Source organism: Nicotiana sylvestris, chromosome 2 (assembly GCF_000393655.2).
Source record: "Nicotiana sylvestris chromosome 2, ASM39365v2, whole genome shotgun sequence".
Classification (NCBI taxonomy): domain Eukaryota; kingdom Viridiplantae; phylum Streptophyta; class Magnoliopsida; order Solanales; family Solanaceae; genus Nicotiana; species Nicotiana sylvestris.
Window position 1 is genome coordinate 117,490,227 of NC_091058.1, and position 72,089 is coordinate 117,562,315.

Below are 72,089 nucleotides of genomic sequence, written 5' to 3' on the forward strand. Positions count from 1 at the left end.
TATTATTGATTCTCCAAAATCCTTAGAAGAAAGTGAATGCAAAAAAATTCATGTTGACTACTCAAAAGAACGATCAATGGAGGAACTGATGAGAGAGAATCCATGAGTTTGTATTCATGGAAAAAACTGGCGTTGAGAGAGAGAGGGTTGAGAAAGAGAGAGCAGCGTATTTTATGAGAGAGAGGGCAACGTATTTTATGGCTTAAGGGTAGGAGGTGACCATAAATATATATTTGGCTATAAAAATCAAAAGGTAGCTATAGAGTATAATTTTTAAAAATAGTATTTATTTAAAATAACTAAGGTATCAACCTTTGCTGTGGGAAGTAAAAATTCCAATATTATTTGGATTGACATGGGCCGCACGATAGGCTAAAACAAGGGCCAGAGCTCAACTCTCAACTCTTATCAAATTTTTATTTCTTTGTCTATTTCCTTATTCTTTAATTACCAAACAAATTAATAAAAAATATTTATTTATTAAAAACAAATTAATAAAAAATATTTCTTTATTATACGGTATAGGCATATAAATTTTATTAAAATTAAATCCATAAAATAATTTGGATTATATTTTAAATTCAAGATATATTGGTCCAAATAAATACTATGGACTAATATAATTGAATTAATTATATTAGTCCAATATATATGGATTAAATAAATAAGTCTTAATCCATTGGGCTAGCCCATTTAATTAGGCTAAAGTGATGATGTTACATCCCGCATTTTCGTATATTAAAGTTTCGTCTTCAGTTAATTGACGTAGACTCGGGGATGAGATTTTCTTGAGATTATAAGCATTATGCTATTTCAAACACATGATGAGTAAATTCGTGAAGGAGAGAAGGTAAGCAAATAGAAAAAATGAATTTCGTCGAAGTTTGTCATTTTGGATAAAATACGGCCCGAACTAAAATATTCAGTATTTATGAACTAGTGTCATACAAGGTACTATATGACCATGATAGTAAGATGTATATGAGGTGTTAAAAGTGAGTAGTATTTTAAGTAATTTGAGATAATTCTTGATTATGTGGATAATTGGGTAATTATGGACTTTTAAGTGGGAGATTAACTTGTAAATGAAATTTTGTGGATAATTTTTGGAATTGTTAGGGGGGGGGGGACAAACCCATGTGTTATTTATGAGAATGTGGCAGCAAAAATCTTGTCAAGTGATAACTCTTATCCATAATTGGAAATGTGGCACATTCTAGTAATATATGGCTTAGTCTTAGTCACACCATTTTAAACACCCAAAACATATCTAATTCAAAAAGAGACCTTACATCAAATGGTTAGGCAATGGATATCTCACGCAAGAATTCAAGAGTTCATGCCAAAAGATTTCTTAAGCATCTTAGCAACGTGACTCTAATGAAGTTCGGTATAATCTTTCTCAAGAGTATCATACAGATTTTTCCCTACTTCGATCTTGCCATCACGAGTTTTGTCGCAATTGTAATATATTAGAAGGGTTGTCCAGAGAATCGGCTCAGGTATGTTAAGGTCATCCCTTCTTTCTTTTTGGCATGATCCAAAAAAATACAAATGAAACTAGCAAAATACACAAATTTCACAAATGACTCTATTCATAAAAATACTAGGGGTGTCTATATTCTTGATTCCCCTTGTGGATTATTATTATATCTTCTGTTCATGGGTCTCAGAAAAATACGTATTTGATAAAGTTTATCCGAAAGGCATATGAATTTTTATGGCATTCCGAGAAAATCTTATTAACGTATTTCTTATGCATTTCATGCATTTATACATGTACATTGACACGTGACCAGATGGCATTATATATATGTATATATGTATATTATATTTATATGGGATATGGGAAAAAGTTACGGTGTTATATACGCACCACCATCTGATCAGCTGGTATACGATGATTTTGCCTACAGTGGCTGAGATGATATGATGGGATGCCCTTAGAGGCCTGATGATGTTATGAAACATGTACCTATGCACGACATGACATTCATACGCATATGCATGACACTATAATTATTTCATGATTTATAGAGTTATCCAGACTTACAGGTTGAGTCATTTACTCTATATTTCTTCCACGTCTGTTATGCACTTATTTATGTGCCTTATATACTCGGTACATCATTCATACTAACGTCCCTTTTGCTTGGAGACGTTGCGTTTCATGCCCGCAGGTCCCGATAGATAGGTCGAGAGTCCTCCAAGTAGGCTATCAGCTCAGAGGAAGATGTTGGTGCGCTCCATTTGCTTCGGAGTTTCTTGTTTGGTTAGTATGATTTAGACGGGTATTGTTTGGTATGGCGGGACTCTGTCTCGGCCTTTATGAAAATTATGTATTCTTAGAGGCTTGTCGACATGTGTCATGTACGTAAAAGATTGTATGGTCTTGTCGGCCTATATTTAGTATACGAGTGATCTTTTAGTCTTACAGACCCGCAAGTCTCATGTATAAGTTGGTATTACATGTTTCATTCTAGTCATCATATGACACTCTTTCTGTCTCATTTACTTTTGATATCATGATACGAAAAGATACGTTATGTTGGTATTCGGCTGAGTAAGGTACCGGTGCCCGTCGCGGCCCAACAGTTTGGGTAGTGACAGATGAGCCCACTTCATTAAGCCCAAGATGTCATCTTCCTAGAGGCCCAATTTAGTGTCACGTGTTAAATGACGTGGAATGCCAAGTCAATCAAAAGATCCAATGGGATCATGCAACATGTCAAAATGATAAGGCATGCCAAATCAGATTAAAAGGCTAATGAAACCGCGCCACATGTGCAAGTGACATGTTCTGGCCAATCAAATGCGTCCTTGTCACTCTTCAATCCGATTGGTTGGAAATAGTTTATTCTTATCACAACTCTTTCATCCCACAACTATAAATAGGGGTCTTCATAACTCAAAAAAGGGACCAGAAGTTATAATAAGAAGCAAGAGAGAGTTCATGGATCAAACACCGCAAATTTCTATACAACTTTCAAGTTTCAAGCAATCAAATTCAAGTTTAAGAAATCAAGTTCAAGCTCAAGAACAAAGAACAAATCAAGATTCAAGGAGTACGAGTACAAATCAAAATTCGTATTAGTTGAATTCAAGATCATCGTTTGTGGCAACAACTACATATTCAAGATCAAGCTCAAAGGCCCTTGAATTTATTTACTATTGGAAAGAAGATTCAGATGATTCATAGAGATTGTACACTCAAATATTGAAATAAAATACTACGATTGTTGCAATATTTTTCGATCTTGATATTATTTTCTCGATGCAAATTTATTGTCTATAAATTCTGGGACGCCCAGTGGGACAATATCTATCTCTCATCTCTACTTTTCAATCACCAAAGTTCAAGAACATCGAAATGGCTTCACATAAAGTCTAGTTCAAATCAACTTCCATTAAGGTTGTTAATTCCAAGTTCTATGCTAATATCAAAAGTATACTCGATGTTACCTTTGAAAGCTTTGAGCCAGTTACATGGAGAAAAGCAAGTTCTTTGTGACAACAAGCACTCCAAGTGTCGTCCGTATCGACCCATGTTTTGAGATCTTCATCCTCAAAAGGAGTGAGATCTTCTGTAAGCACGACCTAAAAAGGGAACGACATCGCCGAAGTGATTGGAAAGGTTCTTGCCCAACTTAGTTTATCTAAGTCCAAAAACCCCTTCATGCAAACCGATGATGATGACTTGAGCGTTGGATATACTATAGCCTCCATTAGTGCGATCGCTGAGCTCTATCCCAATAATGACCTATATTATTCTTTATCCTCTACGTCGATCATGTAAGCAATGGTTATTGAAGCTTCTACCATAGAAGAACAACTTACAAATCTGACGAAAGCAGTTGAAAGCTTATCAAAGCGCATGCATGATCAAGACGCTAAACTTTTAAACTTAACAAAAAAATTGGATGGCATGGTAGAAGGAGAATCCATACAAACACTGTTAAATTTTCAAAGGTCACAACAAAAAGGAGACTCTTCAGAAAAGCAAGCAATGACAGCCAAGGAGATCCAAGTTTCCGTCGAAGGTCTCATTCTTATTGAGAAATTAAATGACTTCATCATGGAGGCTATCAAAGATAAGCCTGAGTTGTCGTCCAAATTATCTGTCACATATTCAAAGCCGTACACGCAAAGAATTGATAACTTGAAAATGCATGTTGATTATCAACCTCCTAAGTTGCAATAATTCGAAGGCAAGGGAAATCCAAAGCAACACGTAGCGCACTTTGTTGAAACTTGCAATAATGCTGGAATGTACGGTGAATCATTCTCTCAAAGGTAATGCATTCGATTTGTACACAGATATCGAACCTGATTCTATCAATAGTTGGGAGCAGTTGTAGCAAGAGTTTCTCAATTGTTTCTATAGCACAAAACGCATCGTAAGCATGATCGAACTTACAAACACTCATCAAGGAAAGGATGATCCAGTTATTGACTTCATCAACCGCTGGAGAAGCTTAAGCCTTAACTACAAAGATCGCCTTAGCGAAACTTTTGGCATCGAAATGTGCATTCAAGGCATGCATTGGAGTCTTCGCTATATCTTACAAGGCATAAAGCCCAAGACATTTGAAGAACTAGCAACTCGTGCACGTGATATGGAATTGAGTATGCCTACAAGTGGAGATCAAAGGTTTTCTGGCTTTGAGCCTTATTATTTAATAGAAGTAGAGGATACTGAGAATGGGGGCAAGTATTCATCCGAAGATGAAACTGAAGAGTCCATGCATGTTGCAATGCTCCTTGACCTGTTACATCTCGCATTTTCGTACATCAAAAGTTTCGTCTTCAGTTAATTGACGTAGACTCGGGGACGCGATCATCTTGACGCTAACATATTTACGCTATTTATAACAAGCGATAAATAAGTGTTACGAAGGATAAAGGGGTACACAAATTAAAGAAAACGAGTTTCGTTGAAAGTGGCAAATTTGGGATAAAATATGGGTCGAGCGATAATACCCGATAATTACGACTTAGTACCATGTAAGGTATCATATGACCACGGTAGTATAATGAATAAAGTATATTAAAAAAAATAAGTTGAATTTTAAGTAATTTGGGGCAATTTTTAAATTATGCGGGTAATTGATTAAATACCGGATAACGGGACATTACCTAGTTAACTAATAAGTGGGTAAAGATTAATAATCTTCACCCCGCTCCCCACGTGACAGTAGGCCACTATTCAAGCATATGACTCATTAGTCATATATGCTTAGTAGGCTAAAGAAACGTGTAAATCATTAAAGGAATTCTAAGAATGAGTCATTTTTAAAGGTTTGATTAACTTTAAAGAGTTTGGTTCATTTGGACAAAAATAGTAGTACATCCAAGTCTTGTTCATATGTCATTTCTTTTCAAAACATTTGAAGCAGAAGCAAGATTTCGTTTAAAAGAAAGCTTCATAGATCAGAAGCAATTTTCGTTCAAAATTTCAAAGGATCCAAAAGCACAATTTCTTTCAAAAATTCAAAGAAGCAGAAGCTTAGTTTCATTCAAAGTATTTCAGCATAATTCCATCAAAATTTTATGGTCACAAATGAGTACGGTGCAATCTCCAAGAATATTATACAGAGTTTTTCTTACTCCAGGTATATTTAGGTCATCCCTTCTTTCTTTTGGCATGGTCCAAATTACAGAAGAAACGAGCAAACACACAGTTTCCATAAATTACTCTATTCATAGAAATAGTAGGGATGTCTATATTCTTGATTCCCCATGAGAATTATTATTATCTTCTGTTCATGGGTCTCAGAATAATATGCAGTTGAAAAAGTTTATCCAGAAGGAATATTGAGATTATTACATATTTTTCATGCATTTCACCCATTTATACATGTGCATTGACCTATGACCAGATGTCGTTTTATACACGTATATATGTAAATATATGTATATGGGATATGGAAAAAGGTTACGGTGTTATATACGCATCACCACCTGATCAGCTGGTATATGTTGATGATGTTGCCCACAGTGGCCGAGACGATATGATGGGATGCCCTCAGTGGCTTGATGATATTATGTACACTCATATCTATGCATGACACGACATTTATACACACGTGCATGCCATTATAAACGTTTCAGAATTTACAAAGTTATTCAGATTTAAAGATGTGTTTCTTTATTCCATGTTTCATCTATGTCTTTTACGTACTAATTTTCATGCCTTACATACTCAGTACATTTTTCGTACTGACGCCCTATTTCAAAGCTGACGGTCCCCCTTCTTAGGATCCCTGATCAGTGAGAGTTGGCGTGCTCCACTTGATCCAGAGCTGCTTTTTATTTTGGTACGATACGTTTATATGTGTGTGTATATATATGTGTATGACGTGGCTCTATCCCGTCTTTGTACAGTTATATTTCTATTAGAGGTCTGTAGACAGTATGTCTAGTTGGGTTGTATGTGGCCTTGTCAGCTTTCAATTTTGGATGTATAGTTGTCTATAGTAGCCTTGCCGGCCCGCCCACTGTATTCTGCATGTATACGTACATATGCCTTGTTGGCAGGTTCCTTCATGTATGCTATTTTCGTAATTCAATAGATGTTATTCAGGTTCATATCTTAGACGCATGCTTAGGGGTGTTTGAGAGGTAGGACTTAGGCACCCGTCACGGCCCATCGGTTTGGGTCGTGACAAAAGTGGTATCAGAGCAGTACTGTCCTAGGGTTGTCTATAGACCGTATCTAGTGGAGTCTTGTTTATGGGTGTGTTGTGCACCACACTTATAGACATAAGGCTACAAGACATAGAGGATGTTATCCTCTCTTTTTATCTCAGATCGTACGATACAAGAATTCATGTTCCTAACGATATGTTATATTTCAGCGATGCCTCCAAAGAGTACGGCCGCCTAGAAAGGAAAGTCCGTGGCTGGTGAGATTACTAGTCGAGCGCCACGAGTAACCAGGGCTCGGGGGGAGTCTCATAGTGAGATTTCATCTCAGACTTCACATACTCCGCCCTTTCCAGAAGAGTTTTGAGGGGCACCAGCTCTAGAGCCCTCCCCTGTACGTCCAACTCCTTCAGCCAGCTGCACTGGGTCAGGAGATGAGAGATGCTATTTAGTTATTGATCCGATTAGTAGCCGCACAGGCTCGGCGTTAGGAAGTAGGTATTGGTCATGCAGATAGGTTCGTCAGTGCGAGGGTTTGTGACTTCATTAATTTAGACCCTCCGGTATTCACTGGAGCAGATCCAAACGAGGACCTTCAGGTATTTATTGATAGAGTGCAGAGGATGTTAAAGGTAATGAAGGCCACTACGACTAAGTCAGTTGAGCTAGCTTCCTATAGACTCCGAGATGTTATAGTTAATTGGTATGAGTCTTGGGAATTGTCCAGAGGTGAGGATGCCCCTCCAGTTGTATGGCAGGAGTTTACAGAAGCTTTTCTTTGTCATTATCTGCCACCAGAGCTTAGACGAGCCAGAGTTGATAGGTTCTTGACCCTTCGGCAGGGTAACATAAGTGTTCAGGAGTACAGCCTTCAGTTTGATTCGTTGGCTAGGTATGCTCCCACTATTGTATCTAAGATGGAGGATCGGGTGCACCGGTTCGTGATGGGGTTAGAGCCTCACTTGCTTAATGATTGTATGTCGGTCTCACTTTAGCCAGACATGGATATTTCTCGTATTCAGGCATACGCTCCGGGTGTAGATGAGTGTAAACAGAAATAGAGGGCCGATCGTGAGCATGATAGGGCCCAGAATAAGAGAGCAAGGTCTTCGGGTCCTTCTGGTGAGTTTCGAGGTGGTCAGAGGCAGCAGTACCCGAGGTATCCAGCCCAGCCATCAACTAGCGCACCCCCTCAGTTTGGCGGTAAGATTTGATCGTTTCTCGTATTTAGGGTCTGGTCAGAATTTTAGTGCCTCAGGTTCACAGTATAGGGGTAAGTCAAATCAGATGAGGTCGCCCTTGCCATATGTGCTTAATGTGGTAAGCAGCATACTGGGCATTGCCGTATGGGATTAGGTGTTTGTTATACTTGTGGTTATTCGGTCCACATTATGAGGGATTGTCCGATGAGAGGTGATGCAAGCATAGCTCAGCCAGGGGGATCTGTAGCTAGTTCGTCATCATCAGTATGCCCCCTGGGCAAGGTCCACAAGCACCAATGAGTTGTGGTAGAGGCAGAGGCGGAACATCTAACTCGAGCAATCCTCAAAACCGCATTTATGCGTTGGCAGGACGACAAGACCAAGAGTCATCGCCTGATGTTGTTACAGGTATATTATCAGTCTCCTCATATGATGTATATGCACTGATTGACCCAGGTTCCACCTTATCATACGTCACTCCTATCACGACCCAAAATCCACTAAGAGTCGTGATGGCGCCGGACACCACTGTTAGGCAAGCCAACCATAAATACTTAATTAAATTCTCATTTTGATAGTTTTGAAAACTATAATTTTCCTTCAATTTTACCAGTAAAAGATATTCGCTTCAAATCAAATATAAATATTAAGAAGTTAATACAAGATACCTCATAATCATCCCAGAACCCGGTGTCACAAGTGCATGAGCATTTACTAGGAATGAAATAAAATACAGTAACTGTCCGAAATACAAGTGGACAGAAATGAAAATACAGTACAATACTCTGAAGGAGACTCTACGGACGTCTCGATAAATGCAATTCCCCTAAGTCTCCGTATCAACCATGCCGCTATGCCACTTATGAACCTGTGCAACAAAAATGCACAGCAAGTGTAGTATGAGTACGAAAATAACATGTACCCAATGAGTATCCCGTCTAATCTCGAAGAAGTAGAGACGAGAGGTCAACTTCGACACTTAAGTGGTCCAATAATGTTATCTCAATAATATAGTAAATCGGTGATTTTTATAAACATGATTGTAATTCAATGGAATGAAGCAAGTAAGAAATTCTTTCTTTTATAGAAAATTTCCAAATTTCCTTTTCATCGTTTAGACAAATATTCTCAAACCGGGAAGAGGCAATAACAACTTCAATAAGTTTCAATGCAAGCAATACAAGCATGCGCAAATCATGCCGAGGTTGTACGGCCCGATCCAACAATATTTAAACTGTGCACTGCTAGAGGGTCGAATGGCACGAACCATAGATGCATCTATTTAATCTGCCGAGGCATTCGGCCCGTTCAAGAATTTAAACACGCACAGACAATCAATCAAGAAGTCATCAGGAAACAATTATCCAAAGAAAACCAATTCTATTTTAACAATTTAGAAAAAATAAGTTTAAATCTATTTAAAAAGTCATTTACTAATTCAATGTGATTTAAGCAATTCAAACTGTCAATAAGATTACAAATAATCCAAGTATAGCATGCTTTTGGGTCCTAGACTACCCAGACTTAAACATAATAGTAGCTACGCACGGACTCTCGTCACCTCGTGCATACGTAGCCCCCACAAATAGGAGCACATAACCAATTATATCACCTATAGGGACAATTCCCTCTTACAAGGTTAGAAAGGAGACTCACCTCGCTCCGAAGATCCATAACCGGCATTCCACGCTCTTCCGAAGACTCGAATCGATGCACAATGCTCCAAAACTAGCCAATAATTATGCAAATCCATTAATATATGTTCAATTACTCATTACAATCCGATTTATAACAATTCATAACCTCGATCGAAAAGTTGACCAAATTGCCCTCGGGCCCACGTGCCCAGATTCCTAAATTTTTCGAAGGATAAGTTTACCCATAACCTCACGAACTCAAATATATAATTTACTCTAAATTTCATATCCAAAATCGTGGTTAAATTCCAAGAATATCAATTTTCTAGGTTTTCCCTCAAACCCTAAGTTTCTACCAATTTCATGCTCAAATCCGTATATAATCATGTATTTAACCAAAAACTAGCATAAATTACTTACCTTATGCTTGGTGGTGAAAATGGCACCTCAAAGTTGCTCCAAAATCGGCTCCAATGGAAGAAATGGGGTTGAAATGAACCCAACCCCAATTTAAAAGAACCTCACTGCCTCCAGCATTTCCGCACCTGCAATCACTTGGCCGCTTCTGCGGTTCCGCAGGTACGGTTCCAATACCGCTTCTGCGGTCCTCATCTAGCTGCCCTAGTCTGCTTCTGCGCCGCACCAACCGCATTTGCGATCACGCAAGTGCGGGGATTCCTTTGCACCTGTGGCGGTTACACCAGCAACCAGACCCCTTCAGCCCATCCTTCAAGCTCCAATTCGATCCGTTAATCACCCGGAATCCACCCGAGGCCCCTGAGACCCCAACCAATCATGCCAACCTCCCAAAACACATTACGGACTTGCTCGAGGCCTCAAATCACATCAAACAACGCTACAATCATGAATCTCCAATTCCAAGCTTTATGAACTTTATAATTTCAAACTTCTACTTTCGATGTTTAATCCTATTAAATCACGTCCGATTGACTTCAAATTTTGTGCACAAGTCATATTTAACATTATGGACCTACTACAACTTTTGGAATCGGATTCCGACCCCGATATCAAAAGGTCAACTCTCGATCAAACTTCCCAAAAACCTTCAAATTTCTATTTTTAGCCACATGACTTCAAAATGACCTACGAACCTCCAAATTCACTTCTGATCGCGCTCCCAACTCCAGAATCACCATACGGAGCTATTCCCAGACTCGAAATCCCAAACAGACATTGATAACCCTGAAATGCACTTCAACCCAAACTTATGAAATTCCTCCAAAATGCTAACTTCCATAATAGGCGCCAAAACGTTCCTGGGTCTTCCAAAACCCGATTCGAACATACGCCCAAGTCCGATATCATTATACGAACCTGCTGGAACCTTTGAATCCTGATTCCGAGGTCGTTTACTAAAAAATCCAACCTTAGCTAATTCTTTGAACTTAAAGCTTCCGAAATGAGAATTCTCTTTCCAAATCAACTCCGATCTTCCCGGAATTCAATTCCGACCGTGCGCACAAGTCATAATACCTGAAGTGAAGCTGCTCGTGGCCTCAAACTGCTGAACGACGCGCTAGAGCTCAAAACGACCGGCCGGGTCGTTACATTCTCTCCCACTTAAGTATACATTCGTCCTCGAACGTGCTAAGAACTGCGCTAGAGTTGTCTAAAATGACAGTTAAACACCTTGTGCAACTACCCGTGCTACCACAACTCACTTGAGCACATTAGCTCGAGCAAATCTAAAGATATTCTCTTTTATTCAAACAAATGAGTCTTAGAGCCCAGTTTCAACATTCGAAATTCTCTGCCAGGCCTGCTCCCAATATAAGAACACCGTATCAATCACTACACGATGTACCAGAACATGACTGCATACCTTTGCCGAATTCTCACCATGCAACACATCCTCCATAGGACCATAATAACATTCTCTGATCATAATAACCAACATTCCCCGAATCTGATGCTCACAACGCACCTCATGATATATATAAGTCTTGTTCCAACTCTCGCAATACCGCCACGACAGAAGAGATGTGTAGAAATTTATGACCGACTACCAAGTCGACAAATCATTGAGTCTATACTTCTGACAAAAACCATTACCTCATTTTAAACCAAATAAAGATTTTTGCTCTTTAATATACTTCATATAATCCGACTGCACTGATCCTAGATCCAATAATCTCGTCTCACCCATTACGAACTGCTCAGGCAATAAGCCACCCCGGATATGATCAAAAGTCTCATATGATGCCACAATGTGCCAATAGGCCACCAATTCGAACGAGATACAAAGAGAAACGAACTCTAGAAGGAAATACTCAACTCACACAACTAATATGAACTTTCCCCAGAAAAATAGGAAACCAAACACATAAAAACAGATATAGGGAACTGTACTCAACATCACACTGTTGCGGCATGCTACCCGATCCAAATAACATACCCATGGCAACGCACCACCCGATCCACACATAGAAATTACAGAAGGAGATATACATTGAGCTAAATTGCTCATTACAACAAAATACCAAATATCGGTCACAAGCACGCTAAGTGCATAATACCATCCCTGGGAAGACATATAGTGCCATAGGCTACAAAACTCAAGCACAACTGAGGTGCGATATATGTTCTGAAGCTAAAGAGCCATCCTGCTCACATATTACCATCGCTACGCGGAACCTCAATACATAAGAAAATTATCGAGCCATTCACAACTCACACGACACAATATAGCATTACATGAAATAGCCGACGATAAAATAACACCCCATGTCTGAATACTCCTCCATAAGGAGCGCTATGCTGAAATGAACACATTCGACTTGATATAAGGCCCATATTCACATTTAAATCCATCCACAGACCTCAAGCTGATTCTGATCGCACTAAACTAGGCTAATAACCTTTCAGAGGTCCATAATAACTCCTCTTTTCCTTATAATACCTAAGAACAACCATCATCACCGGAGCAATCCTCCACAGTCCACAACCCAATAAACCGAGTGCCCTTCAGGCATCAATTCTCAATTTAACGACATCACTACAATCTTCATACTTGGTTTAACTTCTTCAATCAATCAAGTTACTACATGTCACACTTATACAACCTTCCCGTGGGACACACTCCCACAACCTTCCGTAACAGATGACAGGTCTGTACATCCAAACCATCGGCCGCACTAACGCTGAAAAGCGATCAAGAATCCTTAACTAGGATACAAAGCCTTTTTCACAAAACACCGATCTCAGGTGACACTGAAGACAATACCAACTTACTTTAAACATCGAAAATCCTTTCCTGCTCATCCGAGCTCGTGACATCCTTGTCAACACCGAACTGCAACCCTGATCCTCACTTCAAATTCCATACCACTCCATGCACCCGACATGCTAATATACGATAGAACATGATCTTCATCATAACTCCGGAACCACTAATAGATTAATACTTCATCATATAGAAACTTTTCACTTAGCTCATTTTAGGAGAACCATAGCAACACACGAGTGAATTCTCATAACCGCAGAATACGCCAATTTCTAAGTAGTAGTCTAAGCCACCATAGCCCTTCCGAGATCTGCCTACACATAACATGCCATGATAGTAGAATACTTCTGAATAACTTCAATTACGGCGGTCGACAAGCCTCACACACACCGTCACAAATCACTTGCATAATTTGATCACGCTGAAGGAACTGATCACTACCAGCAATATGCCAATTCAACTATGGCTAACCAACCTATCTTCTTTCCAATTTATCCTTGATTGCCTTATAAATGATAATAACTCCATTCAACACATACACACTCCATCCTCACTCATCACGAGTGACCTTGAATCATGAGACCATGTTGTCTCAAATTTCCACGAACTATTTCTTACTTTCCTTGTGCGCACATTCGCATCCTCAACTAGTACGCCCCTTCTAATAGTCTCTCTACGAATCCGAAGTCCTTTCTCATTTTCCTCCCAAATGCAACATTGCAAGTCAAAACATCATAAAGCATTCTAGGCCTCTTCTCATAAGCTGCTACAAGGCTTGATCCTTAATCGTACCTATAGGCTCGAAATCATTAGGTATCACACTTTACCCCTTTGAATCCACCAGGATCGTTGTTGAGAGCCACCCGCTCTGACTTGGCCCCGAATATAATCAACTCTATAAATCTTTTAGCACATGAATACCCTCACGACGAAGCACCCGGTAGAATCACTTCCCTTGAAACCTGAATCCATACAAGGCATGAATCCTGAATCCTTCCTCAAGTCTGAACATGAGCCAATAAGGCCAACCATAACACACCTTTAACAATCCCCTTACTCAAATTACCACTTATGTTCTTTTCCCGTAGCTGCAATAACCCATCTAGATGCTATTAACCAGAAACCTCGTAAGTAGTTAACTATGCAACCCAATCATAGGCGGTGGGACTCTCCCACTTAGCTTGAAGCCACTATTACGCACCTCTAGGATTCACCAGGATTCTCTATCTCTTATTGACATGACCTCGTGTAATTAAATCGCAAGATTCCTTGAAATCCTCCCATTAGCACTTCATGAATACCCTGAATTTATATCAACATTCACATATTCGACCTCTTACCGGAATGGCCAGTAAAATCCTCCGCAGAAGCTTCGCCAACCATGCGACCGCTAACCTACTCACAGGGAATAATCCACCTGTGGAAATCACTTTCCGACATCTTCCAACGCTGTTGCACAGGGTATAATCACTACAACATCAATAACCCATCCTGAGTCCGAGCTGACTCCCTAGCTGCACAAGTCCATTCACCCCTCGTGGACATCAATTAATTGAGTGGCAACATCTTTCCAATTCAAAGTTAGGTTGTATCCCCCTTCATTTCAAGAAGCTCTTTTCCGTTATATCAAATCTCCTGCCACATAATAGTCCATGCTTCAAATCAATCCGTAGGCCCAAGTCACCAATCACCAAAATTCCCAAATCACTCCAACTCTCCTTAAGGTGCGTGGTCATCCTACCACAAGGCCATATGCAACTCCGCCGCTCTCCCATTTTGGAGAAACTCACCCCTTCAGTCGACTACTCGACCTTTGCTTCTTATACCTATCCTTCTAGAAATGTTAACTACCGCTTGACACTTCCCACATGTCCTTCCTCATCCTTTGCTGCTCGGTTGTTGCCTTAATAAAATCTATCTTCGTAGCACTTGAACCCCCAAATTGCTACTAACTTTAAACCTTTCTAGGAATCATCTTTCTCGAGTTGTCGACATTAGAAATACCGACTCAATCCTGAACCACCGCACCCCGTGATCTCTGACCATTGCTTCTTTAATATTGTCTCATAATATCCTGCTCCAAAGGCGAATTGTAGAAGATCATAACACTGGCGAACTTAGTACATTCTATAAGGACAACGACACCTCATCATAGAAGAAAACTCCACCGCGCTTGCAAATACCAAGTCTCATTATTCCATCAACCCAAATCTAAACATTTTTAATCCGATTGCCTTTCCCCTGCTGGGAATAAAATATCGAATCTCTATATCATGCACTAAGTAAACCTCCCTTCAAGTCATTCATTGTCCTAACACGTAGTCAAACATCCTACCATCATATCAGTACTGCAATACAATCGTTCATAACATCATGGCAACTTGTGCCTAGCCTCAGAGCTCTCAGAAGTGCTGATACTAAGCTGAAATGACAGAATATCTTTCCACAATGCGATGATAATAGCTCAGACAACCCCGCAGGGAGAAACACCCCGCACCACATTCATGGTGCCATTACCATCCTTTAATTCTCGACTTATAACCAGTGGTTCGTGTCGTGTAAGATTGAGTAGGAAGGAAACAAGGGCATAAGCCTCAAGGAATCAAGAAGGGAAGTACTCCTAACAACCTTATAGCCTCCCGAAGATAAGTACAGACGTCTCCGTACCGATCCGCGATACTCTACTAGACTTGCTCATGACTCGTGAGACCTAAGGGAACCTAGCGCTCTGATACCATGTTGTCACGACCCAAAATCCACTAAGGGTCGTGATGACACCGTCACCGCTGTCAGGCAAGCCAACCATAAATACTTAATTAAATTCTCATTTTAATAGTTTTGAAAAATATGATTTTCCTTCAATTTTACCAGTAAAAGATAATCGCTTCAAATCAAATATAAATGTTAAGAAGTTAATACAAGATACCCCATAATTATCCTAGAACCCGGTGTCATAAATGCATGAGCATTTACTAGGAATGAAATAAAATACAATAATTATCCGAAATACAAGTGGACAGAAATGAAAATACAGTACAATACTCTGAAGGAGACTCTGCTGGCTACGGATGTCTCGATAAATGCAACTCACCTAAGTCTTCATATCAACCATGCCGCTATGTCACTCATGAACCTGTGCAACAAAAATGCACAACAAGTGTAGTATGAGTACAAAAACAACGTGTAACCAATGAGTATCCTGTCTAATCTCGAAGAAGTAGAGACGAGAGGTCGACTTCGACACTTACTAGTGGTCCAATAATGTTATCTCAATAATATAGTAAATCGGTGATTTTTATAAACATGATTGTAATTCAATGGAATGAAGCAAGTAAGAAATTCTTTCTTTTATAGAAAATTTCCAAATTTCCTTTTCATCGTTTAGACAAATATTCTCAAACCGGGAAGAGGCAATAACAACTTTAATAAGTTTCAAGGCAAGCAATACAAGCATGCACAAATCATGCCTAGGTCGTACGGCCCGATCCAACAATATTTAAACTGTGCACTGCCAGAGGGTCGAATGGCGCGAACCATAGACGCATCTATTTAATCTGCCGAGGTGTTCGGCCCGTTCCAGAATTTAAATACGCACAAACAATCAATCAAGAAGTCATCAGGAAACAATTATCCAAAGAAAACCAATTCTATTTTAACAATTTAGAAAAAATAAGTTTAAATCTTTTTAGAAATTTATTTACTAATTCGATGTGATTTAAGCAATTCAAACTGTCAATAAGATTACAAATAATCCAAGTATAGCATGATTTTGGGTCCTAGACTACCCAGACTTAAACATAATAGTAGCTACGCACGGACTCTCGTCACCTCGTGCGTACGTAGCCCCCACAAATAGGAGCACAAAACTAATTATATCACCTATGAGGACAATTCCCTCTTACAAGGTTAGAAAGGAGACTCACCTCGCTCCGAAGATCCATAACCGGCATTCCACACTCTTCCAAAGACTCGAATCGATGCACAATGCTCCAAAACTAGCCAATAATTATGCAAATCCATTAATATATGTTCAATTACTCATTACAATCCGATTTATAACAATTCCTAACCCCGATCGAAAATTGACCAAATTGCCCTCGGGCCCACGTGCCTAGATTCCTAAATTTTTTGAAGGATAAGTTTACCCATAACCTCACGAACTCAAATATATAATTTACTCTAAATTTCATACCCAAAATCGTGGTCAAATTTCAAGAATATCAATTTTCTAGGTTTTCCCTCAAACCTCAAGTTTCTACCAATTTCATGCTCAAATCCGTATATAATCATGTATTTAACAAAAAAACTAGCATAAATTACTTACCTCATGCTTGGTGGTGAAAATGGCACCTCAAAGTTGCTCCAAAATCGGCTCCAATGGAAGAAATGGGGTTGAAATGAACCTAACCCCTGATTTAAAAGAACCTCATTGCCTCCAGCATTTCCGCGCATGTGGTCACTTGGCCGCTTCTACGATTCCGCAGGTACCGTTCCAATACCGCTTCTATGGTCCTCCTCCAGCCGCCCCTGTCCGCTTCTGCGCCGCACTAACCGCATCTGCGATCACGCAGGTGCGGGGATTCCTTCGCACCTGTGGTCCCTGATGCCTTCACTTCTAACCGCTTTTGCGGGGCCGCTTCTGCGGTGAACCCTCCGCAGAAGACCAGCAACCAGACCCCTTCAGCCCATCCTTCAAGCTCCAATTCGATCCGTTAATCACCCGGAATCCACCCGAGGCCTCTAGGACCCCAACCAATCATGTCAACCAGTCCCAAAACATATTACGGACCTTCTCGAGGCCTCAAATCACATCAAACAATGCTACAATCATGAATCGACCTCCAATTCCAAGCTTTATGAACTTCAGAATTTCAAACTTCTATTTTCGATGTTTAATCCTATCAAATCATGTCCGAATAACTTCAAATTTTGTACACTAGTCATATTCGACATTACGGACCTACTCTAACTTTCGGAATCAGATTCTAACCCCAATATCAAAAAGTCAACTCTCGGTCAAATTTCCCCAAAACCTTCAAATTTCTATTTTTTTCACATGACTTCAAAATGACCTACGAACCTTCGAATTTACTTCTGATCGCGCTCCCAACTCCAAAATCACCATACGGAGCTATTACTAGACTCGAAATCACAAACGGACATTGATAACCCTGAAATGCACTTCAACCCAAACTTATGAAATTCCTCCAAAATGCTAACTTCCACAATAGGCGCCAAAACGTTCCCGGGTCTTCCAAAACCTGATCCGGACATATGCCCAAGTCCAAAATCATCATACAAACTTGTTGGAACCTTCGAATCCCGATTCCGAGGTCGTTTACTCAAAAATCCAATCTTGGTTAATTCTTTCAACTTAAAGCTTCCGAAATGAGAATTCTCTTTCCAAATTAACTCCAATCTTCCTGGAATTCAATTCCGACCGTGTGCACAAGTCATAATACCTGAAATGAAGCTGCTCGTGGCCTAAAACTGCTAAACGATGCACAAGAGCTCAAAACGATCGATCGGGTCGTTACAACTCCATTAGTTGCTAGTAAGTTTGGAATAAAACCTGAATTGGTTAAACCTTTTGAGGTGTCTACACCTGTTGGGGACTCAGTGATAGCTAAGCGAGTATATAGGGGTTGCATAGTAGTATTTCATAGTCGATCTACCGTAGTGGACCTAATCGAGTTGGATATGGTAGAATTTGATGTTATAATGGGTATGGATTGGTTGGATTCCTGTCATGCCAACGGTGATTGTAGATCAAAGATAGTCCGATATCAATTTCCAGGGAACTTGTTTTGGAGTGGAAAGGCAATACGGCATCTCCGAGAAGAAGATTCATTTCCTATCTCAAGGCTAGGAAGATGATCAATAAGGGCTATATTTATCACTTAGTTCGGGTTCAGGATATAGAAGTGGAGTCACCAACCATTCAGTCCATCCTTGTGGTGAATAAGTTTCCCGATGTTTTTCCCGATGAGCTTCTGGGTCTCCCGCCAGAGCGAGAAATTGAGTTTGTTATTGACCTACTACGAGATACTCACCCAATATCTATTTATCCCTATAGAATGGCCCCGACAGAACTGAAAAAGTTGAAATAACAACTAAAGGACTTAATTGAAAAAGGTTTTATTATATGATAATAGGCTATATAGTTGTTATTTACACCATAATTGCCCATGCTTTGTTGTTGTTTTATAATGTAAGTTTCCAATAAAATGCTTTAATTAATGCTATTTGGTTTCGTAGGGAATATAAGATGTGAGGAAGCAACATGAAATGTTTAGAGGCAATAATGTGAAGAAAACACCCACTCAAGAAGTACCCAAACACAAAAGAGCAAAAAGAGAAGGAACGCGGAGACAAAAAGGCCCAGCATACTCACCGCGGTTGCCACCGCGGTCCGCGCTGCGGTTGGAGTCAGTGTTCTCCGTGGTCAGCGCCGCAGTCAACGCTGCGGCCGCGGCGGCATGTTCACAGTCCATAAAGTTAAGGGGCCAAAGTGTCAATTCGGAAAAACTTTTGTAAAACCCTTATAAGATGTAGGAAACTCGCCCAAGAAAAGGGGGCTTATTTTGGAGATTATTTTTGGCAAGAAGAACAAGTGTGAGAGATCACCCAAAACATCATAGTTCTTCCAAAACATCATAGTTCTTATTCTCTTCTATTTTTCTGCAATTTTCCATTATGAATATTTTCGTAGTTTATTCTTACGTTGTCATGAGTAGCTAAATACTTTAATCTAAGGTTTTGGTGAAACCCGTTGGGGATGACTTGGTTGTTATATTAATATAGTTTGAATTGGTTGTTAATCTCTATTTGTTCATCTACGTTTTGATTGCGGTTAGTTGAAAGGGCCCTCAATTATCCGTTCCTATTAATTACGTATCTTCTTGAGAGAGAGTGCATATTTAGGTAGTTGTTGAACAACATCACTCCTGGAGTATAGACGAGAGTCATAACCGAGGGTTTAGAGATTGGATTAGAGATAACGATATCTCGGGTGCAATCTAAAAGAATGGTAATGTGAATCTAGCTAGCGTAGCTTGAGAGAGTGCGTCTAGTAAATTATCATAATTGCTTGAGAGAGATTTATGATAGTCGAAGAGTTCTTGATTGATAAAGACAACTAAGGCATCGCTATAAGAAACGTACAACCAAGGAAATCACCAACGGGGAAAACCATTACCTTAGACCTTATTCCAACTATTTACACATCAAGCATATTTAATTTTCAGTTGTTAATTATTTCAGACTTTAGTTGTTAGAAATATCATCAATTGTGAATTACAAAGTTTTGGGAAAATTGATTCTGTGAATTTAGTAAATCAGTCAAAAGTAATTGATAGGTTGATTCTCTATGGTTCGACTCTGGGCAGAATTACTCAGATTATATTTGCTACGTCCGTGTGTGTCTTTGTATAAGGCATAGTTTGGCGTTATCAAATTTTGGCGTTGTTGCCGGGGAATTAACGGTGTTATCAATTACAATTGAGAGAAGTACAAAAATTCTAGTATAGTCAGTTTTCTCTATACCTAATCTTTTCATTGAAATTCTAACGTTTGAACTCTTGTGGAAAGCAGATGTATGCCTAGAAGTTCTTCGAGGATTGGAGAACTGCTAGAAGGACTCTCAGACCCCGAGAAAACATTCAGGGCATTGAACTGTGCCAACAAAAGACTTCAACAATCACACCAACTCGAATTTGACATGGGTGACATAGATAACGTCAACGGAAATGTCAGGAATGAGCCAGCTGACTTAAATGTCAGAAGGGTGGCACCTCTTGTGCCCGAAGCTGCACTTTATGACTGGGCACAACCCACAACTGATAATCTGGCCATTGCCATAGCTGTGCCCGCAATTCAAGCGGAGACATTCCAGATCACCAACAACATGCTGCATCTATTGCAGAATAAAGGACTGTTCTCCGGGTCACACATTGAAGACCCGCAACAACACTTGAAGAATTTTCTGTCAATTTGTATGACCCAAAGGCAGCCAAATGCTACTCCGGAAGCTATTAAGCTGTTACTGTTTCCATTCTCGGTAACCGGGGAAGCTCAGACTTGGCTAAATTCACTCCCTATCAACTCTATTACCACCTGGGAGGAATTAGTCAAGTAGTTCCTGAACTTATCCGCCTAACAAGACTGCAAAACAGATTGATGACATATTGCAGTATAGGCAGCAGCCCTCTGAGTCCTTGCAAGAAACTTGGGAAAGATTTAAAGGGATGTTAGTGAAGTGTCCTCACCGTGGCATTCTAGACCAGATGCTCGGCCAGAGATTCTACATGGGGCTAGCTGACAATTTGAAAGCAAATGTGGATGCGTCAGCTGGAGGTGCATTTTTAAGTAAAACATTCACTGAGTGCAAAATCCTTCTTGATAAGATGTCACAAAATTTGGGGTGGATGACTAGAGGTACAACACTGGCACCCATAGTGCATTCAGTTCCTCTTGACCCAAATAATTTGCATGCAGAGAACATGGCCACACTCATGACCCAGATGAGCATATTGACAAAGAAGATTGATGAGATGGGTACAAAACAGGTGCACATTGTTGATACAACAAATGGGGGACTGTGTACACCTTGTATTAATCAGTCTTATGTGTGTTCATGGAGCGGAGAAGGTGAAAATCAAGGGACAAGGGAAGATATGAATTATGTCAACAACTATGGGGGTCAGAGGCAAGGAGCACAACAGTGGAGACCACAGCAAAATCAGCAGTACATGCCTAATATGCAGTAGCCTGGGGGTATGCACCCTCAAAACCAATTGGTGCCAGTACCATATCAGAAACCACAGGGCTATCCATAGAAAAATCAACAACAATTGACATACCAACCACCCCCTCAGCAGCAATATAACAACATGGTGGAAATCAGGGGTATGCTTTAGCAACTCATTGGGACAAATAATAAAGTGCAGGAAAATTGGCAGTGCATGATTCAGCCATAAAGAATATTGAAACGCAGCTGGGTCAGCTGTCCATGGCTTTGAACAACCGTCCTTAGGGAACTCTGCCTGCAGACACAAACATAAACCCCAAGGACCAAAACCCGAATCAGCTGATGGCAGTAAGTCTCCGGAATGGGAAAGATTTAGACAGAGAGCAGGAAATTGCACAAGTCAGCAAGGACACTACACCAGCCACTCCAGTTCAATTAGAGGTAGAGGAACCAACAGAACTTACTGAAGTGGTGGTTGAGCAGAGTCAGGAGGAAAAAGGCAAAGAAAAGATGAATGAGCAAGTTGCAGAACAGGTGGCACCTTTTGTGCCAGAAAATTCTAATAGAGAGAAGCCAGCAAGCAATGCACAAAGGGTGATACCTGCACCCTTCCCCCAGAGACTGGTCAAACAAAAGAAGGCAGACCAATATAAGAAGTTCATGGAGATGCTGCGTCAAATTCAGTTGAATATTCCTTTGATGGATGCCCTAAGGTAGATTCCCGGTTATGCTAAGATGATGAAAGATCTAATGTCATGGAAGTTTCATTTTCAGGATCTATCCACTATAACTTTGACACAGACCTGCAGCGCAGTGGTGGCAAAATCGATGGCTCAAAAGATATCGGACCCAGGTAGCTTCACTATTCCATGCACAATTGGAAGTTATGCCTTTGCAAAGGCGTTGTGTGATTTAGGAGCCAGCATAAATCTGATGCCGCTGGCTGTGTACACCAAGCTGGGCATTGGTAGAGCTAGGCCAACTTCGATGCTGCTACAGCTGGCTGACCGCACAGTGAAGAGGCCTACTGGTATTCTTGATGATGTGTTGGTACAAGTGGGGAAATTCGTGTTCCCTACAGACTTTGTTATCTTGGATTGTCAGGTGGATGAGGAGATACCCCTTATTTTAGGGAGACCATTTTTAGCCACGGGGAGAGCACTGATCAACTGTGAAACTGGGGAATTAAAATGAGATTGAACGATGAAGAAGTCATATTCAATGTTCAGCAATCTATGAGGAGACCCAGTGAATATGCTAATTGCTCTCTAGTGGAAGCAGTGGATGTAATCCTGCAAGAAGATGATATGACCCTAACTGTAAAAGATCCATTGGAGGCATGTCTGACGAATTTAGAAGAAATGGATGGTAAAGGGTTAGCTGAATGGGTCATGTGACTGGAAGGCCGAGGTTTTTGGTCAAGGGAACCTCAGTTCGAGTCCCTTGAGCTAGAAAAAGGGCCACTCCTCCAGCAAAGCCATCAATAGAGGAACCACCCAAGTTGGAACTGAAGCCACTCCCAGATCACCTCAGGTATGTGTTCTTAGGCCCTGATTCGACCTTGCCTGTTATCATATCATCCGGTTTATTAGATGTGCAGGTAGAACGGCTCGTACAGGTGCTGCAGGAAAATAAGACTGCCATTGGCTGGACCATGGCAGACATAAAGGGTACCAACCCAGCCTTCTGTATGCATAAGATTCTCTTGGAAGAGGGGCATAACCTTCTAGGGAACACCAGCGAAGGCTGAACCCAAACATGAAAGAGGTTGTAAAGAAAGAAGTAATCAAATGGTTAGATGTAGGAATCATCTTCCCCATCTCTGATAGTAATTGGGTCAGCCATGTCCAATGTGTGCCGAAAAAGGGGGGAATGACTGTTGTAAAAAATGAGAACAATGAGTTGATCTCAACTCGTACAGTCATAGGGTGGCGTATCTGCATGGATTACAGGAAATTGAACACAGCCACCCAGAAGGACCATTTCCCCTATATTTCATTGACTAAATGTTGGACAGGCTGGCTGGGCGATCACACTTCTGTTTCTTGGATGGATATTCGGGGTACAATCAGATATCAATATCCCCCGAAGATAGAGAGAAAACGTCCTTCACCTGTCCGTATGGCATCTTTGCCTTTCGGAGAATACCTTTTGGGCTTTGCAATGCACCCACGACTTTTCAACGGTGCATGTTAGCCATCTTCACAGTCATAGTGGAGGATATTATGGAGGTCTTTATGGATGACTTCTCCATGGTGGGAGATTCATTCGAAGACTATCTTCACAACTTAAGGAGAGTGCTTAAAAGATGTGTGGAGACAAACTTAGTGCTAAACTGGGAGAAGTGCCATTTTATGGTACAAGAAGGTATAGTCCTGGAGCATCGAGTGTCCAGTAAATGAATTGAGGTCGACCATGCTGAGGTTGACATGATTGAGAAGTTACCAACGCCCACTTCAGTCAAGGCAGTGAGAGGTTTTCTTGGATACGCTGGATTCTACCGGCGTTTCATCAAAGATTTTTCCAAAATTGCTAACCCATTATGCAAACTCCTTGAAAAGGATCAGCCCTTTGTGTTTTCTAATGATTGCAGGTTGGCATTTGAGGAACTGAAGAAGAGATTGATCACTGCACCCATCATTGTTGCACCCAACTGGGAGAAACCATTTGAGCTCATGTGTGATGCCAGCGACTATGCTATAGGAGCAGTCTTGGGGCAGCGAAAAGATAAGCTGATGCACCCGATTTACTACGTAAGTAGAACGCTAAGCGATGCACATCTCAATTACATAGTGACGGAGAAGGAGATGTTGGCGGTGGTGTTTGCGTTTGACAAGTTCCAATCATATCTGATTGGTTCCAAGGTAATTGTATACGCTGACCATGCAGCACTCAAGTACCTAATTGAGAAAAAGGAGTCTAAGCCGCGCCTGATTCGTTGGGTGCTACTGTTGCAAGAATTCAACCTCGAAATTCATGACCGTAAGGGCACAGAAAATCAAGTCGCTAATCATCTATCGTGACTTGAAGGAGCTAAAAAATCAGTCGAGGTCGAAGAGATCCTGGAAACCTTTCTAGACAAGCAGCTGCTCGCAGCCAGTCTTGAGGAAGCGCCATGGTATGCAGATTTTTCAAACTACCTGGCCTGCGGTATTGTTCCCTATGACCTTTCATCTGTCTAAAAGAAAAAGTTTTATCATGATTGCCGCATGTATTATTGGGACGAGCCTTATTTGTTTAGAATCTGTGTTGATAATATGATCCGGAGGTGTGTCCCCGAGATAGAACAATCTTCTGTTTTGTAGGCTTGTCACGCATCAGCATATGGATGACATTTTGGAGGAGCCAAGACAGCTGCAAAAGTGCTAGAGGCCGGGTTCTTTTGTCCAAAAGTGTTTAGAGATGCACACCTATGGGTGAAGGGCTGCGACGAATGTCAGCGAACTGGGAACATTTCTCGTCGCCACGAGATGCCCATGAACCCGATTCAAGAGGTAGAGGTGTTTGATGTTTGGGGGATTGATTTCATGGGCCCCTTCGTCAGCTCACTTGGTAATAAATACATACTTGTTGATGTGGATTACGTGTCTAAATGGGTGGAAGCTGCAGCGTTGCCCACTAATGATGCAAGAGTGGTGATAGGTTTTGGGAAAAAGAATATATTCACCCGATTTGGGATACCAAGAGCGATCATCAGTGATGGAGGCACTCGCTTCTGTAACAGAGCCTTCGAGAAATTGCTTGCAAAGTATGATGTATGCCACAAGGTGGCTACCCCTTACCATCCACAAACCAGTGGGCAGGTTGAAGTGTCCAACAGGGAGATAAAAAGTGTACTAACCAAGGCGGTGAATGCCACACGAACTGATTGGGCAAAGAAGCTTGATAACGCACTCTGGGCCTATAGAACTGTGTTCAAAACACCAATAGGTATGTCACCATACAAGTTGGTATTTAGGAAGGCCTGTTACCTACCTGTGGAGCTAGAACATCGAGCTTGGTGGGCACTGAAACAATTGAACATGGATCCCGAAGCAGTGGGACAAAATCGACTGATAGAGTTGCATGAGCTGGAAGAATTTAGATATCATGCCTTTGAAATCATGAGGCTCTACAAGGAAAGAATGAAGAAGATCCATGATAAGCATATTGTGGACAGAAATTTCAAACCCGATGACAAGGTATTATTGTATAATTCAAGGCTGAGATTGTTTTCGGGTAAGTTAAAGTCCCGATGGTCAGGACCATTTAGAGTGGTGCAAATGTTCGCAGGTGGAGCTGTCGAGATTGAGTCAGAAGATAGGACAAATAAGTTCTCAGTAAATGGGCAAAGGTTGAAACATTACCTTGGAATAGCTGAAGAAAAAGGGAATACAGTGGTGATCAATTTGAAAGAACCCCAGTACGCGAATGAGGAGTAAAGGCTCAACCACTTGCGTCGTGCCGCGATGTTAAATCAGGCGCTGCGTGGGAGGCAACCCACGAATGTGTTGTAAGTGTAGTATGTAACTTCGTGTAAAAATAAAAAAAATAAAAAAATTGCCAGCCGCCACCGCGAAATTCACTGAACGTTCAGTTTTTCACCGCGGTAACGACCGGGGGAGACTCTGTCTCAGACCACGGCGTCGACCGCGGTGACGTCCGATGAATTTTAATTTTTTTCCTCTTTTTTCCCACTCTTCTTTTAATTTTAAAACCCTTCCCTATATCAAAATAAACATTCCCCCTCCCTAAAATCCCCACTTCCCCCCCCTCTCTCTCTCTAAACCATAACCCTCCCCTCCATACTCTCTTCTTCTTCTTCCTCCTTTACAACACCCCTCATCTTCTTCCCCCCAAGGTATGTTTCCGACCCCCTTTCTCCTTTCCTTCTATTGTTTTTGTTGCATTATGCTAGTTCATGTTGTTCTAATATAGTGTTAGTGATAGGATTTTGTTTTGTTTAGTACTTTTTCTTCTTTTTAGTGTAATTTCGTCATATGTCTGGTGAAGGGGCTGTGTTTTGAATGTTTGGAATGGTGTTGTTGGTGGGTGATGGTTAACAAAAAGTGTGGAATGTGTGGGTGTAGTATATAGTTGAATTGGGAAAGTTTTGTGTGGAATGTGTGGGTGTAGTATATAGTTGAATTGGGAAAGTTTTCTTGATTCCTTTGGGGCCATGAATATGAAGAAAATGCCTTGCCCACAACGTGTTTGAGAAATTGCCTCAATGGTGATATAAGGAGATGTTGTGACATGGTTGTGGTGAAGTCTGAGTAACCACCCATAGTCACACATTTTAGGCTCATCCTAATACGCGTTTCTCTGTTTTCACAGGTATTATGAGTTCAGCCCATAAGATACGAAACACCGGGTCCTCTGCTAGTGGCCCTGGAGGCTCCTCATGAGCTAGGGTCCAAACCAGTGCACCACGGTTTGATAGCACTTGGTTCGTCTCTGCAGAAGTAGATGCAAGGTACAATCAGAAACTTGCCAAGAAGCTACTCCATGAGGTCCATATCGACAGGAAGGCTTTGGTGAAGGAATGCCCCAATATGTTTGATGAGCTACGGAGGTGTCAGCTGGACATCTTCTTTGAAGCTCCCGAGGAAGCAAATATTCAGCTAGTGAGGGAATTCTATACAAACCTGCCAGAACACGAGGACAAGGTTGTGACTGTGCGCAACACCCCGGTTAATGCTACTATTGAGGTCATCCGTAGAGTGTATCGCCTCCCCGCATTCACGGGTGATGATCATTACATCATGCCTAGTCGCCCGATGGTTGACTAGGACAGAATTCTGGAGGTCATCTGTATACCTGCCAGACAGCCCAAATAGGTAGCACAACCGACGACTCTACATTCCAAGTCTCTTACTTGGGAGGCCAAATGTTGGCTTACTGTCATCACCACTCAGTTGCTACCATCCAGCAATACCACCGATGTAAATGGGCCACGGGCCGCTATGATCTACTGCTTCATGACTCACCAAGGGTTTGATGTCGCCCGAGTCCTCTCTGAAGAAATGTTCATCCGATCGCCCGAACTAAGCAAAGGCCACTACTTCCCTTCGCTTGTCACCCGTATATGCCGCCTTGCTAATGTTCCTGAGAACTCCCGAGTTGATGGGAAATTACCTATAAAAATCCCTTTCCGGGCGAGAAAAATTGGGCAAGAGGGACGAGAGCCAGTACGACGCAATGATGACTCGTCTGAGTCTGAGGATGATTCTGATGCTGCTGAAGCTGCTGAGATCACAGCCCCTCCTAGAGGGGACGAGGCAGGATCGTCACAGCCACGCCGGAGCACTCAGATGGATGCTTTGGAGCGGGAAATAACTGGATTGCGGACCTCCGTCACTGACTTGGGGTCCTGCATGGATGCTGTGGCTGACCGACAGGTGAAGTCGGAAAAGAAATTCATGGGTTGGTTGAGAGCACTGGGTCGCGCCTGCAACATCAACCTAGACATAGTTTCAGATCAAGAGTGACCCTTCAAGGAAGTTTCTTTACCTCCCTACTTTTTATATTGTCAAGCCATGGGGACATGTCTTAATTTTAAGTGTGGGGTGGGGGAAACTTCCGTTGTATGTTGTACTTGTGAATATTATCTGTTTGTTTTTGTTTTGTGTTAGTTGCTTTAGAAATAGAGTAACAGTTTTTTTTAGGAAGTTAAAATAGAAGCGAATTGTCCCGACGATGTATCTCTTTCGGCGGGGTTCTTGAGGGACTAAGTCGAGAAAAAAATTGAAATATAAAGACTCTTCCTAATGACGGATTCTTTAGACAAATTTTCTTGAGGGAAGCTAGTCTATAGAAAACACCAAAAAGATTTTTTATTTCTTAGGTAGTGTAGTAACTCTCCCTTGGTTTTTCTTTGGGCCACGGTTCTTTTCCAAGGGTTTAGCTTGAACCGGGTATAGGTAGATTTTTTGTTTTGTTTTAGGTTAGTATTAATGGGTGACGAGCTTAAAATTGAAGAACAAAAAATCTTAGCGTTCTTACACCCGAACACGATAGATGCTAGAGTGTAGCGCTTAGCTTCAAGGGTTGAATCTTGTTTAAGTGCCTTAAAAATTGTATGTTTGTACCTAACTTGAACACTCAAAAGAGAATGTTTTGATAAACTAATCCAGAGTGAGTCATGTGCCATGTGAGCGTGAGTATCATTGTATTCCATGCTGTAGATTTGATGCCTAGAACTTGCCCTGTGTGTTTGCAAAGCGAAATAATAGCTTCATTCGGTTTTAGAAGTGATATAGGCATTTCTTTGTTGATCCAGACATATAAAGTGAACCTACCTGAATGCATTACATCTTAGTTAACCCCGTTGAGCCTATAAGCCTATTTCTTTGGCAACCACAATGTGAACCTTAACCACTTGTTTGAATAGCCTGCTATTTGAACCAATTTTCCTCCCTCTCACTAAGCACTAGATTGGTATTGAGATGATGTGAAACAAAAGTGTGGGGTGGTGGTTTGGTTTTTGAAGTGGAACCATGGAAATAGAGAAAAGGTGTAGAATGTGAAGCGTAAAAAGAAAAGCACCACGAAAAAAAAGTTCATATATATTTTGTAGTGATTAATAAGTGGTAGCTTGTACAAATTGCACCTAATGTGTGGGGATGTTTAAATAAATGTGGTGGAGTGTTGGCTTACAAAATGATGATTTTTAAATTCAACGTAATTGTATTAAAAGGGCTTAGGGAGGTTAGTCACTATATCCAAATGTATCCTGCCCGTCCCTTAGCCTACATTACAACCAAATAAAGTCTTATTGATCTTAGACTGAGTGGAGCTCGATTAGTCGAGTACTACACTAGGGGCAAGCCTATGGTGCATCTTTGTCCCATGTGAATGTTCTTTTTGGAGAGTGAGCGAATTCTGTCTGCTTGAGTTCCTAATTGTTATTACTATCATTATATATATAGAACTACGCTCTTGTGTGATGTGAGGGCATGTGATTCACAAAGGAAAGGTGCATCTTGACTATTGTGTAGAGTGGTTTGAGTAAGTGCAAATGTTACAGGGTACGAAAAACTTGATTCTTGAGGTAAAAGCTGTCCACTACTAGGTGTAACTCTTGTGAAATGTTCATGGCGTGAGTCGTTGAGGGAAAAGCATAGCGAATGAATTTTTATGGAGTGTGGTGAATTGCTCGAGGACTAGCAATAATTTAAGTGTGAGGTGTTGATAATAGGCTATATAGTTGTTATTTACACCATAATTACCCATGCTTTGTTGTTGTTTTATAATGTAAGTTGCCAATAAAATGCTTTAATTAATGCTATTTGGTCTCGCAGGGAATATAAGATGTGAGGAAGCAACATGAAGTGTTTAGAGGCAATAACATGAAGAAAACACCCACTCAAGAAGTACCCAAACACAAAAGAGCAAAAAGAGAAGGAACGTGGAGACAAAAAGGCCCAGCATACTCACTGCGGTTTCCACCGTGGTCCGCACCGTGGTTGGAGTCAGTGTTCTTCGTGGTCAGCACTGCGGTCGACGCCGTGGCTGCGACGACAAGTTCACAGTCCAGAAAGTTAAGGGGCCAAAGTGTCCATTCGGGAAAACTTTTGTAAAACCCTTATAAGATGTAGGAAACTCGCCCAAGAAAAGGGGGCTTATTTTGGAGATTATTTTTGGCAAGAAGAACAAGTATGAGAGATCACCCGAAACATCATAGTTCTTATTCTCTTCTATTTTTCTGCAATTTTCCGTTATGAATATTTTTGTAGTTTATTCTTACGTTGTCATGAGTAGCTAAATACTTTAATCTAAGGTTTTGGTGAAACCCGTTGGGGATGACTTGGTTGTTATATTAATATAGTTTGAATTGGTTGTTAATCTCTATTTGTTCATCTACGTTTTGATTGTGGTTAGTTGAAAGGGCCCTCAATTATCCGCTCCTATTTATTATGTATCTTCTTGAGAGAGAGTGCATATTTAGGTAGTTGTTGAACAACATCACTCCCGGAGTATAGATGAGAGTCATAACCGAGGGTTTAGAGATTGGATTAGAGATAACGATATCTTGGGTGCAATCTAAAAGAATGGTAATATGAATCTAGCTAGCGTAGCTTGAGAGAGTGCGTCTAGTAAATTATCATAATTGCTTTAGAGAGATTTATGATAGTCGGAGAGTTCTTGATTGATAAAGACAACTAAGGCATCGCTATAAGAAATGTACAACCAAGGAAATCACCAACGGGGGAAACCATTACCTTAGACCTTATTCCAACTGTTTACACATCAAGCATAGTTAATTTTTAGCTGTTAATTATTTTCAGACTTTAGTTGTTAGAAATATCATCAATTGTGAATTACAAAGTTTGGGGAAAATTGATTCTATGAATTTAGTAAATCAGTCAAAAGTAATTGATAGGTTGATTCTCTGTGGTTTGACTCTGGGCAGAATTACTCAGATTATATTTGCTACGTCCATATGTGTCTTTGTATAAGGCATAGTTTGGCGTTATCGTTAGACCTAGTACGTCACCGTGGGGAGCACCTGTGTTGTTTGTGAGAAAGAAAGATGGTTCCTTACGAATGTGTATTGATTATAGGTAGTTGAATAAGGTGACGATCAAGAATAAGTACCCACTCCCGAGAGTTGATGATTTATTTGATCAGTTTCAAAGTGCCAAGTACTTTTCAAAGATAGACTTGAGGTCCGGGTACCATCAAGTAAGGGTTAAGGATGAAGATATTCCAAAGACAACATTCAGGACTAGATATGGGCACTTTGAGTTTCGGGTTATGTTGTTCGGTCTGACCAATGCCCCAGTAGTATTCATAGATTTGATGAATCGTATGTTCAGGCCTTTTTTAGATCTATTCGTAATTGTATTTATCGATGATATATTGGTGTATTCTCGTTTAGAGGCTGAGCATGCAGATCATCTGCGTACTGTGCTCAGAGTTCTACAAGAAGGGAAGTTGTATGCAAAATTTTCTAAATGTGAATTCTAGTTGAACTCTGTAGCTTTACTTGGGCATGTTCTTTCAGGTGAAGGCATCCGGGTGGATACACAAAAGATTGAGGCAGTAAAGACTTGGCCTAAACCCACAACACCGACGGAGGTTCGTAGCTTTCTCGGTTTGGCAGGTTATTACAGGAGATTTGTGGAAGGATTTTCTTCCCTTTCAGCACCTTTAACAAAGTTGACTCAGAAGGGAGCAAAGTTTCAATGGACTGACACTTGCAAACGGAGTTTCCAGGACTTAAAGGACAGATTAATTTCAGAACCAGTTTTAACGCTCCCAGAAGGGACCGATGGTTATGTGATCTATTGTGACGCTTTCGGCATTGGATTGGGTTGTGTGCTGATGCAACATGGTAAGGTTATGGCTTATGCTTCTAGACAACTAAGAAAGCACGAGAAGAACTACTCGACCTACGATCTAGAGTTAGCCGCGGTGATTCATGAACTAAAAATGTGGAGGCACTACTTGTGTGGCATTCATGTTGATATTTATATGAATCATAAAAGCCTCCAGTACATCTTCATGCAAAAGGAATTGAATCTACGTCAAAGGAGATGGTTGGAGCTACTTAAGGACTATGACGTTGATATTTTGTACCATCCTGGGAAGGCGAACGTATTAGCCGACACCCTCAGCCATAGATCTATAGGTAGCCTATTGTATTTACAACCAGAAAAGAGGGGAATAGCCCATGAGGTTCATCAGCTAGCTAGTCTTGGAGTTCGGTTACTGGGCTCAAGTGACATTGGAATTACTCTTTAGGATACAACAACATCCTCTTTAGTAACTAAACTAAAGGAACGCCAGTACGAGGATCATGTGTTAGGTCATTATAGGGATACCACCCTTCAGAAGGAGAAGACGCCATTTGAAATTACAGAAGATGGGGTCCTCAGATATCAAGGACGATTATGTGTGCCTAATGTTGGAGGGCTGCGTCGGCAGGTTATGAGAGAAACTCACTATTATCATTATCCTATCCATCCAGGAGCAACAAAGATGTATCATGATATCAGGGAAGTGTATTGGTGGGACGGAATGAAAAAGGATATAGCAGAGTTTGTTGCTCAGTGTCCTAACTGTCAGTAGGTTAAGATTGAGCATCAAAAACCCGGTGGGTTATTGCAAGCTATGAAGATTCCGACTTAGAAATGGAAAGTGATCAATATAGACTTCATCGTAGGCTTACCTCGTACCCAGCGTAAGTTCGATTCGATATGGGTGATTGTTGATAGGCTTACAAAGTCAGCCCATTTTCTGCCTGTTAGAACTACATATTCCTCAGAGGATTATGCGAGGCTTTATATTAAGGAGATAGTACGACTGCATGGTGTCCCTGTATCTATTATCTCGGATAGAGGAGCTCAATATACAACTAACTTCTGGAGGTCCTTCCAAAAAGGATTGGGGACTCAGGTAAGTCTTAGTACATCATTTCATCCCTAGACAGACGGACACACTGAGTGTACTATTCAAACACTAAAAGATATGTTACGAGCTTGTGTAATAGACTTCAAAAGTAGCTGGGATGATCATCTGCCACTTATTGAGTTTGCATATAATAATAGTTACCATTCTAGTATTCAGATGGCTCCATACGAAGCTCTTTATGGACGGAAGTGTAGGTCGCATATAGGGTAGTTCGATGTTGGAGAATCGGAATTACATGGGCCAAACCTGGTTCAGCAGGCCATAGAAAAAGTAAAATTGATCCGGGATCAACTGTTGACAGCTCAAAGTCGTCAAAAGTCATATTCTGACGTATGGCGATGAGATTTAGAGTTCGGGGTTGATGACTGGGTATTCTTAAAGGTGTCACCTATAAAAGGTATGTTGAGATTTGGCAAGAAAGGCAAACTTAGCCCACGATATATTGGGCCTTATAGGATTATTCGGAGAGTGGGCCAAGTAGCTTATGAGTTAGAATTGCCCTCGGAACTGGGGACTGTCCATCCGATTTTTCATGTATCTATGTTACGGAAGTACATTGGCAATCCTACCAGAGTGGTGCCCACAGATGATGTACAAATTACAGAGGACTTGTCATACGAGGAAATTCCGGTTGCCATCTTATACCGACAAATCCGCAACATGCGGAATAAGGAGGTAGCCTATGTGAAAGTACTTTGTAGGAACAACAATGTGGAAGAAATGACTTGGGAGGATGAGGAAAATATGAAGTCTAGATATCCTTACTTATTTCCTCCTCCAGAGAAGGGTCCGACTGAGACGTCATAATCATAAGGTACGTGTATAAATTCTTGTGTTGGTTATTGTCATTGGTCATGGAGGCCATTGTCGTTATTCATAATTATGGTCCTATGTGGCGTTGGGTTATTAAGGTTCTACGGGAAGAGTTGGCAGTGGTGTTGTTATAGAGGCGACCTTGCCAAAGTTATATAGATCACGGGGAGTTGAACATTCGAGGACGAATGTTTCTAAGGGGGGAAGGATGTTACATCTCGCGTTTTCATACGTTAAAAGTTTCGTCTTTAGTTAATTGATGTAGACTCGGGGACAAGATCATCTTGATGCTAACATATTTACGCTATTTATAACAAGCGATAAATAAGTGTTATGAAGGATAAATGGGTACACGAATTAAAGAAAATGAGTTTCGTAGAAAGTGGCCAATTTGGGATAAAATACGGGTCGAGCGATGATACCTGATAATTATGATCTAGTACCATGCAAGGTACCATATGACCACGGTAGTATAATGAATAAAGTATATTACAAACAATAAGTAGAATTTTAAGTAATTTGGGGCAATTGGTTAATTAACGGATAACGAGACATTATACAGTTAACTAATAAGTGGGTAAAAATTATCAATCTTCACCTCACTCCCCACGTGGCAGTAGGCTACTATTCAAGCATATGACTCATTGGTCATATATGCTTAGTAGGCTAAAGAAACGTATAAATCATTAAAAGACTTCTAAGAATGAATCATTTTTAAAGTCTTGATTAACTTTGAAGAGTTTGGTTCATTTGGACAAAAATAGTAGTACGTCCAAGTCTTGTTCATATGCCATTTTTGTTCAAAACATTTGAAGCAGAAGCAAGATTTCGTTTAAAAGAAAGCTTCATAGATCAGAAGCAATTTTAGTTCAAAATTTCAAAGGATCCAAAAGCACAATTTCATTCAAAAATTCAAAGAAGCAGAAGCTTAGTTTCGTTCAAAGTATTTCAGCATAATTCCGTCAAAATTTTGCGGTCACAAAAGAGTACGGCAAGAATATTATACATAGTTTTCCTTACTCCAGATATGTTTAGGTCATCCCTTCTTTCTTTTGGAATGGTCCAAATTATACAGAAGAAACGACCAAATGCACAGTTTCCATAAATTACTCTATCATAGAAATAGTAGGGGTGTTTATATTCTTGATTCCCCATGAGAATTATTATTATCTTCTGTTCATGGGTCTCAGAATAATACGGAGTTTAAAAAGTTTATCCGAAAGGAATATTGAGATTATTATGTATTTTTCATGGATTTCAGCCATTTATACATGTACATTGACCCATGACCATATAGCTTTATATATGCGTATATATGTAAATATATGTATATGGGATATAGAAAAAGGTTACGGCGTTATATACGTACCACCACCTGATCAACTGGTATATGTTGATGATGTTTCCCACAGTGGCCGAGACGATATGATGGGATGCCCTCAGTGGTTTGATGATATTATGTACACCCATACCTATGCATGACACGACATTTATACGCACGTGCATGACATTATAAACGTTTCAGAATTTACAAAGTTATTCAGATTTAAAGATGTGTTTCTTTATTCCATATTTCATCTATGTATTTTACATACTATTTTTCATGCCTTACATACTCAGTACATTTTTCGTACTGATGCCCTATTTCACGGGGCCTGCGTTTCATGCCCGCAGGTGCAGGTAGACAAGCTGATGGTCCCCCTTCTTAGGATCCCTGATCAGTGAGAGTTGGCGTGCTCCACTTGATCCGGAGCTGCTTTTGATTTTGGTACGATACGTTCTTGTATATATATATATATATATATGTGTGTGGGGGGGGGGGTATGACGTGGCTCAGTCCCGTCTTTGTACAATTATAATTTTATTAGAGGTCTGTAGACAGTATGTCTAGTTGGGTTGTATGTGGCCTTGTTGGCTTTCAGTTTTGGATGTATAGTTGTCTATAGCAGCCTTGTCGGCTCGCCCACTGTATTTTGCATGTATACGTATATATGCCTTGTTGGCAGGTTTCCTTCATGTATGTTATTTTCGTTATTCAGCAGATATTATTCAGGTTCATATCTTAGACACATGCTTAGGGGTGTTTGACAGGTAAGACTCAGGCACTCGTTGCCGCCCATCGCTTTGGGTCGTGACATGACCCATGAGCCTATATAGCAAGTCGTAATGCTCCTTAACGCACGAGCTTAAACTGCAAGTTATAATGCTCCTCAAAGCACGAGCCTAAACTGCAAGTTGTAATGCTTTTTGGCACATGAGTTTGTATTATATGTCACGAACCTCCCCAATTTTGAACTAAATCCTGAAGACGTAAAGCTCTTCACATTCGAGCAAAGTCTTCAAATTATAAAGCTCTTAAAATTCGAGCAAAGACTCAAGTCAAAAGCTCTTCAAAGTCGAGCAAAGACTTCAAGCCACAAAACTTTTAAAATTAGATCCAAACTTTAAGACGTAAGGCTCTTAAAATTCGAGCAAAGTCTTCAAGTTGCAAATCTCTTCAAATTCGATCTAAGACTCAAGTTAAAAGCTCTTAAAATATAGCAAAGGCTTCAAGTCGCAAAACTTTTCAAATTAGAGCCAAACTTTAAGATGTAAGGCTTTTAAAATTTGAGCAAAGTTTTCAAGTTGTAAAGTTGTTCAAATTTGAGCAAAACTGTTCAAGCTGTAAAGCTCTTCAACTGTGAGCTAAATCTTCAAGTAATGAAGCTCTTAAAATTCGAGCGGAAATTCAAATTGTAAGCTAAATCTTCAAGTTGCAATGCTGCTGGACGTACGAGCCTAAACTGCACGTCATGAAGCTCTTCAAATTTAAGCAAAATCTTCAAGTCGCAAAGCTCCCTAAAATACAAGCTTAAACTTCAAGTTACTACACTCCTTAATGCAAGAGCATAAACTTCATGTTACTCCTGGCCAGCAAGAGTATAAACTGTGCATGGCCCAAAAACAAAAGTCCGCTAGGTTAAAAAACCTCAAAAGAGGCGGCTTAGGCAAGAGTTGGACATAAAAAAAATAAAAAAAAATAAAAAAAATCCACCCATTCTGAACTACGACATGACTTGATTGTCTTCATCGAGGTACGTAGGCAGTTTAGAGTTTCATTCTAAGTTCTGCATAAGTTCAAAAGATATATATTACCTTAATCGTTATTCGAGGGAAGAATGATGGAATATAATCCACTTGATTGGAACTTAAAAATCATGCTTACACGAACTTTGTGCCTTACTGAAGATTGGTGGTCCAATAGGGGCAAGCCTCCATAGCAAATTGGCATCTCTGATTGATGGATGTAGACTTTTATTAGAAGGCCAAATCTTCAATTTGAAGTCCTCTAGTTTGCCTGTTTTCAAATTGAATTATATAAGCCCTCCAAATCTTCAAGTGTGTCGCTCTTCAATCTAAATTTTGCAAAGTCCACCATCCTTCAAGTTGAAGTCTGCAAGTCCACTAAGTCGAAGTATTCAATCCCTCCAAGTCTTCAAGTCTATTGGTGGTCAGTTTGAAGTGCTCAAGTTCGTTGGTCTTCAAGTTGAATTATATAATCCCTCCAAATCTTCAAGTATGTCGCTCTTCAAGTTGAATTCTGCAAGTCCACCGCCCTTCAAGTTGAAGTCTAAAAGTCCGCCAATCTTTAGGTTGAAGTATTTAATCCCTCCAAGTCTTCATGTCCGGCGGTCTTCAATTTGAAGTCCTTAAATTCGTCAATCTTCAGATTGAATTATTTAAGCCCTACAAGTCTTAAAGCTGAAAATCTTCAAGCCTAATAATTTTTCAAGTTGAAGTAAAAGTCAACAACTCTTCAAGTTGAAGTATCAAAGTCCACCAAATTTTCAAGCACGTCAAATCTTCAAATTTGTTGGTCTTCAAGTTGAAATCTTCAAAGTCCGCCAAGCCTTCAAGTTGAAGTTTTCTAATTTTCCAATCTTAAGGTGGACATGTTAGCCTCTTTGCACCTTAAGTTGGTCTCTTCGCAAGTTTGTCCTTAAAAGGAAATATAATTCTTCAATCCTAAGGTGGACGTTGAAGTACCTTTGCACTTTAAGTTGTCCTCTTCATGGATTTGATCCTGCTATATGTTGTTACGGATTTGATACTTCTCTATATTGATATGGATTTATCCGTCTATATGGTGATGGAGATTTGTCCGTCTATATGGTGGTGTAAATTTGTCCGTCTATATGTTGGTATGGATTTATTCATCTATATGGCAATGTGAATTTGTCCGTCTATATGTTGCAAGGGATCTATCTTCTTGTATGTTGTTATTGACTTGATCATCTATATGCAGTCATGGATTTGTCCTTCCATATGATGTTGAAGATTTGTCCTTCTATTTTTTGCCACAAATTTTTCCTTTTATGTGCGTCTAACCTTGTTGACGAAGATATCCTCATTGCCTACAACAACAAAAAGAAGGCAACCAAAAAAAATACAAGTACAAGAAAGACGGTTACCTGTCAAGGCGTGTTAGATTCAAAAATTGAGTTCAAATTGCTTAGAACAATTTGACATGATTCGGGCCATGATTTTTGGTGCTCTCTGAGCCTAGGTACTCCCAATTAAATGGTTTTTAATTTCGACATTCCAACATCGGTTTTTTTGTTGCCTACAACAACAAAAAGAAGGCAACAAAAAAAAAATACAAGTACAAGAAAGATGGTTACCTGTCAAGGCGTGTTAGATTCGAAAATTGAGTTCAAATTGGTTAGAACAATCTGACATGTTTAGGCCATGATTTTTGGTGCTCTCTGAGTCTAGGTTCTCCCAATTAAAACAGTTTTTAATTCCGACATTCCAACATCGAGATACAAAAGTTTTGGTGAAGTGGGGATAATCTAAAACTGTTGGCACATTAGAATATAGAGTTGATTTTAAAAAAATCATATAGAACGATCCTAAAAATTTTAATTCTGGATTTTAGATATGTTGTAGATCTTGAACTCTAGTTTTGAGGAATTAAACGGTTTGCAATTCCGAGGTTCCTACATCAAGATATAAAACTTTTGATGAGGTCGCACAAATCTGAAACTGATGGCGTGTCAGAATATAGAGTTGATTTCAAAAAATCATCTGGAACGATCCTGAATGTGTTTAACTCTGAATTTTGGATATGTTGTAGATCTTGAACTCTAGTTTCTAATAAATCAAACGGTATGTGATTCTGAGATTCCTAATATAATACTTTTGGTGAATTCGCACAAATCTAAAACTGATGGCGCGTCAGAATATAGAGCCGACTTCAAAAAATCATTGGGAACGATCCTAAATGTGTTTAACATTGAATTTCGGATATGTTGTAGATATTGAACTCTAGTTTTTGATAAATCAAACGGTTTGTGATCCGAGGTTCCTACATCAATATATAATATTTTTGGTGAAATCGCACAAATCTAAAAATATCAGCATGACAGAAATTAAGGTTAATTTCGAAAAATCGCCTAGGGTTATCCGCAAAGATTCTAATTCTAAATTTTGTATATGTTTTAGAACTAAAAGTCTAGCTTCTATAGAATTAAATAGACCGTGATTTGGACTTTTCTACAGTAAGATATCAATTTTATACCACAAGATATACTGGTTGTAAAAGGGTGACGAAAATTGAAAAGAAAAGAAAAAGAAGTTACCTTCAACTCTTCCAAGCATCAAAGGTAGATTCAAACTCTCTTGTAACACCATTTCTAGGCTCTAAGATTTCTAACGGGTCCCTATTTATAGATAAATAGTGGAGGTGCTTTAAGTCCTAATATAATACAAACTGTGGCAATTATAGGAGTTCAAGAAGGACTTGGTATCCTAGTTCAACTGAAAGGATGGGCAGGTGTCACAAATCCTTATTTTAGTCAAAATGGTCAAAGAATTGTGGAGGCCCATGTGACTACGTGAAAAAGTAGTACTCTAGTTTGTTTGTGGCCATTAAATTTTCCATATGAAAAATCACTCCATGATTAAATATCTTGTGGTATTTACACGAATGAAGTACTTAATATTGTTTATTTGACAAAGTTATGTCACACTACTCTTGGGAATAATTACTCAGAAGTAATGTATGGATTGTTGATACTCAATTTTTCCTCATATATTTTTAATACATATATATACTTTCAAAATAGCACATATGCAGTTATAAGCATGCATAAGTATTTTTATAATTTTTCTATAGTTTTTAAAAAGGCTCCAAATCAATTTATTTCCTCTCTTTTATTATATAAATATCCAATAACTATCCTTCATATTACTTTTGTGATGATTTAGCCATCTAAATTCATTATTTATGCCAACATGGTGTCTAAATATTTTAGTACATTTTTTGTAATTACATTTATATTTTTAAGCTAAATTGCACATTTTTGCAAAAATAGCTCATACTAATGTATAATTACATTATTTCTGCATAAAATGATCTTTTATATTTTTGAAATATTACATAACTATTTTAAATTATTTTAGTGCACAAAAATATTTTTAGTACTCATTTATTATTTTTTGTAAATTATTTAATTATTAAAAATGACTATTTAAAATCTGGCCCTATTTTTATTCTAATTCTGGTCCTAAGGTGACCCAATACCCAGCCCAATTTCAACCCAAATATACCCAACCCAAACCTTATACCCGATCCGGCCCTAAACTCTTTCAATCTCGACCATTGATCACAGAGATCAATGGCCACAATCCACCCTTTCCTTTTTTAGTTTCAAACGACCCCTAAACCCTAACCATTTCTCACATACAACCGCCCTTGAATCCCTTCCTCTCTAGTTCTCTCTGAAACCAACCCCCCTAACCCTAATCGCTATTACCTAAAATCAACCCCAAACCTAGGAATCCCTGTCCGATCTATGGCATCCTATGGCTGTACGAAGCCTCTACTTGTCTCCTATCCCCTTGGTTGTTCGATTATGTATTTTTTGTGGAAGAACCTCGAAGGGATCTGGTCCAGATCTCGTTCAAAGCTTTTCAAGGGTTCGTCCATGGTTTACGAGTGATTTCTATTGAAGTTCCATGGTTCAAACCTCTAGTTCAAAACCAGGTTCTCTTTACCCCTCCCCTTTCTCCTCAAAACCCTAATCTTTGGCCATGAATCCGTCCCGATCTTTGTAGATCTGGAAGGATTCTGAGTTTGTCAACGACCTTTTTTTAAAGATCTCTTGTTTCTTTACTGTTAACCAATTTTAGCACTATATTTTGGGTCCTTTGCTATCTACTGCTTGAATCTCTGCACACTTGAAAATGTTGTCGAGTATCTGTGATTTTTCTCTAAGTTTATCTTATTTCTCTACTACTGACCGATTTTAAACACTACAATACTTCAGGTTTTTTTACTTCTATGACTAGGGTTTCCCGAAATTTTCTTTCTCCAAAACATTTAATGATTTTGAGTGTTTAATCTTCTGTTTCTTGTGTATTTTGACCGATTTCATGAAGATTGCTTTAACCCTAACTTGTTTATGCTAAAATCCCTAATTTCTCGACATTATTGTTTGGATTCTGAGTTTGTCTAGGTTATTTGGGGTACTTACTTTGTCCTATGCTTTGTGTCTGTGATTCTTCTTAGCCTAATTCGATGACTTTTGATCCTAATGTGCCTCTATTTATGTTCTTGGTTCGACTCTTCTACTGATTCTATATGTCTATGTTCATTTTTTACCTATTCATGGTAAACTTATACTTCTCTCCTTAAATAAATAATTGATTTGGATTCTTAATTTATCCGCTTGTTTTGTTAAGATCTATTCCTGACTATTACCTTTATTTACATTCTTGAGTAGCTTTCTTACCTTGTTCGATTAACCGTGATATTTACTGATTCTTTACCAGTCATTTCCTTAATTAAAATTCTGTCTATTTACCCCTAATTGCTTGTATGATTTTCTTTCCTTAAATATGTTCTGCCTTTCCCGTTGGTTGATTACCCTTAATTAAGTGAAAATATACTAATTGATGTATAATTGATTCTGTGGCTTCCATAACTGCAGAAGGGTTGATTCCATTTACCTTATTTCCTTGCTCTTAACTGCTATATATACTCTCCTTTACTCCTGACTTCTGGACACGAACACTAGTTCATCAACACTCTGACACTCTCAAAAAACTCTCTATTCTCTTCTGTTACTTGCAATTCTTATTAATCCAGCCGGCTGTAAGCCAAGGCTGGCTACTTGCACCATCTCTGCTCTATACTCTGTATTCTCTCCTTAATTGGTATGTTCTGATTCAATTCACGTTCGTAACTTTATGTTTTCTTTGTTGCTGCAGTTCATCAGTTTTGATTTCTAGTTTCTATTTGCTATTCCACTCAATATGCAATCAGCATACCTAGATTACTATATCATACAACATGCTGAAGTTTATACTGTTTAGCATGCCAATCCTGCTTTAAATAATTAGTTCACTAGCCTGTCCAAGCTGCATTGTGTGTTTATTGTTTCATCCAACATGACCAAATTCTGCATGTTCTGTATATGATTAGTATTTCTAAAACCTTGAATGCTTCATGAAGCGTTTGTCTAGTTTGTTCATCTAAGTCCAACTTGCTCTACTTTACTAGTGAGATCCTATTTGTGTCTAAGACCTGTGTTCTCAACTTAACTAACAATCTGTGTATTTGTTTGCTATCACTAAGGTGAATTCTAGGTGTCCCCTACCCCTTTCCCTTGTGTGAAGACAGTTCTGAAATTGTGTGTTCTGTGACTTGCTCCTTGACCCTAACTATGTACTGGTTTTCAGAAAATTCTTTCCATTCCTAAGACTCTCTTGCTACTGCTTACGAAACTCTTTCAAATCATTATGCACTCTCACATTACTCTTAGATTGCTAAGTCCTGCCCATCTGATATGTGTACTACTTTGAGACCCTTGAGATCTCTCTGAACTCTGGCATATCAGGGCTGGCATTTCCACACTGCATATAATCAATCTTTGTTTAAGGAAATTCTGTGTGTGAGCATTACTCGAGATCCTTAAGGTCCTTAGGGAACTATGATATACCTAGACACGAATTGGGCTATGGAACTTTGGGTATTTGAGATTAGTAAAGGCGTGGTACACCATGACTGTTTTGGGCCTGATTCAGGCTCCCTATAGCTTAGCTTCTATTTTATTTATGTAATTTATATTCAGTTCTTGTTATGTAATAATTATTGTAAACAAACATTGGGGTGATTAGTGAAAAAGGGTGGGTAGTTGCATATTGTGGGTAAAAAAGGGTAGATAACATGCCTATATGGTCTATTTCGATTCAAATGTATTTGTTAGATAATATGCCTATAGGATCTACTTTGGTTTAAACAAAATTCTGCATGCTTTACTTTCACAATATTAGAAATCATGCCTATAAGATTTAAAATCAGTTGTAATAGAAATCATGCCTATAGGATCTAAAACCAGTCTAATTAGATTTAAAATCAGTCTGACTCGTGTCTGTTAGTTTTGAATCAGAATAAATAACCTACTCTTTCGTGTTAATCAATATCACTAGAAAGTATGCCTATAAGATCCCAATTACCCATTTAAAAACTATCTACTAATTTACTGCCTTTCGGATTAATGATTAGATACCATGCTTATAGGCCATCACTATTATACGCCTAGGCAAGCCTATAGGGCGCCTTAACATCCTATAAAACTATGTTCTATTATTTGTGACTGCTCAATTCAAACTGGTCTAAAATTAGTAGGCAAACTGAATAGGTCTTTGACACTTTGATCTTAATTCAATACTGTATAATCTCTGATCACCTAGATATCATGTTCTAAGGTTTTCTCTTAAATATTTGAAACTGTTGTTTGAGACGTGCACTTATCTGTTATGTTTGTGGAGGTAAATGTGAGCCTTTAATTGTTCTTTTAAATGCAGTCCTAATTGTTTTGATTGATGCTTAGACTTTTCTCCTTTAATTAAATTAGAGGTCCTAAATACCTCCAGGACCACAAGGAAGGGACGGGTAGTGCACGCATAGGGTATCTTTCAAGGTTGCTAGAACGCTCTAGGCTATGACCAAGGGGAGGGAATTGGATAGTAAGGAATATGATGACTACGCGCTAATGTCACATGTATCCCCTCGTTGACGAATGTTTACCGGTCATTGTGTGGGTATGATCCTATAGGCTAACCAACCTAGGACCCCTCTTTCCAATTCTAGTTGTTTAAATAAATTTACTTTTCTTTATATATGCGCAACTTGTTAAAACCTTTTTCCTTGTTCCATTACTTGAATCATACATGTGATTAGGATGTCAAAACATGCTTTTACTTGTACGTATGTATTTTTGTTAAAATGACTAATTCACATAGTTTAAGTTCGGCCGGGACCCACCATTGTGGACTGCGAGGGGTGCCTAACACCTTCCCCTCAAGGTTATTTCGAGCCCTTACCCTAGATCTCTGGTAATGCAGACTAGTCCATGAGTTAATTGCTCAAGGCGCCCTAACACACCATAATCCGTTAGGTGGTGACTCTTCAAATACCCAATTCCTAAAAGGAAACGAGTTATTTCCCCCATAAATGTCGAAACCCGAACTTCCCCGTCAAAAAGGGAAAAAGGGGGCGCGACAACATGGCGACTCTGCTGGGGATATTTTAGGCTCTTACCATAACAAACTTATCTTTTATGAATTAGTCCAAAGATGCTCTATCCCACGTATCCTTTTTTCTTTATTTGAATTCAACTGTCTATTTTCAAGCATTTATGATTCTTTTATTCCTGAAACTGACTGGTCTCCTTGTTTTCTTTCTTTTTTGTAACTGTTTTTTAATTATTTAAATACTACAGTTATTATTATGCTTACGTGCAAATACTTGACAACATGTTATTTACTGCTGCATAAATCATGCTCAACATCATACTCCACTCGTGCGTAATTAATCTTATAGCAACGCTTGATGATTGTTTGCGTTTTTCCTATATATCACTCTTTAAATTCGGAAAAGGCGTATGTGCGGTAAAACTAGATGATCAGCGGTGCGTTCGACGGTTCCGTGCCTTTCTCCCCTCAAGTTGTCCGCTTGAGGGTCCCAGTCTAGACCTCTATAGCTACCTTACTCTAATTAAATTATACATGCATCATGGTCAAACCTAGTCGGGTTAATATGTTGTCCACATAATAACCTTTCAAGACAAGCCTTGTCCAAAAGTCCATCGGATTTTCCATAATCCTAATGGATGTAACCACAATTATATGCATTAATTTGGAGAAATAAGTGCCAATATGCTAATCATTACGGTATAAATAGACAAATCTGGAGGGGGAAAGGGCCTAACTCTCTTTATTTTGCAAAAAATAAGGCACGAGGTCCCCAGATTCGGTATGGTTAGCACACCCTTACTCTTGCTAGATTGGTGGAAGGACCTTCCTTCATGTGACCAAAACCATGTGAAACGAGTCTTAGGGAACTTTCCTTCTTTGATGGAACTTCAGCTCAACAAAATGTTGATCGAGGCTGCAACTATGTTTTGGGATAAGGAAAGAGCTGTGTTTCGTTTTGGGAAAATAGAAATGACACCCCTTCGAGAAGAAATATGAGGATTTGTTGGGTTGACTTTGGATAGCGCTAATCTGTTAGCACCTGAAAATCGCACAGCTAGGGGATTTCTGAAAATGGCGGGGCTGTAGAAAAATGACAACTTGAAATGCCTAAAGGACTCCTACATACCTTTTGAGTTCCTATGAAAGATACGGTCATATCAGTTCCTACCATTTTTTTGATGATGAGTTCTCAATCACTTCTTTGGGTTGGATTCATCGTAGGGTCTTCGTGCTTATTATGTGTTTCTTGGGCAAGCTGGTGTTCCCAATCAAAGGGGATAGGATCCATACTAGGCTGGCCATGGTAACCAAACTCTGATGAATGGGATCGAGGGGGAGACATACACTATCATCCCTATGATTGTTGCAGAAATGTACCAGGCTTGGAACGATGTCAGAAGGGGTTCAGGTTCTTCGAGGGTTTCAACTTGCTGCTACAAGTCTGGTTATTGGAACATCTCCAAAAGGGACAATACCGTCAAGAATTTTCCCGAAGGCTGTGGAATGATCATATAGCCTTCCATCATCCCAAAAGAATGAATTATATTCCAGTCATGTTTTCTCAGCCAGAGGACGCTGCAGGATAGGTACAACTTTTTGAAAATTTAACTGAGGAACAAGTCCAGTGGATGTTCGAGTGGTTCCCTATCGATGAATTCATCATTAGATCCAGGGATTTTCCGCACTTGGTGTTGATCGGGTTGAGAGGTATATACCCTTACGCTCCTCTCAGGGTTATGAGACAAGCAGGCAGGAGACAAATCATACCACGGGTCGCCAAAATGTGTCACTTCAGAGCTAATTTCCAAGGTGACGCCATCCCGTATAAGAATGACGCACAACATATGTGGACCCTGAATATTATTGTGGTGAAGGATACTATTGAGCCAGACCGATATCACACGGGCCACTCATAACTTTACCCTTCGTGGTTGGAGGACAACATAACTAGGGTCATTGAGCTAAGGGCCGGGCCAGGAAACAGGGTTATAGACGAGGTTGCTGAAGCAAATGTGAAGTACAACAAGCTGCGGAAAAGAGTTCGAGAGTTTGAAGCCGAGCATATGGCACTGCACAAGGCTGATATGGAGATGATTAAAGAATGGAAAGAAAGAGCTGTTAAATCCATCGAGAGGCTGGAATACCTGGAGTACAATTTAATGGAGTTGGAAGGGAAGATGAGAAAAAGGGTCACTGACTGCCAAAACACTGAAGGAAATGAAGGAGTGCATCTTGCAAGGGCATTCTTGCTGCTGAACCTACGCGAGTTAGGAGAGTTGATCGACAAGAGCATCCAGTCTTTAGAGGGTCCTTTTGGGACCAAGTAGATTAGATTTATTTGTTTTCCTTTCAAATGTAATAAGGCCAAAAGCCATTAGTGACATTATCTTATTTAGTTTCATTTTGGATTGTTTACTTTTACTTTAATGAAATGAGGCAATTATTGGCACTAAATTTCTCCAAATTTATTTGTCGCTAGGCCTACCTCGGGCACAACGAGGTTCCCAAATTAGGACACAAATTTACATTCCTGCAATATGTGTTTAAATATTGCAAATATTTCAGAATCCTTACTGACTTGTTTACCTTTTTGTTCTTCTTTATTTCGTATTCCCATCCCCTAAGGTTGGTTCGCTCATACTGGCATCATCACCATATCACACCAGATCTAGAGGCTCTCCACCTCCTCCTCCTCCAAGCAATACAAAAGGTAAAGGAAAAATAAAAATGGACGATTTAAGTGGTATCCGAAAAGAGAATGCTGAGAACGCAGAAGCTTAAGATAGCTGTAGTACCCCGGCACCGAATGATCTAGTCTTGAGGATGGAACAAAAGATATTAGAGCTACAAGGAGAGCCTGAGTAGGTCCGTAACTTGGCAAGCTTGTCACTCACCCTGAATGTCCTCGACATTAACCAACAAAACACAAAAAATCCAGCACCTCCCCAAAACACACCAAACCAACATCCGCAAAATCCTCCTGCACCGCATCAATACGCAACCCATCCCAAAATCCCAATCCCCTATCAATACCAACTCCGCCACAACACCATCATCAACCACTTCATTACCCTCCAACTGTCACTTATCATACTCCCGAGAATACACCATAACCCATTCCTGACACTCAAAACTCTACCAATGACCACCATTACACCCAGGCACCGGGAACTTACCAAAACAACCCCATATACGTGGAAATCGTGCCTCACTCTACCCAACCAATCTCCTATACACCAGAATCCTCCGAGAAGGACCTGCTCATTTAAAACATGGCTGAAGAACTCAAGAAGCTGACAAGTCGAGTTCATGGTGTCGAAGGCGGCAAAGGAATAGAAAGTTTGAACTGTGAAGGCCTATGCATACAACCAGATGTAGAACTGTCGGACGGATACAAAACTCCTAAGTTCGAGATATTTGATGGCACAGGTGATCCCAGAGTCCATCTGAGGACCTATTGTGACAAGCTTGTCGGGGTCGGGAAAGACAAAAAGATCCGGATGAAACTCTTTATGAGGAGTCTTACTGGAGATTCTTTGTCTTGGTACATCAGCCAGGATTCCAAGAAATGGTCCAATTGGCTGAATATGGCATCATATTTCATAGACCGGTTCAGGTTCAATATAGAGAATGTACTAGATATTTTCTACATCCAGAATCTTAAGAAGAAATCCACCGAAACCTTCTGCGAGTATGATACTCGTTGAAGGTCGGAAGCGACCAAGGTCAGGCCATCTTTGGACGAGGAACAGATGAACAAGTTCTTCGCCAGAGCATATAATCCGCAGTATTATGAAAGATTGATGGTCATTGAAAACCATAAGTTCTCTGATATCATCAAGCTTGGGGATAGAATTAAGGAAGGTATCAAAAGTGGGATGGTAACGAATTTTGAGGCATTACAGGCCATAAATAAGGCATTACAATCGGGCGGCATATAAAAAAAAGAGACGTTAGGGTAGTAATGGTAGCTCAAGTCCCGAAATCTCCACTTACATATCAAACACCTCCACTCACATATCAGACACCTCCACCCACATATCAAGCACCACCACCCATATATCAACCCTCATCTCCCAGATATTCCCAACTAGCCACTGTCTATCATACCTATAACTCCCAACCATCCCATTTCCAATCACCTCCAACTCGCCAAAACTTTTCCAAGAACACGACCAAACTTCAACCGCAAGCCACCTAGATAATACACCTCCATTGCTGAACCCATCGACCAACTGTATGAAAGGTTGAAAGCCGCTGGTTATGTCACCCCCATTCCTTCTGTGGCATTAGAGAATCCATCCTAATGGGTCAATCCAAACAAAACTTGTACTTATCATTCCGGTATGAAAAGGCACACCACTGACGAGTGCCGAACACTGAAAGATAAAATTCAGTTGCTAATTGACAACAAGGTCATACAGGCAAAGGAAGCTGCACCTAATATCCGCAACAACCCTCTCCCTGATCATAGAGGTGGTGGGGTACATGTGATAGAGACACACGAAGAATGGGACCCTGAGGGGTCGATTGGGCTTATTCGGGAGGGCAATGACTTTAAACCCTCGGTCACACTTACTCCTATTGTAGTACAGACTCAGTCACCAATCGAGGTTGAGGTAGCTGCATCAGTTCCATTTGAGGTAGAGGTGGCTCCGCCTACGGAGACCCCTGCTCCGTTTGAAGTAGAAGTGGTCACACCTTTTATAGTGACAATATCAACCACACCTCCTTTCCACTCAAAAGCAATACCTTGGGATTACGTTGCTGATGCTCGGTGAAAAAGGAAGGCAAAGGTAGAAGAATCCGATGCTGCACAGGGATTGACCAGGATCGGAAGAGTCTATACACCTGAACACTTGGGAGGACCAAGTAAGGATGCCACTACCAAGTAGCCTGTCATTGAAACAGGGCCAGATGACCTTTGGAGGAAAATACAAGAAAAGGAGTATTCCGTCATTGACCATTTGAACAAAACCCCAACTTAGATATCCATATTGTCACTGTTGAAAAATTCAAAGGCACATAAGAATGCTTTAATGAAGGTGTTGAGTGAAGCTTATATACCCAACAACATCACTGGCGGGGAGATGTCCAACACAGCAGGGCAAGTACTGGAAAGTCATAAGATAATCTTCCACGAAGATGAGTTGCCGCCTGAAGGGTTGAATCATAACAGAGCATTGCATATCACAGTGCAATTTGAAGACAAATTTATTGCCAGGGTCTTGGTTGACAGAGGTTCAAGCCTCAATATCTGTCCGTTGGATACTCTGAAAAGATTGGACAAAGGTTTTCATGAAATACGGGCATGAAGCATGAATGTGAAAGATTTCGATATGTCTCAGAGGGCCACGATTGGGGAAATTAACCTTTGCTTGCAGATGGGGACAACTTGGTTCGACGTCGAGTTTCAGGTGCTCGATATACTAACCTTATACAATTTTCTGTTAGGCCGACCATGAATCCATGCCGTTGGGGGTGTGGCATCCACACTACATCAAGCCGTGAAATTAGAATGGAATCGCCAGAAGGTGATCATTCACGGAGATGGGAGTAACCCCATTTATAGCAGTCAAACCATCCCGGTTATTGGACATAGAAGAAGGCTAGGAGGGGAAACCTATCGTCACATTAAACGTGTCAATGCCGTCGAGAAAGATAAATGGTGGAGCACTAAAATAGAGAGCATACTGGCATGGTCTGGGTATGAACCCGACAAAGGGCTTGGGAATAATCTCCAAGGTATCACTAAATCGATACGGTTGAAGGGTCATGGTAGTACCTTTGGGCTCGGATATTAGTACACATGGCAAGAGTATAATGATTGGTCGCCTCCACGGTGTGGACCGTATTACCCTCTCAAGCAACCAGTGCCATGTCTAAATCAAGCTTTTCACCAAGTTAATACAATATGGGGAACTGCAGAAAGGAAGCATTAGTTGGGCTGAAGAATCTGTTCTTAGAAGAGGAAGACATAGACTGCAGTGCCATAATTGAGGAGGAGGAGGAAGAAGGCCTCACTATTTAGACTGTAGAGAAGGGAGCTGTTCTCAGAAACTGGACTGCCACACCATCCCAGGCCCGTCGAGTCCCTGGGTAGCTTGGCAGATTTTATTTCTATAGCCATTCTAGGCATTTAAGATTTTCAGTAATTTTGTTTTAAAGACTTATTTGTTTCAAAATAAATGCTCGATTCATTAATCCGCACTTGTCTGGATGTTGTTTAATTTCAATCAAATGCATTTGCTCTTTATTATTCATTACTATTTCTACACTTTTTCTTTCTACAGCGTTATTGTTACTTTTCCTGATGAATCGGTGACTGTGACATGTAATGAGGGAACATAACATGAGAATAGTGATTCAGATGGAGAAGATGAGATACCTGAGGAAGTTGTGAGGGAAGTTGAAAATTTTGAGAATAAGCCTAAGTCCAACCTGGACGAGACCGAAGCAGTAAATTTGGGGGACGCCGAGACCATCAAAGAGACTCGCATCAGCATTCACTTATCACCAACAGAGAAGGAAGAGTACATCCGCTTCTTAAAGGAGTATGAGGACATTTTCACATGGTCATATGATGACATGACTGGTTTGAGCACGTCCGTAGTGGCTCACAAGTTGCCTACTAATCCTATGTGTCCGCCGGTGAAGCAAAAACTCAGAAAGTTTAAACCATATATGAGCTTGAAGATTAAGGAGGAAATTACCAAGTAGATCAAAGCCAAAGTTCTCAGGGTTGTTGAGTACCCAACATGGTTAGCTAACATTGTGCCAGTATCAAAGAAGGATGGGAAAGTCATAATATGTGTTGATTATCGAGATTACAAGAGCTAGTCCCAAGGACGACTTCCCATTTCCAAATATACACATCCTGATCGAAAATTGCGCCAAGCATGAACTCCAATCCTTTATGGATTGCTTCGCGGGTTATCATCAGATCTGGATGGACGAAGAAGACGTAGATAAAATGCTTTTATTACACCATGAGGGGTATACTGCTATAAAATGATGCCATTTGGTCTAAACAATGTTGGGGCTACCTACATGAGGGCCATGACAACCATCTTCTATGATATGATACACAAAGAAATAGAGGTGTATGTGGACGACATCATTATCAAATCCAAGAGGGTCGCGGATCACATAGCATATTTGAGAAAGTTCTTTGATAGGTTAAAGAGGTACAATCTGAAGTTGAACCCCGCAAAGTGTGCATTTGGGGTTCCCGCAGGAAAGTTACTGGGATTCATTGTCAGTCGTCGAGGGATCGAGATGGATCCATCTAAAGTCAAGGCTATTCAGGATTTACCACCATCTAGGAGCAAAAAGGATGTGAAGAGCTTCCTAGGACGTCTCAACTATATCAGTCGCTTCATAGCACAGTCCACAGTCATATGTGGACCCATTTTCAAGATGCTAAGGAAAGATGCCGAAACAAGCTGGACCGAGGACTGTCAAAAAGCTTTGACAAATTCAAGGAGTACATGTCCACACCACCGGTTTTGGTCCTGCCAGAGCCGAGACGGCCTTTGCTACTCTATCTATCTGTATTAGATGTAGCCTTCGGATGTGTTCTAGGACAACATGACGAGACAGGAATAAAGGAGCAAGCCATATACTACTTGAGTAAGAAATTCACACCTTACGAAGCACAGTACTTTGTGTTAGAGCGCACTTATTGTGCTTTGACTTGGACGACCCAAAAGTTGAGGCATTACTTCTGTGCCTATACTACATACTTCATATCCAGGATGGATCCTTTGAATATATATTTCAGAAACCCATGCCAACTGGGAAGTTAGCTAAGTGGCAGATACTGTTAAGTGAGTTCGATAACGTCTACGTAACTCAAAAGACGGTCAAAGGGCAAGCATTGGCATATCATCTTGCTGAAAACCCGGTGGGAGGAGAATACGAACCCTTGAAAACATATTTTCCTGATGAAGAAGTGTCGTTTGTGGGGGAAGACATTACCGAAGCATACGACGGTTGGGGGATGTTCTTTGACGGAGCTGCAAAATTCAAAGGAGTAGGCATTGCAGTAGTTTTGGTATCAGAAATAGGTCAACATTATACGGTATCTGCTAAACTTAGATTTCCCTGTACACAACATGGCAGAATATGAAGCCTGCATACTAGGACTCAACATGGCAATCGACATGAATATTCAGGAGTTGCTGGTAATCAGTGATTCAGATTTGCTTGTGCACCAGGTACAAGTAGAGTGGGCCACCAAGAATTCCAAGATATTGCCATATCTGCACCATGTACAGGAATTGAGAAAGAGGTTCACAAAGATAGAGTTTCGACATGCACCCAGAATTCAGAATGAGTCTGCCGATGCATTGGCTACCTTGGAATTAAGAATTTCATTGATCCCATCTCGGTAAGAATCCATAATTAGCTGGCGTATTGTGCTCATGTTGAAGAAGAAATAGATGGAAAACCTGGGTTCCATGACATCAGGGAGTATTTGGCGAAAGGAGAGTATCCGGAGCATGCAAACCACACTCAGAAACGCACACTCTAGAGATTGTCCAATCACTTCTTCCATAGCAGAGGAAATCTGTACAGAAGAACTCCCGATTTGGGATTGCTAAGATGTGTCGACGCAAAAGAAGCTTCTAAACCACTTGAGGACGTACATGCTGGGATCTGTGACCCGCACATGAATGGTTTTGTCTTGGCTAAAAAGATACTTAGGGATGGTTACTTTTGGATGACCATGGAGACAGATTGCGTCCATTACGTCCGCAAATGCTACCAATGCCAAGTGCATGCCAATATGATAATAGTACCGCCAAATGAGCTCAATGCAACAAGCTCACCTTGGCCATTCGCCGCCTGGGTAATGGATGTCATTGCTCCAATTGAGCCCACTGCTTCAAACGGACATAGGTTTATTCTGGTAGCCATTGATTACTTAACAATATGGGTAGAGGTTGTATCTTACAAAGCTGTAACCAAGAAGGCCATCGCAGACTTTGTCAAAGATCATATCGTTTGCTGATTCGGAGTACCCAAGTCCATTGTTACCGGTAATGCTGCCAATCTCAACAGTGATCTGATGAAAGCCATTTGTGAAACTTTCAAAATCAAACACAAGAATTCCACAGCCTATAGACCTCAGATGAATGGAGCCGTAGAAGCCGCCAACAAAAACATCAAGAAGATACTAATGAAGATGGTAGAAAACTACAAACAATGGCACGAGAAGCTATTCTTTGCTTTGTTGGGATATCAGACCACAGTTCGCACATCAACCAGGGAAACTCTCTATATGCTGGTTTATGGTACCGAGGTTGTCATCCCAGCCGAGGTGGAGATTCCTTCTTTAAGAATCATACAGGAAGCTGAACTCAGCGACATGGAATGGATTAGGAGTCGCTATGAACAATGGAAAAAAGATGAACGCAGTATGTAACGGGCAGCTCTACCATAACAGAATATCTAGAGCTTTCAACAAAAGGGTCAAAACAAGACAATTTGCACCAGGACAGCTAGTGCTGAAGAAGATTTTCCCACATAAAGATGAAGCCAAAGGGAAATTCTCTCCCAACTGGCATGGTCCGTACATGGTCCATAGGGTGATGACAGGAGGGGCACTCATACTCGCAGAAATGGACGGAGAAATTTGGCCAAAACTAATCAATTCAAACGTAGGCAAAAGATATTATGCTTAGACTATTTACATTTCCTCATATGATGTAATTGAACTACCCCTTGACCTGATTCCCGTTTAAGAGGGGATACGTAAGCAGCCTTATGGGTTCAGTCATATCATAATAAAATTTCCATTTCCCCCAGGATCAGAAACTGGGGCAGAACTTTGAGGAGGACCCTCAAAATTTCAGAGCAAGTCCAGCCAACGCCAACATATGTTAGACGGTCAGAAATCAGTAATGAAACTGGGGCATAATTTTGAGAAGGATTCTCAAAATTCCAAAGAAGGTTCAATGCGGCTCATTACCCGCAAACAGCCGAAGGATCATCTACCAAACTGGGGCAAAATTTTGAGGAGAACCCTCAAAATTCTAACATGAGAAAGCTACAATGTCCCTGGAATGTGTTATAGTCACTGGTTTATCTAAAAATCACTTGATATATCAATATGTTTCTAAAATGACTCTATTTTTATCAATAATTATATATTTTCGAAAACTCTATTTTCGTAACAGTCAGGTGTTACCCAGGGAAACTCGAAAGGGCCTTTAGAATGGAGCAAAGCAAGGCCAACGGACAGAAGCACGAACCAACCTTCCCCTCACAAAACTTACAATTTTTGTTTGAACATAGGCACATTTGACGTAGCGATAGCATTTGCAAATATGTATACACAAAGCAAATTCACTATCAATCCAGCCATCAAACATAGAATATATCTCCAGCTAATAAATATACCACTCTTATTTGCTACTCGCTCTTCGCATGGGACTAAGCCTTGTCCCGCATACTTGCATGTGGCTAATACTTTCTTCCATATTCGCATGAGGCTAATCCTTGCCTCCATATTCGCATGAGGCTAATCCCTGCCTCCATATTTGCATGAGGCTAATCCCTGCCTCTATAACTGCATGAGGCTAATCCCTGCCTCCATATTTGCATGAGGCTAATCCTTGCCTCCATATTTGCATGAGGCTAATCCTTGCCTCCATATTTTCATGAGGCTAATCCCTGCCTCCATAACTACATGAGGCTAATCCTTGCTTCCATACTTGTATGAGGCTAACCCTTGCCTTCATATTTGCATGAGGCTAATCCCTGCCTCCATACTTGTATGAGGCTAACCCTTGCCTCCATATTTGCATGAGGCTAATCCCTGCCTCCATACCTGCATGAGGCTAATCCCTGCCTCCATATTTGTATGAGGCTAATCCTTGCCTCCATATTTGCATGAGGCTAATCCTTACCTCCATACTTGCATGGGACTAAGCATTGTCCCTCATTATATAAATATCGCTCTATTCTGGTATTATCCATTTGTTTTCGATCAGGCTAAGCCTTATCCTGCATTTCACAAGACTAAGCCTTGTCTTGGTAGCATCATATTATTGAATCTCATGGGATGAAATACCACTAACTTATCCAAAGGCGTCATAGTCTAAAAGGCATCATCCTCATAGCCGGAAGACACCATGCCATGGCCTGAGGATCCCTCAAATTTGCATATCATTATTCAAAGTCGTCATGGTCAGAGGCACCATCTTCATGGCCCGAGAACATCATTTCATGGCCTGCGAATCCCTCACTAAACAATTCATGGCCCAGTACATCATGGTCTGAGGACGTCATCCTTAACCGTCCAAAGACAACTTTCATGGTCCAAAGGAAATCTGCATCATGTTTAAATTTCCGCACAAATATAAGTCTGTAGCATCTCTTTATCTGTAGGTAACCAGCGAGCAACCGCTATCCCAGAAGGAGCGACCTTTCTCCAGTTCCTCCAACTATCTCAAACCTTAACTGTTCACCATAACCGCTCTTGCATCTCGTGTCCGTTCTTGCAATGACTTTATCGGTATATTCCGCCAATGAATCCAGAACTACACATGGTCTGATTCCTATAAAACCAGGGATCTATAGGCAACTCAAGACCGGATTCCGGCCTCTATCTTTCAAAACACCTCATTCGGTCAAAATTGGTCATCATTTCTTTACCCGAAAACTCTTTCATCCTTCATGGGTAAAGAGGGGCAGCTGTTGATACCCCATTTTTTCTCAAATATTTTTAATACATATACATACTTTTAAAATAGCACATGTGCAGTTATAAGCATGCATAAGTATTTTATAATTTTTTTTATAGTTTTTAAAAAGGCTCCAAATCAATTTATTTCCTCTCTTTTATTATATAAATATCCAATAACTATCATTCATATTAATTTTGTGATGATCTAACCATATAAATACAATATTTATGCAAACATGGTATCTAAATATTTTAGTATATTTTTTGTAATTACATTTACATTTTTTAAGCTAAATTGCACATTTCTGCAAAAATAGCCCATACTAATGTATAATTACATTATTTATGTATAAAATGATCTTTATATTTTAAAAATGTTAAATAACTATTTTAAATCATTTTAGTGTACAAAGATATTTTTGGTACTCATTTATTATTTTTTATAAATTATTTAACTATTAAAATGGCTATTTAAAATCTGGCCCTATTTTTATTTTAATTCTGGTCCTAAGGTGACCCAATACCCAGCCCAATATCAACCCAAATATACCCAGCCCAAACCTAATACCCAATCCGTCCCCAAACTCTTTCAATCTCGACCGTTGATCATAGAGATCAACGACCACAATCCACTCTTTCCTTTTTCAGTTTCAAACGACCCCTAAACCTTAACCATTTCTCATGCATAGCCGCCCTTGAATCCCTTCCTCTCTAGTTCTCTCTGAAACCAACCCCCTAACCCTAATCGCTGTCACCCAAAATCAACCCCAAACCTTGGAATCCCTGTCCGATCTATGGCATCCTATGGTTGTACGAAGCCTCTACTTGTCTCCTATCTCCTTGGTTGTTCGATTATGTGGTTTTTGTGGAAGAACCTCGAAAGGATCTGGTTTAGATCTCATTCAAATCTTTTCAAGGGTTCGTCCATGATTTGCGAGTGATTTCTATTGAAGTTCTATGGTTCAAAACCAGGTTCTCTTTACCCCTCCCCTTTCTCCTCAAAACCCTAATCTTTGGCCATGAATCCGTCCCGATCTTTGTAGATCTGGAAGGATTCTGAGTTTGTCAATGACCTTTCTTTAAAGATCTCTTGTTTCTTTACTGTTAACCGATTTTAGTACTATATTTTGGGTCCTTTGCTATCTACTGCTTGAATCTCTACACACTTGAAAATGTTTTCGAGTTTCTATGATTTTTTTCTCTAAGTTTCTCTTATTCCTCTACTACTGACCGAATTTAAACACTAAAATACTTCAGGTTTTTGACTTCTTTGACTAGGGTTTCCCGAAATTTTCTTTCTCCAAAACATTTAATGATTTTGAGTGTTTAATCTTCTGTTTCTTGTGTATTTTGACCGATTTCATGAAGATTGCTTCAACCCTAACTCATTTATGCTAAAAGCCCTAATTTATCGACATTATTGTTTGGATTCTGAGTATGTCTAGGTTATTTGGGGTACTGACTTTGTCCTATACTTTGTGTCTGTGATTTTTCTTAGCCTAATTCGATGACTTTTGATTTTAATGTGCCTCTATTGATGTTCTTGATTCGACTCTTCTACTGATTCTATATGTCTATGTTTATTTTTTACCTATTCATGGTAAACCTATACTTCTCTCCTTAAATCAGTAATTGATTTAGATTCTTAATTTATCCGCTTGTTTTGTTAAGATCTATTCCTGACTATTTCCTTTATTTACAATCTTGAGTAGCTTTCTTACCTTGTTCGATTAACCGTGATATTTGTAAGCACATGATTTTTGCCCTATGAAAGAATTACTCCCAAAAAGTTCAAAATAAAACAATTTTCCTTTGTGTGCAATTTTTGTTATTTTTGTGGTATTTTTGTATAATTATTTGTATTCTTATGAGTGCATGTTTATTTGTTTTAATTAATAAAAATATAAAATATATCACATTTTCATTTAGTATTTAATTAAGTTTGTTTTACAAAAAATGAAAGTCACAAAAATAGGAATATTTTGCATTGTTAGCATTTAATGTCAAATTATGCAATTTTATTTTAATTGGTGTTTAATTGTGTACGATAATTTTTGTTAGGAGTTTAATTAGTATTTTTGGAGTTAATTTAGTTTGTAGCTCAATTTAGAATTTTAGTTTTATCAAAAATAAAAAAAAATAAAAAAAGAAAAGAAAAGAGGGCTACAAAACATTAATATTTGAATTGAGTCTAATATAGCTATTTTGACTATTTTACCTTATTTCGTCGCAAAAGAAAAATTACAAAAAATATATATGTAAATTTTAGCTTATGTATTTCTCATAAACTTGAAAAAAATACAAAAATAGTACCTTATTTTTTATACTTTATATAATTTCGAAAATTATAAAATATGTAGTTTTATTAATGTTTTGTAGTCATTTTAAACTTAAAAAATATAGAAATAGTACTTTATATTTTTATCGTTGTATAATTTCGAAAATTATAAAAAAAAGAGTTATTAACGTTTTGTAGCCATTTTAATCTTGAAAAATACAAAAAATAGTACTTTATATTTTATCTTTATATAAAAACGAAAATGACAAAAATAGTTTTATTTATGCTTTGTAGCTATTTTAATCTTGAAAAAATACTAAAAAAAGAAGAAGAAAGAAATAGTTTTGTTTTAAATAGTCTTATTTGGTAGTATTTTGCTTACATAGGACTAAATGAATAACATCGTGTTTTTATTCTCGGGTCCGTGCAAAGAATAATATTTGGGTTTAAACTACCCGTTTTTAGGCCTAATTTTCGGACTTGACCCATAATAATCCGAACCCCACCGCGCATGGGGAACACATGTCTTGGACCCCTACACATGTGGGGTCCATGTCCTTTGATACATGGACAAAGCATGGCATGGGGGAAAGGATTGAAAATTGAAAAGGCTGAAAATTGTTTAAAGGAGAAAGGGGGACAACACGTGTGATAAAGGGGGGGATTGAAAATTTTAAAAGAAAATTTTTTGGGAAAAGAAAAAGACAAAAACGTGAAAAAGAGGAAAGATTTTAAAACAAAATATGAAGAAAGGACTGTTCGACCTCTTTCTCGGTTGAAAAACGGAAGAAAAACAAAAAGAAAAAAAAGGGTAAAGGTTGGGGATTGCTTCTTCTTCTTTTCACGTCCAAACGATACCAGTTTTCCGTCACGTCGACCACCCCGTCAAGCAGCAGTTGCTGCAGCTGCTTCATGCCGTAACCATCATCTTCCCCACCTCCAAAACCTCTCCGCAACAACCACCAAACAACCCCATAACTGGCCGGAAAAACCAGTAGCTCACCTCCCCGTCGTCCAGCAGCCATGGACAGCCCGTGAAACCACCGTTGCTGCGGCTGCTGCCCAGTTCCTCCATATCCATAACTAGTCCAAATAACCACATAACTTCCACGACCAAACAGACCCGTCAGCAGCCCCCCCCTCGTCGGAACTGCTGCCCAGCTCGTCGCGCCACACCCTAGCCCAGCGAGCAGCACTGCCGCTGCTACTCCTCGACGCCACGACACCCTCGTCCCTCCATGCTAATCTGCCATAGTCCAAACGTCCAGCTGCTGCTTCGTCCTTTTTCAACGTCCACAAAACAGTCCGTTCAACTCCAATAGTTCAACTCCGAGCTCGACTTGGGTTCGTTCAAGTTTTAGGATTTTCTTTCAAGATTATTTAGTTCATTTTTATTTATTTTCTGTTATGGATTTGGTTTTAAATGTTGTTCCTAATCTTGTTTTTTTTATTATTCTATTTTTCGGATTATTGATTCTTTGTTTAAAGTGTTATTTTGTAATCTTGTTTTGTTCATTAGTTCTCCTTCTTCTTCAAGACCTTTTTATTTGGTCAAGATTTTTCTTCTGTTTGTTTGAGTGTGCGTTATAAGCTACATTCGATTTGAACAACTTCGTCGAATAGTTAGTTTATGACTGCTTTGTTTGGACGAATACAACATGAATCACTTCGTTGGTATGTTTTGATGCTTGAATCATTTTGTGTGAATTTGACTTAAGGATTGGTTGTAGCTGTGTAGTGATTTGGTGTAGTTGTAAATCAGAGAGGTTTAAATACAGATTGCTAAGAGTGAGGGCAAGGCAATAATAATAGGGGATTCTCAGGGGTATTTTTTTGTGTTAAAAGATTTAAAAAGTTTAGTGTTAGTAGTGTGCCAGTTAATATTCAGTGTATAATTAAATTAATGAATTGTTTAATGGAAAGGAAATTAGTAGTGCAGAATACACCCTGTCTGGTGTCTTTAAGGGTGGAAAATCAGAAAGTAAGCATGAGATTAATGATAAAAGTGTATAGATGCACATGGGAGAGAATATACAGGCTGAAAGTGAAAAACTTTGAATAAATAATGTTTAGTTCTAGCCTATAAATAGGAGGAGTTGATATAGAGATAGGGACTGGAAAAAATTCAGAGAGGAAAAATTTTCAGAACTTAAAAGGGAGAAATAGGCTAATTTTTCAGAACTAAAAATCAGTCTTTGAGAGCTAAAAACTGAAAGTGGGGTCCTTTTCTTTACTACTGAAATCAGAACTTTGTTACTGCGTCTGTGGATTGCGTTTATTGTTACTGATTTTCAGTTAGGCTTTCTGTTTTTTTTTCAGTTTGGTTCTGACCATTGTTACACTGGTTATTGCTGGTTTTGTTGTTGTTATTTGCTGTGGGATTCTGTTGCTGTGTTATTGTTGCTGCTGACTCCTCCTTCTTTTGTTCTTGTACTGCCATTTCCAGGTACACATTTGTACACTCTCGGCTTGAAGCGAAATGAAATATTAATCAGGCTTTGTTCCTGTTGAATTCCTCCTGTTTAGATTTGTGTTTGAATATAATTTTCCTTTCTTTGTATAAAAATGTAGTTGACTGATTAATGAGTAACGAGGTTGCATAACTTCTTCATCTAATAATGTTAGTTTAAATTAATCAAAGAACAAGTAATCTGTTTTGATATTATTGTGCGTAAATCTCATGTTCCAGTGTTATTAAATAATAGAATATAGAACGGAAGCAATCTCTCTTTGTACAAACTCGATTGCAATTTTCCATTTGCATTAGCCGTAAACTAATAACTAATAAGTTCGACTTTTTCAGCATGTAATTAATTGAGGGATTTCCTTTTATTTTTAGAGACGAACTTAATAGAAGAAATGTAGTCACTATAGGTTTATCCTTTTAAATAAAACGAGCCGAGCCTCGCCAAATAAAACACACAGATTGCGGGGCCCTCACAAAAATATATGTGTTAAATACTTAGAGTTCGGGAGGGCCGTTTAGCGAATTTCACGGCCTTCCCAAAATAATAACGCGATAGTCTCTTTAGGCGCGTGTTTAATAGTTTACTTTCTTAAGCTTGGGTGTGCATTTCATGCGACCCAAATCCAAATCCCAAAACATCAAATAAAATGTGTTCCGGATTGTGGGTGCATTTCATGTGACGCAGTCCAAAGACGTGTTTTAAGCGATGTTCACATTCTTTTAAAAATAATAATAATAAAGTGGTAAAAAGTTAAAATTGGCACATCGGTTCATAATTGTATTAAAATCAGATAAATAAGCCGAATATGACAGTTGAGCGACCGTGCTAGAACCACGGAACTCGGGAATGCCTAACACCTTCTCCCGGGTTAACAGAATTCCTTATCCGGATTTCTGGTACGCAGACTGTAATATGGAGTCATTCTTTTCCTCGATTCGGGATTAAAATTGGTGACTTGGGACACCCTAAATCTCCCAAGTGGCGACTCTGAAATAAATAAACAAATCCCGTTTCGATTGTACTTCAATTGGAAAAACTCCCCTGTACCCTCGCGGGTATGGAAAAAGGAGGTGTGACAGCTCTGGCGACTCTGCTGGGGATACGGCTAAACCAGAACCACTGGTTCAGGGTTAAGAATTCGAGCTTAGAATAATTGTTATTATTTGGCTTGATTTATTATCTGATTTTATTACATGTTTTAGCCTAAATGTGCAAAATGTTGCTCTTACCGCTTTGATATTACTTGGACTGTATATATAAACTGTGCCGAAACCCCTCTCTTCTCTCTCTTGAGGAGTGCACGCTGGTCGTGACTTCTTTCTGTTAGTGTCATATACCAAAATAGAACGAGGATTCGGAGGAGTTACAAAACCGGATGGCCCTTTGGTTACCGGTACACAGCTCCCATCCTCGGCTCGAGTTGTCCGCTCGGGTAAGCCAGGTCTAGAACAAATACCCAGGTTATAGACTTAGAATAACTCAGCTTCATGCCGGATCCCTAGTAGGAACGTTTATTTGCATCATGTGCATTTGACTTAGGAGACTCAACACAGGGGTTGGGTCCGTCTAGGACAAGCAACCTGAAGATAATAGACCATCTTAAGGCATCATATGTGCTACATGTTGTATTTATTCAAGGGTAAAAGGGTCATTTGGCAGACCAATGATAGTTGAGGACAAATGACACTCCTTATCATGCTGATCACGTTAAATAAGAAAGTTGCACGGTTTTTTAGATAAGCATGATTTTATGTTAATTAAGCACATGGGAACATTTGTGGAATTCAAGAAGCCTTGGTATTCCATATATCCCCCACACTTCATTTTTGGGGAAAGCACATGGAGAACATTTGTGGAATCCAAGAAGTCTTGGAATCCCCTATGTCCCCCATGCCTCATTTTTGGGAAAAGCACATGGGGACCATTTGTGAAATCCAAGAAGTCTTGGAATTCCCTACGTCCCCCACGCTTCATCTTGGGAAAAGCACATGGGGAACATTTGTGGAATCCAAGAAGTCTTGGAATTCCCTATGTCCCCCCATGCCACACTTTTGAAAATAATAACAAAAATAATAATAAATAAGGAGCATTGAGAATTCAAAAAGATTTTGTATGTTGTCATCATTCTCCACAAATTAGAAAATCGTGAAAAAGAGGAGAAAATAGCAGTGTAGAGATATAACTACTTATTTAAAAAAAAAAAAAAACCAATGTCCAAGTAGTGTCGAACCTCCGCCGAAATTTTGAAAAATAAAAAAAGAAAAAAAGAAGGAATGTTTTATGTTTTTCGTTTGTTTGTTTGTTATGAATGAAAAATAATAGTTTGTTTGATTGTTGTGAAAAATATAGAAAATGGAAAAGAGTCTTCTCAAAAATAGTTTATTTGTCCGAACTACGCGGGTTTGATTCTCACCGGATGTGAGATACGTAGGCAACCCTCATCGGGTCCAACCTCCATTTTTGCTAAAATAGCCAAAAACAAATAATAATAAAAAACATGTCAAAATTTTAATTTTGTCATAAATAAGTCGGGTGATGCTGTTTTGACAAAATAGCCAAATGTTCCCGAAAGGGACGCCGGAGGGCTGACTTTGCATAAACATCCACTTTTTGGGTCATGTTTAAAATTTGGTCCAGTTGACCCACACAGCCTTAAAAAATCTTCGTCCTCGAGGCGCTGAAGGGCCGTGTTTGCAACACCAAGTTTTTATTGTAATTTGGAAAAAAAACAAAGAGTCAGCGGTCAGGTGAATACCGTTTGGATTTTAGTCAAAATAAGCCGAGCCAGCTTCGGTAGTGTCTTAAACCGTTCTTGCCGAAATAGCCTTAGAGTATCTTTCAATTGTCAAAAGGTTATTTTCGTAAAAGAATGGACAAGTTTGTAAAGTGTCAAAATAATCCTCCCCGACCTCAAAATTTATGTGTGATTTGGAAGGGGCCACATTTGCAAAAATAGCCGTTTGGTTGCATTTGTCAAACGGGGAAAGGAAGCTGGCCTTTTTGTTTTGAGGTTATAAATCTTTTGACTAGAATATGTGGGTGGTTTGATTTTTTGAGTTTGTTGGTCATCTTTCAACCTTTGAAACCCAGTTTGTTTTATTATGAAAATTGATAAAGAAAAAAATGTTTCATTGCTGTTACCTTTCATTTTGTCCGAACTACGCAAGGTCTGATTCATGCGGGGTCATGATACGTAGGCAATCTCCATAAGATTCGACCACAACAAAAAAAAAAAGAGAAAAGTGAAAAAAGAGAAAAGGAAAAAATGAAAAAAAAATCGAAAAAAAAGAAAAAAATGTTGTTAATAATGAGGACCGACTGAGTCCATTCTAACTTGTTTGTTTCGCAAAGAAAGTTAAGGTGGTTGGTTTGTGGTAAGCCAGACAATGACACCCAGAATCCTTTACTTGCACCTCATGATACACACTCTGCTGGGATCAGGCCTGATAACAGAAGCACACGAATCCTATTGGGAACTTGCTGACGGAGGTTGATGATATTGAAGCTGGTAATGGTCTTGGCAGTATTGATGCGAAGTTCAGTGGCTAAGATGTCAGTTTTGATAAAGGGGGAGGACGCTCCGTTCCTTGGTTAGCAAGAGAGAAGCTTGTGGTGGCTTATTTTGTTGTCATTTCTGTTGTTCGGATTATTAGGATTGTAATTCGGATTTTGTCCTGTGTCAAACCTTCTTATCTTTCCATTTTTTTTGTCATAGCGGTTTGTTTAAGTTTTGTCCAGGTTGTTTAGGATTTTATTCCGGTTTGTTTTGTTTTTTCAAACCATTTCACCGGTAATCTAATGCAAAATCCGGTCTTCTATTATTTCCAGTTTTCTTTTGTTTAGTCCTTTATCATTTTTATTCAACGCCGATTCTAGTGACATGACATGCACACACAGTTCGGGCCTAATCTTAAAAGTTAATCATAAAACCCTGGGAAGGTGATCAAAGCATTTAAAGGAAATAAGAACGGTTTGAGCCCGAGTCATGTGGAACTGGGGCAAGTAAAACATAAAGAAAACCGTTAAAAGCAAGATTCACCTTTCATGATAATGAGAGTTAGAGTGTCGCCCAACGGTGCTTTAGAAGTGACAAATGAACAAGCATGTGTTGAATATAATTGTCAAGTCCAGCACCATCAGAAGAGGCTACGAATCTTTATTGTGTTGTTTGCATTTGGCATGTTTTGAAAACTGGAATGACGAAGGCATTTTGTTCTTCTACCTAAACACTTTATCCTTCGTTACCCCTTTTGAGCCTTATTGTTTTTCTTTCGTACCCCTCCTTCGGAATTAGTAGCAACGAATAGAAAACGCAAGCACGACAAGTAAACAAAAGAAAAGAAAAAAAAAAAGAGAAGAAAGAAAAGAAAAATGATAACAAAAAAAACAAAAGAAAGTCAGAAGAAAAAGAGGAATTGGGAACTACGTTTGACCTGATTCCTCAAAGAGGATACGTAGGCACTTCACGGCTCGGTCATAGTTTTGAAAAATGAAAAAAAATCAATCAATTAAGATATCCCCAAGCAAGAAACTGGGGCAAAGGTTGCGTTTGTTGTAAATAAATCTAGTTCCGAAGGTTGTAACTTTGAACCCAAAATTGATGCATTTTTTTAGCCTTTAATACCCTTTCTTTCTAGACCTATCCAAAAAACCCACATTATGGTCCAAAGAAAGACCTTCTGATCAGTCTTCAAAAGATGCCAAGTCAGACAAATGAGAGTCTTACCGGTGAACATAACATTCTGTTCCACAACAGAAAGGACTCTAATCCCCAGCAGAAAGAGTCATACCGGCAACACTCCAAATCCCCAGCTAGAAAGTGATACAAATGAGAGAGTCTTATCGGTGAAAACCTTCACAGGCACAATAAGGCGATGAAAGCTGAGAGAAAAACCAAAACGAGAGAGGCTTGATAGTGAAAACCCTTCGGGCACTACAAGTCGAATAAGATTGGGAATTAGATGGGGAATCGTCAAGGGAAGGTCTTGAAAGACGATTGACGGCAGAGGATAGGCCACATGTGCATGCCATGATTATTAGAGTCGGTATCGGCGTTTGATAGGCTTTTATTTATAGTTTCTTTTGTTAAAGAATCATCTTTTCCTTTGTCTTTTATTCGGTTCCCCTTTTGTTTATCTTTCTCCTTTCATAGAAACATTCCCCAGTAGAGTCTGTTTGGTCAGAACCAGTGGGAAATGACTTCAAAATAGGCCATCAGCTTTCCAATTATGCAAGACGGGATCTGACTAGTACACCCAAGTGGTATAAGTCAGGAAGGAACATGCGCAAAACCCGTGTCAAGAAGGGTATCCCCATCAAGATGAGATTGATAAAAGGGATGGGCCAGTGTCAGCAATTAATATCATCCCCAGCAGGCTTTGATAGCATAATGGAACACAAAGCTGGGAAAGAAGAAAGAGGAAACCATCCCCAACAAGAGTGGTATGACCGCTCACCATGTTTTTAAACTAACAAAATTTTCTTAGATTTAGAAATAAGGAAAATGAACGTTATTGATGGAGGAAAGACATGCCATAAAGAAAATCATCAAACCGGAGCAGAAAATTTTCTCATTGTGAAAATTTTCTTGAAGGCAGGTACCCATTTGGGGAAGAAGAAAGATAACGCCAGTCTCAAGGGAGTTGATCTTTGAACCAGTGTTATCCCCAAGTTTTAATAAAGGAAGCTGAATCCCCAGCGGACCAAACAAAAAGATTGAAACTTGTGTTTGGAAAGGCAAAGGGCCAGTGTCGCTCCCAGCAGGCTTCAGAAGAGTGGAGCACCAATTTTGAAAGAATGAAAATCCCCCAGCAGTGTTATCCTCAACAGCGTTATCCCCAACTAATAACATTTTATCCCCCGACAGGTAAGTAAATAATTCCTCAGCAGTGTTATCCCCAACAAGTTTTAAGGTAAAACATTTTCAAGTTTTAAGGATATGTCGGGTTCATCCGCCCTCGAATAGGATATGTTGGGTTCATCCGCCCTCAAACAGGATATGTCGGGTTCATCTGCCCTCAAACAGGATATGTCGGGTTCATCCGCCCTTGAATAGGATATGTCGGGTTCATCTGCCCTCGAATAGGATATGTTGGGTTCATCCGCCCTCAAACAGGATATGTCGAGTTCATCCGCCCTCAAACAGGATATGTCGGGTTCATCCGCCCTCGAATAGGATATGTTGGGTTCATCCGCCCTCAAACAGGATATGTTGGGTTCATCCGCCCTCAAACAGGATATGTCAGGTTCATCCGCCCTCAAACAGGATATGTCGGGTTCATCCGCCCTCCAATAGTATATGTTGGGTTCATCCGCCCTCGAATGGGATATGTCGGGTTCATCCGCCCTCGAATAGGATATGTTGGGTTCATCCGCCCTCAAACAGGATATGTTGGGTTCATCTGCCCTCAAATAGGATACGTCGGGTTCATCCGCCCTCAAATAGGATATGTTGGGTTCATCCGCCCTCAAATATGTTATATTGGGTTCATCCGCCCTCAAATAGGATATGTTGGGTTCATCCGCCCTCAAATAGGATATGTTGGGTTCATCCGCCCTCAAATAGGATTCTATTTTGTTCTAGGTCGCCCACCAGTATAATGCGGAAATACATTTTTGTTCTAGGTCGCCCACCAGTATAATGCGGGAATACATTTCTGTTCTAGGTCGCCCACCAGTATAATGCGGGAATACATTTTTGTTCTAGGTCGCCCACCAGTATAATGCGGGAATACATTTCTGTTCTAGGTCGCCCACCAGTATAATGCGGGAATACATTTCTGTTCTAGGTCACCCACCAGTATAATGCGGGAATACATTTCTGTTTTAGGTCGCCCACCAGTATAATGCAGGAATACATTTTTGTTCTAGGTCGCCCACCAGTATAATGCGGGAATACATTTCTGTTCTAGGTCGCCCACCAGTATAATGCGGGAATACATTTTTGTTCTAGGTCGCCCACCAGTATAATGCGGGAATACATTTCTGTCTCTAGGTCGCCCACCAGTATAATGCGGGAATACATTTCTGTTCTAGGTCACCCACCAGTATAATGCGGGAATACATTTCTGTTCTAGGTCGCCCACCAGTATAATGCGGGAATACATTTCTGTTCTAGGTCGCCCACCAGTATAATGCGGGAATACATTTCTGTTCTAGGTCGCCCACCAGTATAATGCGGGAATACATTTCTGTTCTAGGTCACCCACCAGTATAATGCGGGAATACATTTCTGTTCTAGGTCGCCCACCAGTATAATGCGGGAATACATTTCTGTCTTTACATTTTGTTCTAGGTCGCCCACCAGTATAATGCGGGAATACATTTCTGTCTTTACGTTTTTGTTTTAGGCGCCCACCTGTATAACAAGGGAATACATTTCATGTCTTTACCATCAGGCGCCCACCTGTATAACAAGGGAATACATTCCACGTCTTCACTTCCTAAGTCTATCTTACCAATAGGAGACACACTTCCTAAATTATTTTCATTCATAGGAGACGCACTTCCTAGTTCAAAATCATCAAATTTCACCCATAGGAGACGCACTTCCTAAGTTTATTTTACCCCTAGGAGACGCACTTCCAAAGTTTGATTTCATTCGTAGGAGACGCATTTCCTAGTTTGAGTCATTGAGATTTTACCCATAAGAGGCACACTTCCTAAAATTGATAGTTCATTTATAGGAGACGCACTTCCTAGTTTGGCTTTTTCAGGTTATATTTTATTTCTGGAGACGCACTTCCGGAATTGAGATTTCACCCTTAGGAGATGCACTTCCTAGTTTGATTCATTTTAAGTTCGACCATAGGAGACACACTTCCTAGTCTAGTTTATTGAAGTTTACCCGTAGGAGACGCACTTCCTAATCAAGGTCTTTCAAGTTTTTTAGGAGACGCACTTCCTAAATTGAGGAAACGCACTTCCTAGTTTTAGTCACCGAAGTTTTCACCCCTAGGAGACGCACTTCCTAGTTTAGTCTTTAGTTTACCCTCATCATTGCATCAGTAGTATCAGTGGGTTACAATTTTGCTAACGACTCACAAATCTTCCCAGTGCAAGCTGGGTTAGGAAATTTCGTTTGTTTTGTTTGTTTTGGTTGTAGGATCCCGCCTGTAGAACGGAGATTGTTATATGTTCAAGATGAAGAAGTCAGGAGCCCACCTGTAGAACGAACATTGTTATAAATTCGAGATGATGAAGTCAGGAGTCCGCCTGTAGAACAGAGGAATATCTTTCAAGATCAAGCAGTAACCCACTGGAAGGCAGAAGGTTACAACAAAAATCCCCAACATTCAATCCAAGTTAGAAATAACAGAAGCTCGCCTCAAGAAGGCGAGTCAATAGTCTGAGATGATCAACAGAAGCTAGTAACAAAAAACAAAAACAGGAAAAGGAAAAAAGCAAGCATAAAAAAAAAGAGAAAAAAAAAGAAAAGAAAAAAATCCAAAGTACGGAAGTGGAGAACATATGTGGTCTGCTCAAGAACTAGCACCTGCAACTAGCAAGTATCAAGGTTCAAATCCAAAGTCTGTATGAAGCACCATTCAAGACTCAAGATCAATTTTCATAAGACTTATAGATAGGAATCCTTGTAACTAGTGGCTGATAGGCTTAGTTAGTCTTTTTCATTTTTCATTCTTGATGTAATGACAGGACCGCGGACCAGAACCTCAACGGACTGGCACCTCGATCGGCTCTTCACCTCGGTACACTTTACCATCTCTCTCATTTCCGAACTACACGTGGCCTGATTCCTGTATAACCAAGGATATGTAGGCAGCTCAGATACCAGGGCTCGGTCACATTCCCTTCCTTTCCTTAGTGTAGTCCGTCCAAGTAATGGTCGGGTCAAAAACATGTCTAATCGTTCTTTGTCGGAAAACTCTTCGTGTTTCCAGTCAAAGAGGGGCAGCTGTAGACGCGTGATTTTTGACCCTCCCCGAGAATTTCCACATTTTTAGCGTAAATATTTAATTTAGGTCTAATATAGCTATTTTGACTATTTTACTTTATTTCGTCGCAAAATAAAAAATTACAAAAATATATGTATAAATTTTAGTTTATGTATTTCTCATAAACTTGAAAAAATACAAAAATTGTACCTTACTTTTGTACTTTATATAATTTCGAAAATTACCAAAAATATAGTTCTATTAATGTTTTGTAGTCATTTTAATTTTGAAAAAAAATACAAAAATATTACTTTATATTTTATCTTTATATAAAAACGAAAATTACAAAAAATAGTTTTATTAATATTTTGTAGCTATTTTAATCTTGAAAAATATTTAAAAAAAAATAGTTTGTTTTAAATGTCAGTCTTATTTTGGTAGTTATTTTACTTACATAGGATTAATTGAATAACGTCGTGTTCTTATTCTCGGGTCCGGGCAAAAGAATAATATCTGTGTTCAAACTACCCGTTTTTAGGCCTAATTTTCGGGCCTAGCCCATAATAATCCGAGTCCACCACACATGGGGGACACACGTGGGGAACATGGACGGAACCCCACACATGGGGAACCCCACCATGCATGGGGGACACAAGTCTTGGACCCCTACACACGTGGGGTCCATTTTTCTTGGCAAAGGGTACAAAATACACGGACAAAAGGGAGGGGACTTGGACAGAGATTTTTGGAAGGGGATTTTTTCACTGTTGATCTTCTTCCTCAAGAAAAACCTAGGAAAACCCTAGCAGACCTACCCAAAACCACCACGACCCTTCCACCTCCGTCAACCACCCGCAACCCTACTGTCAAAACCACCATTGCAGCCTCACCATCTCGCTCAAACGACCCCTTATTCCACGTCAAGATGCAGCAACTGCTGCTGCGTTGTCCAACTCTCCTTCACGTCTCACGACCACCATTAACAACCCACCAGCCTCACGATCACCACCTCCGACCAGCTTCCCCCAACGCCTGAACCACCGGACCCCGTCGAGCAGCAGCTGCTGCTGCTGCTGCTTCACGTTCTTCTCCTTCAAACCAACCAAACCCTAAACCATCGTCACCCCTCCAAAACCTCTCCGTCACTGCCCGTCGACCCTACTGCTGCCACTATTGCTGCGCCGTTCGAGCAGCAACCCTTGCTGCTGCTGTTCGTTTTCATCACACCCGTCGACCACTCCCCAAACAACCACCCCTTCTCCTCCAATCTCCATCGCAACCAGGCGATTATCTAGTCGCCATTCGCATGCCCAGTGGCCGCTATTTCTTCACTGCCGTCGCGCAGTCCGTCTGAGGTCGTCGTTGGGTTGTGCTTGTGGCTTCCGGTTTGATATCGTTGAGCTTGACATCGAGGTTCCGTCGTTGGAGAGGTTTCCGATAGTTGTCGGTCCAGTTTGGTTGTTGTTCTTGCTTCAAACAGGTGCATACACATTTCCAAACTTGTGATATTTGCTTAAATGGAATGAAAATGATATGGATTTCCTATGAATTGTTAGTGTGTCGTCTTTGTTGAATTGCTTTTTCACTTTTACCATGGATATTATTACCTATTAGAATTGTTGTTTTTGTTTAACCTCGGATGACGTCATGGGTAAAAAATCGTAGTGGCCTTAAGTTTGCCCTCAAATAATAAATGAGATGAGCCTCGCCGAATAAAAAATACAGAATTGTGGGGCCCTCAGTAAATATTTGCTTTAAAATTTGTTAGACTTCGGGATGGGCCGTTTAGCAAATTTCACGGCCCTACCAAAAATAATGATACGCTAGTCGCTTTAGGCGCGTATTTAATAATGTTATCTCCTTAAACTCGGGTGCACATTTATGTGACCCAAATCCAAATCTCAACGGGATTGAAATGTGTCTCTAATCACGGGTACATTGATTGTGACATGATTTGAGATGCATTTCCATGACGTTGCAAATTCCTTTTAATAATGAATGAGACGAGCCTCGACAAAACAAAAGAAAAATGCACAAGCTGCGGGGCCCTCTAAATGTATATATTAAAATACTTAGAATTCGGGACAGGCCGTGTTAGCGAATTTTACGGTCTTCCCCAAAATAACAATACGCTAGTTGCTTTAGGCGCGCCTTTAATAATTTATTTTCCTTAATTTGGGTGCACATTTATGTGACCCAAATCCAAATCTCAACCGAGTCGAGATATGTCGATAACCACGGGTGCATTGTTGTAACGTGGTTCGAGATATGTTTTCACAACGTTGCAATTCCTTATAAAAAAAAAATAATAATGATTATGAAAGCGGTAAAAAGTTAAAATTTGCACATAAGTTCATACTTGTATAAAATCAGATAATCAAGCCGAATATAACAGTTGAGCGACCGTGCTAGAACCACGGAACTCGGGAATGCCTAACACCTTCTCCCGGGTTAACATAATTCCTTATCCGGATTTCTGGTACGCAGACTGTAATATGGAGTCATTCTTTTCCTCGATTCGGGATTAAAATTGGTGACTTGGG

The 72,089-nt window shown here is 39.8% G+C and overlaps 2 protein-coding genes across 2 annotated transcripts; both read left to right on the forward strand.

Moving 5' to 3' along the window:
• The first annotated feature begins 22,212 nt into the window (after positions 1–22,212).
• Positions 22,213–22,671, forward strand: LOC138885465 (uncharacterized). Its single transcript, XM_070166416.1, has one exon. The coding sequence runs from the start codon at positions 22,213–22,215 to the stop codon at positions 22,669–22,671; it is 459 nt and encodes a 152-aa protein (XP_070022517.1).
• A 28,818-nt stretch (positions 22,672–51,489) lies between these two features.
• LOC138885466 (uncharacterized) lies at positions 51,490–53,227 on the forward strand. Its single transcript, XM_070166417.1, has 3 exons — positions 51,490–51,697; positions 51,796–51,871; positions 52,777–53,227. Exons 1-3 carry the CDS (start codon positions 51,490–51,492, stop codon positions 53,225–53,227), a joined length of 735 nt encoding a protein of 244 aa, XP_070022518.1.
• Positions 53,228–72,089: the final 18,862 nt, after the last annotated feature.

Bases quoted from the DNA above. Each gene is read 5' to 3' on its own strand.
- LOC138885465 (XM_070166416.1), top strand. From the start codon at position 22,213: ATGATGAAAGATCTAATGTCATGGAAGTTTCATTTTCAGGATCTATCC.
- LOC138885466 (XM_070166417.1), top strand. From the start codon at position 51,490: ATGGATCCATCTAAAGTCAAGGCTATTCAGGATTTACCACCATCTAGG. The intron at 51,698-51,795 runs GTACATGTCCAC...GATGTGTTCTAG, and splicing joins AGCTTTGACAAATTCAAGGA to GACAACATGACGAGACAGGA. The intron at 51,872-52,776 runs GTACTTTGTGTT...CTTCCATAGCAG, and splicing joins TTCACACCTTACGAAGCACA to AGGAAATCTGTACAGAAGAA.